Source organism: Dendropsophus ebraccatus, chromosome 4 (genome assembly GCF_027789765.1).
Source record: "Dendropsophus ebraccatus isolate aDenEbr1 chromosome 4, aDenEbr1.pat, whole genome shotgun sequence".
In the NCBI taxonomy this organism is placed as follows: Eukaryota; Metazoa; Chordata; class Amphibia; order Anura; family Hylidae; genus Dendropsophus; species Dendropsophus ebraccatus.
This window is the reverse complement of record NC_091457.1, coordinates 39,310,830-39,382,918: the sequence shown is the minus strand read 5'-3', so window position 1 is coordinate 39,382,918 and position 72,089 is coordinate 39,310,830. Positions and strand designations below refer to the sequence as shown.

Sequence of the window (72,089 nt, the reverse complement as noted above, 5' to 3'; positions counted from 1 at the left end):
CAAAAGTCTCGGTCATGAAGGGGTTAATAACCATTGCAAATGTCATTCTGGTCACTTTTTCCCCTACACTGTTCATGTTTGCTCAATGTGCTTTTAAGACGAGAAGAAGAAAAAAAGCAGCTGCTTTTATATTACTATCTTAGGGCACATTCACACTCTCTGTGATTATGGTCCGTGCATGGAAGATGTACATGAGATTTATGAATCCAATTCTTCTCACATTTATTAAAATGAAACACTTTTTCACTTACATTTTCTAGAATTGTACAGACAGGGTTGTTGCCCTGTTTAACAATAGCTGAAATAGATATAATGTTGTATGATAGCTATAATATAATCCTTGTGCCTTACAGCAATGTTCTTTTCATCAAGGGTTGTTCTTATAAGAAAAGAAGGAAATCAAAGAAGGAAGAAGTTGTACATTTGGTTAAACTCATATAAATAATTTACAAACAGCAAAGACTATGAATGGAACACTGTTTATACAATCCCCACCTTTTGAGGCCTGTAGAAAACAAAACGGAACATTAAGGTCAACGTTTCCTGCAGGATACATTCACGCTTAGTGTCAAGGTTTTGAGTTAGTAGATTGATTTGAAATTAAACTAAGCAGGAAAAACACCACAATGGTGTTTTTCATTAAATGCCCCCATGTAGTTATTGATGATCAGCTTATCCAAGTATGCGGTAAAACTTAAAGCGAATCCCCCATTCACAGAGGCAAAAAACATGATGTTTTGCTTGTGGAAAACCTGCAAATTTTGTGTCCAAAAAAAAATAAAAAAATAAAAAAAAGCCATAAAAAGAAAGTAAAAACAACCTTTTATTAAACATTTTTTAAACCAACAACTAGTGGATTATTTAACACAAAATAATAGATTGTTATGAACCTTCCTTCATTTTACTGTCCATTTCTGGCTTATTTTTCCTTTTTTAATTCTATTTGAATAAAATTTTGGCTCAAAAACTCGAATGAGGGTGCCCCGAGATACAGCTCTTTTGTGGCGTTTCTCTTGCTTCCCAAAAAAATGCCAGAGAAACTGCCAAATATTATCTTGCGTTTTTTTTCTGTCATTTTTGGCGTTTTTGTGTGCTTCCCGGAGCGGCGTTTTTCAGACAAACAGAAGAAATTCCATTGAACTTTATGGGAGAGAAACATTACAGTTTGCAGGGGAAAAAAAAGCCAAACCTTCGCCATGCTGCATTCTGAAAAACTGACACAGAGCCAATAATAATGGCAGAGAGGTAAGAAAAAGGCCACAGGAAGAAAAAAAACAAACACCAAATAAGTATAGCATTTTATAAAATTCCATTGACTCACAGCTAACATACGACCACAGCGGTTCTGGGGAAAAAAGAAAGGCATGGCTTTTTGTGTGTATGTTTGTTTTGTGGCCTTTTTAGCAAAATTTTAGCCAATTTAAAACCAGCCTAGAATGGCTGATTAATAAAAGTTGTGCTATGTATTCTCTGATACCAGTGCTACTGACAGGCAGAGGATGGGTTACAAACCATCAAACACATACACCTACACAATGCTTTCAGGCAGCAGTGCCACCGGCAGTCTCCTGAGTGTACTGCAACAGTAAGTTGGTAGATCCCCATAGTTGGGTTGAACCATACAAATAGGCTGTAAATAAAACCCAGTTGGCAATTTGTTCAGTCAGTTAGTCAGGAGACTGAGGACAGCGACTGAAGTGGAGAGATTAGTTGAATTTCAGAGGGGAGTACAGCTAGAGGTGACTGGAGAGAGTTAGTCAGGTGCACATTCTAGATGCAGAAAAGGGTTAGCACTTCTTCTGTTGGCGGGAATACTCTCTCCAGGACCCTGAACAAAAAGGGTTTAGTATATTTGATGGAAGCAGAGTTAACCTGGCCTATGTACCATCACTTTCTGAGTTTGAGGGGTAAGGATTGTACATGGACGCTTCTAGGATCTGTTTTAGTTGGCTTCCAGCCTGGTTAGTAGGTTGTTGTTGCCCCATCTCTGGCCTTATGTCCCTGTTGTCTGGTTTAATCTGCACCATACCTCACAAATATCAAGGGCATCCCAGCCATCTTGTCATCGTACCAGACGGTAGCAACAGAGGTTTGTCCCTGTGGTGCACTACAAGGCCCCTGTGCAGCTCATTATCCTCTTGTCTTGGAGCTGAGTGCTAAATGCTGGGAGACAGAGATACCTTACCATCTTCATCCACCACAACAACCATCATCATTCTCTCCACCATTTCCCCTCTCATTCTCTCTTCCACCCTGCAATAGATGTATACCAACTGTATATATGAAGCAAACAGATGTGTCTACCAGGGTCACGCCTGTCTTTGAGGAGATGTGTATCTTGTCTCATGTGACAGAGGCGTACAGCCACCCCACATTCAAGTGTGTCTGTGCAAAGTCTGTTTATTACTATCTGTAGAATCTTTGGAGATCATCACACATCATCATATTTAAAAGGTCTCTCCACCAGCACTTCACAGTAACACTTCTGTTTCCCATCATGGACACTGCACAGTACCACTTGCTGGCATGCATGCTCTTATTCTGTGCATGGATGGTGCACTGTACCACTTCTCTTTTTTGTCTTTACTCTTGCTCAGTATAGGCCCTGTTGTTATTTTTTTTTATATACTTAGGGATGTATGGTCTGTACCTGGTTGGGGTGACGGACATGATTTTCACTATGATATCAGAAGATGCAGTCAGAACAGTTGAAAGGCCTTCTATCTAGAGATGAGCGAACCAGTTCGGCCGGTATGGGAGCCGGTTCAGATTTTTTCAAAAGTCTGAGTCCGATCGGATTCGGATTTTTGGAAGTCCACTCCGATTTTTTTTCTTACTTTCTAAAATGGCAGCCACCATTTTAGAAAGCAGGAAGTGTTCCGGGCGGGAAAAGCGATTTCCCATGATGCCCGGAACACATCCAATCAGCAGGGATCTTGCAGTAGCCCACCCCCTGTGTGACGTCGGTATTGCTTTAATAGGAGCGGTCACATGTCCGCACGACGCAGTCTGCAGAGAGAGGAAGGAGGCTAGCAGTGCACAGAGCTCATCATTGTCAAAACGCTGTTGGTGCTGCTGTACTACTGACTACTGAGAAGATATTGTAGAAAAGCAAAGACCAAAAGATTAGGAAAGCGGAGAAGAGAAACATATAGTGATTGAAAGAGAAATATAGAGAAGGCGAAAGATCGATAGATTAGGCATAGGAGAGCAAAGGGTGCACGGAACAAAACCGTTTTCTACAGATAGACAAGTCCTATAATTGGACCCTTTTGGACCCTAGTGTCTATCACATACGTGTTATCCTGAGAGACAAATATACCTGGTGCATGTGTGTAGCAAAAAACTATAAAAAAAAGTGCTATACAGATAGACAAGTACTGTAGTGCCACCCTTGCGAGAGTGTATATGACATAGGTGTTTTCCTGAGGCACAAATATATACCTCATGCATGTGTGTAGAATAAAACCTTTTTCCTGCATAGACCCTGTAATATTGAATATTGAAGTCTAAAAAAAAAAATGACTTTGAGATATTGTAAAGATAACGATAAATTCAACCAAGTACACTACCCCCGTTTCATATAGATGCTTTAAACTATGAAATCCGAAGAAATCCGAAATTCGGTCGAACCGAACTTTTCAAAAAAATCCGGATGTCCGGTCGGAGAGAACGTTTGGAAATTTCGCTCATCTCTACTTCTATCCATAACAATGGCTGGGTGTCCTCATGTCTTAGAATGTTTTAAGTTTTGAGATTAATTAGAAGAGGATATCTGTATATCATTATTGTCACAGAAATACCTTGCTGTTGAAATATTGCAGTAATATGTTAATTGAAAAGTCGTATGTTTTCCTTTTAACATTTCCTGTTACATAATTTGGACAATGTGAGCCCCACCTCTGATTCATTCTAAGTCTGCTCCATTATATCCAGAGTCTTACATCTCTCCAATCATAGTGTGCCCTTCTTCACGTTCCATTAGAACATGTTCACGTGGCAGATTTCTGTTGCAGTAATCTATTACTGGCGCCTAAATGAGGTTTTGAGAAATCCTATGCACATAACCTGCCACATGTGGATATACATTTGTGGCAAAGGCTCGATTGCTTGTTATTATGTGTTACAAGGCTGTAAACCGTCCATGGACTCATTGCAAAACTGGAATGCAACACTTGAAGGGTTATACCCATTTCCTGAGAATTAAACTCGACACCACTTCATCCCTGCTGACTTCCTCACTCACTTCTCCCTCTGCCTCTCCATTGCTGAATTGCCATTCCAAGATCCCTACACGTTGACGTCACAACCCCATTGATGGCCCACTCTGTTGATGGACAGCTACAGACTCTGATTGGCTGTGCCTGCAAACCATCAGCCGAGACAGGCATTTTCCCTCTAGTTGTGATGTCATCAGAACTCATGGAAAAAAGCCTTCCAACCGGGGTTATTCTGCCTATAATTGCTTTATAAATCAATGGTACATTGATGTACATGGTTTCTATCTAAAGGACTGCAATTAAGGTAATTTGACATTACATTGCTATACAACACTAAGCAGTCCGCTTTTTCTTATTAAAAAGACATCTGCTATTACAACATTTTAATTGACCTCAATGGAATGCATTGAAATGCCCAATTATTAATGAATTTCAATTATTCATGAAAGTCTTTTGTAAACAACAGACATTATTTTTTAGTTGTTTACACGAAGTTTTTCTTTTTCACCATCCTTTCACCGTCTTTACTATTAAACTCAATGGGCAATTAGTAACCCAAACTAGAATAATGTACCAACAGCTATCATTGCACTGACGGGCAGCCAAACCGTGAAATGATGGATATCATAAACAGACAGGAAAAAAACGTTGTGGTAACATAACCATACAGTGTGCTTCAAAAGGAAGGGTGGGTTTACACTGAGGAATCCACACAGAGAAGTTCCTCACCCACGCTTGCGCGCATTTTTGCCTGTCCCATAGACTCCATTCTATGGTTGGTCGAATTCCGCTGTCAGACAAAAGAATTGACATGTAAACTTTTTCGGCACACGACGGAATACGCCAGACCATAGAATGGAGTCTATGGGACGGGTGGAAATGTGCGTGGACGCAAGACAGAATTTGAGGGAACTTCTCCGCGAGGATTTCTGTATTTAAAGGAGTTAACCAGCGTTAGACAAACATGGCCACTTTCTTCTAGAGAAAGCACGACTCTTAAGTCCTGACGTGGTTTGCAAATAAGCTACATCCATGTCAATGGAATTGAGTTGCAAAACCTACACCCAAGCTGGAGACAAGAATGTTGCTGTCGCTGGAAGAAAGTGACCACGTTTTTCTAATGCTGGATATCTCCTTTAAAGCATACACCTGTTGCTAATGACTAACATTAGTGATCCTGCAAATGTCAGTCATTTAACCATCTAAATAGTTAGGTTAAGATAGTTTGACAGGAGAGATCCCTCTTAAGCCCATGCTGATATGGAGTTTAACGTGACAGGAGCATCACTTACACTTACATCGTGCCCCGATCGTGGCATTTAAACGCTTAATGCCTGTCATAAAGCTGCTGCCTGTCATAAAGTGTGAGGGCCTGTCTGCTGATAGCAGCCAGCCCCCAACCTGCGAAACTTATACACCTTATTAGTGGAGGTCCCAGTGGTCAGACTCAGTAGGGATATGTATAACATTTTACCTTGGATATGCTGTAAGAGTTTTCTGGCACTATAACTTTTTACCTTGATTTAGATTTAAATCTTTTCCTGGCTTGGACTCAATTCACAGTATTAAATTTCTGTGTTTAATTTGTTTCCCATCCTGTTCATTGTATTTCTTTCAATTGTCTACTACATTTTGTGATACAGTTTGATCCACCATCCAGCGTACATTTTGTGAATATCAAATATCTGCAATACTGAAACAAAAATTTGAGGGTTTCATTAATGCATGTCTATGTCACCTCACCCATTGTGTGTGTGGTTTTACCAAGAAAAATGTATCAATTATGAGTTTATTACTATGACATTTATATTCTGGCTGGATCTTTTTCATTAGGTTTTCCTGGAATTATAATTTATTATAGTAGCTGTAGTAGCTGTAGTAACTGTAGTAGTTGTAATTGCAAAGATGAAAAAAAATACATAGGAGTAAGGATCAGCCGTAAGCAGCAATGTCAAAATTGTCAAGGCTATGCAACTAATTGTCAGGGTCACTGGGCTTGAGCCCCACTGTGTCATGTGCCCTTATGTCTCTAAGGGTGTTGTCTAAGTTTATCCACCATTCTTCATGAGATACTGAAGATGGTGGAGACTTTCCTGGAGGATACGCCAGGTCAGTATCTCTTTGGGTCAAATGGGACAATAGACAGAAGGTCCAGGCAGACCAGATGGCAAGGGGTGTTAGCCACTTCAGTTGCAAATAGATGCAGGTAACAGACAAAAGTGAAGAATGCTGGTGTTAGGTACTGGTCACTCAGAAAGACAAGATGGCGGACACAGACAGTGGACCGTAAGCTGAACCCTGCCTATTGTCCCTGACTACTTGCCTCAATCTGCCCTAGGTGTCAGTGAGCAACTGGGAGGCAGCCCTTGCACTGGCTAGGTGGGATACAAAACAAGACAAGACAAACAAACACAATTAAGAAGAGTCTACAGTCCGGGTCACAACAATCGGGCAGCACAGTACAAAACACAATCCAATAAGCAAGGTCAAACTCATGCAATATGGTCAGAGAAATGCAACTAGCAGGGATGGTCAGAATACAAGGCAAAAGGGTCAGAGTAAACGCAGAGGATAGCAGAAACACAAGCAGACAGAGACAACTCAATAACTGGCACCAGAATGAGACTCAGCCAAATACTTGAGACCAGGAGACAGTCCCATCCCCTATTGGACAAGGAGCCTGCTTCCAAACAAAATCACCTGTGGCCAGAACTGGCAGCAGTGTAATTCCTTAATAGCCAGAGCACACAGCAAACCGGTGGGGCTGAACATCCTGATAGAAACAGGTCAGTGTTTAGACAGGGTTTAGGTTACAGCACAAGTCATACAAAACACTGAATATCAGTGCCATCTCGTCCGCACAGCATGACCCGAGGGGCGCACAGAGCTCAGCACAGGCACATTCATGACAGCTGGTGATGTACATGGGTAGGATTATTTACCACCTCAGGGCTGAAACATGCAGGAAGGCTAGATCTGGGAACCAGGAGTGCAGGACAAGACAGCAGGAACACTGGGAACACCACAGGAGACCTTACTGTAAGTTGGCCAATCTCTACTTACCAAGAATGATAAATGGAAAAGCTCAATTCATTCTGTCTCATTCTGCACATTAAAGCTGAAGGGACTGTGTATTGTATCTGCTCTACTGGACATTATGAAAACTTACACCAGTGAAAAGGGAAAGATTCTTGCCTTCTCCCTGGGCTATGCCACCCTCAAGAGCAGACGGGGAGGGGGTTAGGTTTAGCCTCCTCCAGCACCAAATTTATCATGATTAATAAATTATTATAAAAATCTATACCTGTTCCTTAGCAGGTGTAGATTTGCTCCCCAATGCCTGTGCCAGGCGCAGGGCCACCAGGCTTTTCTTAGAGGCGTATACCTTTTAGTAAATTCGTCTGGTGAAAGGGGATTGGGCTTTATTCAATACCACGATGGTCTTGATAAGATTTACTTATTTGTATAGTAACACAAAACATGAAAAATCTAAATTTATAACAAAAACCTGAAATAATATAGAATTTTATTTACTTATTTTTCCAAGCACAATATAGTAGGAAAGAAAAATATGTCACATACACAATTTCCTCGTAGCATTTTTTTTTTTAGTTTTTCAAATCAAAAGTGGATCAAGCTAGAAAGCTCTTTTTTACACTCCATGTTAATTCTGAATCCACTTCTGGCTTCAGCTGAAAAAAAATAATAAAAATGAAAATAACTGCCTCAAAACTGTACAAACTCGGCAACAAAATTCATGCCTGATAGAACACAAATAGAAAAAGAAAAGAAAAGAAGGTGTGAAACCCAGCCAAAATGTGCGAATCTTTCTATTATTTTTTCTCTATTAGTTTTATTGCTGATTGTGCCTACAAATATCAACCAAAATACTCTCAAAAATACAGACCAAAACCCTATGCTTGACCACAGCCTCGGGCTATGTTCCCACAATATCTTTTTTTAGGCTAAATAATGGTCGTTGTTTGATAATAATGGCTGTTATTTTCCCTAAAAAGATGGTTTGGAAACATAGCCTTAAAGCTAATGTACTGCTTTTGCTGCGACTTTGACACCATTTTTGCTGTAACTTTGATGGAATCACCTCAATGGAGCCACGTAATAGAGGGGCTGGGGTGTCCTCCCACTGGGGGTGGGCCGGCCCGCCTCCATTGCTTCAGCCCAGGCAGTGCTTTGTAATAGACTGACGTCGTGCACCGGAACTGGGCCATAGTTCAAAAAAAGGACCGCCCAGGCGTTGTTCTATTTATGTGCAACACTTTAAGCGAATGTATCGAATGGTACATTCGATTTAAGGTGATCAAATGGTATCAAAATCGCTGCAAAAACGCATCATTAACACAAAATAAAGTTTATGTGTGAACACAGCCTAAATACCACTTTAATCTTTTAATAAATCAATCCACATCTTCTATATTCAAACTCTTATCCTTTTTTCACACTATTCAAATAGTGTAACACATTGTAACAAATAGATCAACAAATTTACTTTTGGGACATCAATTGTTTTGGTGATCATTAAATACATAAAATAACCATTAATTTTATAGTAATATTTAATTGTATTTCAGGTAACACTGATCCCATCTACCTTGGCATTTATTCTATAAAGTGTTTAGTTAGGTTAACCACAAATTATTTGCGACTTAATAACAGCATCCCCTGGCATATTTGTACTGCCACACCTGTGTGACTGTGTAACTTTCCACTGCAATTAACTCTTCAGTTCTAAGTCAGCGTTCTTACTTCTCCAAAGAATTCTTTTAAACAAAGGCTTCTCTGTTTTCACCTTAAGGTATTTTTTACAATGCGTTTGGAACATTTTCAGAACTTTTTTCACGTTATATTTTGGGCTTGTGCTAAAATAAAAAAATTAAGTTTTCCCCTATCAGTTTGCACAATGACAAAGTGAAAACAGAATGTTAGAAACCCTTACTAATTAATTGAAATTAGGCTTCATAAACAGAAAAAAACATATTGTCCACTAGGTGTCTCATTTCCCTGTAATTTGCTGTCCACTACCTGTTGTAAAGAGAAATATGTCTATAGTTACAGACACAGCAAGACAAAACACAGGAATAGATGGCGGGAATTATTATGTACTTCATGCAGGAGAGCAATAGAGCTCTTATGTTTCCCTTCTTTTCTAACTTGTATAAATACCAGTCTGTATACTCAACAACTGTATAAATACTCAAGTGTGTTTTCTTCAGCACTATGTCATGGCATATGAAAGAGCTGAGCAGTGATTGGATAGAGAAGTAAGGGAGTATGTTATAGTAGCAAACAGCCCAAGTCTTTGCCCCACCCTTTGAAGTGACACTGTTACCCCCTTTTTGTATTGTGACTTCTCTACACAGGTGAAAAGAGTAAATTCTGCAGTTTTCATACCTTTTTTTTATATCATACATCATGGTGCTTTTTACAGTAAAAAGTGATCTTTTATCATCTGGAGATTGTGCTACCTGGGCGGGGCTTCACAAGCCCTACAGTGGTGATGTGGGCGGGGCTAAGTGGCACTGCGGCCTTGAAGCACCGTCCAGATAGCACAATGGCCAGATGGTAAAAGATCACTTTTTACTGGAACAAGCACCATAATATATGATATAAAATGGGCAATGAAAACTACACTTTAAATTTCAAGGCTCATGCTCCTCTTCTTTATTGTTATGATAATCAGAAAGTCACAAACATGGTTATGTGGGCAATCGGTGGGGCTAGAATGGAATTGTAGCATTACCCTGATGCTCATGGTGTTTTATAAAAAATAAAAAATTTTGCCTGGAGTGGTCCTTTATTGCCTCTAAGTAGGCTTGGTGACTATTTTCTTCTACATTTTCTACATCTATCAGTTTGACAGTACAATAATTATGTTGACAAGACTAATGTTAGGTTTTAATAATGAAAAAAACAAAACCACAGTGATAGATGAAGGATATGTTGGCTTGATGTGTAAAGAGGAAGGAATTCAGTGACATGTTAATATCTACAAACATACACTTCCTTGAGCTTATATAATCCTGATGAAGTTTGCATGCGCTATTGGTACAAACAGTGCTTTCCAATAAAAATACTGTAGTTGATGCTAATTGGAATTTTCAAGACATGTCATGCAAAATGTAAAGGGGTGCTAAATGCAACTACTTCCCATGTCTTTATTTATAATGGCCTCCTCTGATAATAGCAAACCCACGAGGAAAAGAACCCTAATAACAAAAAAATATCCCACTAATGAATATTAGAGCAGTGACTGTGGTCATTTTAGTGTTTTTACCATAAGGTGACTTCTTTTTCAAACAATGATGAATGATGTTATTTTTAGTTGATCACTCACAGTTCTTTTTTTTCACCATCTTTACTATTAAAGGGGTTGTCCAGTAAAAATCTTTTTTTTTTCTCAAATCAACTGGTTTCAGAAACTTATATAGATTTGTAATTTACTTCTATTTAAAAAATCTCAAGTCTTCCCAGACTTATAAGCAGATGTATGTCCTGCAAAAAATGTTTTCTTTTCAGTCTAACACAGTGCTCTCTGCTGACATCTCCTGCATAAAGCAGCTGAGAAGTATGGGAAGACCTGAGATTTTTAAATAGAAGTAAATTACAACTCTATATTATTTTCTGAAACCAATTTGAAAGAAATTTTTTTTTTTTTTTTTTGCCGGATAACCTCTTTAACCCCTTCAAGACCAAGCCTATTTGCACCTAAAAGACCAGGCTCATTTTTCGAAATCTGACCTATCTCACTTTATGCGCTTATAGCTCAGTGATGCTTTAACGTATGCTAGCGATTCTGAGATTGTTTTTTCGTCACATATGGCACTTTATATTAGTGGCAAAATTTGGTCACTACTTTGTGTGTTTTTTGTGAAAAACATCAAAATATCATGAAAAATTGAAAAAATTAGCATTTTATGAACTTTGAAATTCTCTGCTTCTAAAAAAAGAAAGTTGTATTACATAAATTAGTTACTAAGTCACATTACCAATATGTCCTCTTTATTCTGGCATAATTTCATAAACATATTTTACTTTTTTAGGGTGTTACGGGGCTTAGAAATTTATCAGCAAATTACCACATTTTCGTGAAAGTTTCCAAAACTGATTTTTTTAGGGACCAGTTCTTATTTTAAGTTGATTTAGGAGATTTGTATACTGGAAACCCCCATAAGTGACCCCATTTTGGAAACTAGACACCTTAAAGAATTAATCTAGGGGTATAATGAGCATTTTAACCCTACAGGGGCTGGAGGAAAGTATTCACCATTAGGCCGTAAAAAAATGAAAAATTAAAATTTTCCAATAATATATACATTTAGATTAAAGTTTCTCATTTTCAACATGAGAGAAAAAGCACCCCAAAATTTGTAACACGGGTTCTCTTGAGTACTACGGTACCCCATATGTGGGCGTAAACCACTGCATGGGCACACCGCGGGGCTCAGAAGAGAAGGAGCGCCAATTAGCTTTTCCATTGCAGATTTTTGAAGAAGTTTCCGAGCGACAGGTGCATTTGCAGAGCCCCTGTAGTGTCAGCAGAGAGAAAAAAAACCATAAGTCACCCCATTTTGGAAAGTACACCCCTCAAAGAATTCATCTTCGGGTAGGATGAGCAATTTGACCCCACAGGTGTTAGAGGAAAGTATTCAAAATTAGACAGTAAAAATGAAAAACTCAAATTTTTTCCAATAATATGTTCGTTTAGTTTGAAATTTTTCAATTTCACGAGGAAAAAGAGAAAAAAAGTACCCCAAAATTTGTAACGCAGGTTCTCCTGAGTAAAAAGGTACCTCATATGTGAGCATAAACCACTGCATGGGCACACAGCAGGGCTCAGAAGGAAAGGAGCGCCAATTAGCTTTTTCAATGCAGATTTTGCTGAAGAAGTTTCTGAGCGCCAGGTGTGTTTGCAGAGCCCCTGTAGTGCCAGCGGAGTAAAATCTCGCCATAAGTCACCCCATTTTGGAAAGTGCACCCCTCAAAGAATTTATTTTGGGGTGTGGTGAGCATTTTGACCCCACAGGTATTAGAGGAAAGTATTCAAAAGTAGACAGTAAAAATGAAAAACTCGAATTTTTCCAATAATATGTTCCTTTAGTTTGAAATTTCTCAATTTCACGAGGAACAAGAGAAAAAAAGTACCCCAAAATTTGTAACGCAGGTTCTCCTGAGTAAAAAGGTACCTCATATGTTGGTATAAACCACTGTATGGGCACACATCAGGACTCAGAAGGGAAGGAGCCCAATTAGCTTTTTCAATGCAGATTTTGCTGAAGAAGTTTCTGAGCGCCAGGTGGGTTTGCAGTGCCCCTGTAGTGCCAGCGGAGTAAAATCTCGCCATAAGTCACCCCATTTTGGAAAGTGCACCCCTGAAAGAATTCAACTTGGTGTGTGGTGAGCATTTTGACCCCACAGGTATTAGAGGAAAGTATTCAAAAGTAGACAGTAAAAATGAAAAACTCGAATTTTTCCAATAATATGTTCCTTTAGTTTGAAATTTCTCAATTTCACGAGGAACAGGAGAGAAAATTCACCCCAAAATCTGTAACGCAGGTTCTCCTGAGTAGAACGGTACCCCATATGTGGGCATAAACCACTGTATGGGCACACAGCGTGGCTCAAAAGGGAAGAAGCGCCAATTAGCATTTTCTCTGCAGATTTTTCTGAAGAAGTTTCTGAGCATCAGGTGCGTTTGCAGAGCCCCTGTAATGTCTACAGAATAGAATCCCCCCAAAAGTCACCCCATTTCGGAAAGTACAAACCTCAAAGAATTCATCTTGGGGTAGGATGAGCATTTTGGCCCCACAGGTATTAGAGGAAAGTATTCAAAATTGGCCAGTAAAAATTAAAAACTTGAATTTTTCCAAAAATATGTTGGTTTAGTTTGAAATTTCTAAATTTCACAAGGAACAGGAGAAAAAATGTACCCCAGGGGGCGGTGCCTAACTGCTGATGAGGACGGACGTGTGAGTCTTGAGCTCCTGCTGGTACCGGCTATACCGCAGCTCAAACAACCTCCTGTGACCCGAAATTACAGCTTCTAAACCCTCGCGGGGCACTCTATGAATCTGGACATGACCCGATCTAAAAAAAAGAAGGGACTGAGGAAGATACCTGACTTTGTGTCCGCCACGGACAGAATCCAAGATGGCGCCGGTCAGAGTCAGCGCGGCACTGCAGGCCCGCCTCAACAAGCTCCTCCGCGGCACATCAGACAAGTGGCCTCTGTTCAGTCTCCTGCAACAACAGGATCGGAGGTAAATAAGTCGCTACACTCCCCGGCCCCTATGTTGATGCTGGATTCGTCCCCCGATAACATCTCTGCAGTGAGCCCTTCACCCCACCGCATGGCAGAAGGTCGCGTGGACGCCACTGCTCACTCGGCCTATAGCTCGGGTCCCTTCATAGAGACGGATACTCCCTCCCTTCCGCCCACGCCACTATCATGGAAGGTGACCCACTCTCAGGGACATATGACTACCCCGCTAAACAGAGAGGGGACCTCCGTACAGCGTACTTTCACAAACCCGGCAAACACCGACAGGCCGGTCACTGAGTCTGTGATGAGGCTCTTATTGCAAGAGCTGGATACCTCTATAGAACAAAAGATTGACCGCGCCATTTCTAAGGTACGCTCTGATTTAGATGCTGTTGGGGAGAGAACTTCCCACATAGAATCCAAAATGGCTGAACTTACCAACTCGCATAACAACTTACTGGATTCTCACAACTCATTGGAAGAGGAGGTGGAGGCCTTAAAATTAAAATTTGCGGATGTCGAGGACAGGTCCCGACGCAATAATGTGCGCCTGAGAGGTATTCCAGAGACGGTCAAACCAGACCAACTGAAAGAGTTCATAACTGATTATTTTGTACTACTGCTTCCAACTGCTGGGGACAGGGATCTATTCATTGATAGAGCACACCGGCTACCCAAGCCGAAAAGTTTGCCTGCAACTACTCCAAGAGATGTGATAATACGAATTCACTTTTATCACGTAAAAGAGCAGATCATGGAAGCAGCACGGAGAGTCACAGATGTCCCAGAACGATTCTCCTCTATTGCTATCTTTGCTGATCTCTCAGCTACAACTTTAGCGCGCAGAAGAGAATTTGCACCAAGCACCAGGATCTTCAGAGATCGAGGAATTTTGTACAAATGGGGCTTCCCTGTTAAATTGATCATCTCCAGAAATGGCACTACCATCATCGCCAACACTCCAGAAGATGCAAACAGATTATGCTTAGAATGGGACTTGATCTCTAATGAAGATGAACCCAACGGAGGGAAGCGTCCACCACAACGCCCCCTATCACCTGAATGGTCCACGGTGACCTACAATAGGAAGCGACAACGTTGAAGATGACCCTGATGTCCCTCTTTCAGGCCTTAAGGCCTTTTGTTCACATGTTTTAACCATTTTTTCCTTTTAGAAGACGCTGTTGTCACCTTTGTATTTTCTAATACGGGTTACGGTATTGTTTTACCCATATGCCGGATGGGCACTTATACTTCGGGCACCTTTCCTCTTCTCTCCTACTTTCTCTGCCTGATAGTTAACCCCCACGGATGGGCCTCTTCACCCCATCACCCACTCTACTTGTTTCTTTTACTGCTTGTTTGATTTTTTATGGTTATATGTGTTTAACTGTAATGGCAAATTGCGTCTCACTTAACGGTACAGCAACGCTTACTTATTCATGTGTATTGCTACAGGTGACACCTCCCATTTATGCGATAAGCAACAATATGAGTAGCACTAGTTCTATTCTCTACCATGGGGGTACGCATAGTCTCCCTGAATGTTAGGGGTCTCAATTCCCCATTTAAAAGGTCTCTCCTGGGCAAGGAGATGAAACTTCTAAAAGCTGATCTATGCTGCATTCAGGAGACTCACCTGAATTTAGAAGACCTTCATAGACTAAAATATAGAGAATTTCCACAAATTTACTCGGCTCCAGCGATACGCAAAAAGGGAGGTGTCTCCATACTGATTAAGAATACTGTCTCTTTTACGGTGCAACAGCACCTGATAGATGAAAAAGGTCGGTACGTGATACTGGTATGTACTATAAATAATGCCCCATACACTCTGGTGTCAATATACGCTCCTAATAGACGCCAGCAGGCTTTCATTAGGAAAATTGTTCAAAAAGCTATGAAAATTAAATGTGGAAAACTCTTAATTGTAGGCGATTTTAACCTCACTATTTGGCCCTCCTTAGATTCCACCTCTCCTTCACCTGGCCCAGAACCCACCCCTCTAGCCCAACTGATGGCCCTACATAATTTGATCGACCCGTGGAGGATCCAACATCCCCAAGAAAAAGACTTTACCTTTTTCTCCAACCCCCATAAGATTTACACTCGTCTTGATTTTTTTTTAACAGATAGATGCCTTCTTCCCCGAATTCGGACCACATCAATTGGACCCATCACGTGGTCAGACTACTCTCCTATAACCCTAGACCTGCTTGATGGATTTGCCCACTCGTATGACTCGGTATGGAGACTTAATAACTTTATTTTATCCCACCCCAACTACTCCCCTACCTCTACTTTAGCACTCCAGGAATATTTTAAAATTAACGACAATAACTTAGTATCCGACTCTACGCTATGGTGTGCACATAAAGCCACTATACGAGGCCACTTCATCAAGCAGGCCGCGCATTTTAAAAAACAACACACAGCAGAAACGACCCGTTTGCAAATTCTACTTTCAGACTTACACAGACTCAATAAAATTACTTATGACCAGTCTAGGGCCCAAGAGATCTCCAGTATTTCGACTAAACTTCATGAGTTACACTCCTATAAGTACGAACTAGCCTTAAAGAGGCTCAAACTATCGAACTACTGGCATGGCAATAAAACCGGAGCCCAACTAGCGAGGCAAGTCAATAAAAAGGTTCTCAAGTCTCGTATTCCATATATATACAATTCTGCACGGGAAAAAATTGTAGACCCCAAAGGTATTGCTAATACCCTTGCTGCATTTTATGCTTCCTTATATAATTTACGCCATGATCCCAACACGCCTCAACCCGATCACGTAGAAATACATAACTATCTCAAATCCCTGTCGCTCCCCTCTATTTCAAAGGAACAAGCAACCCTTCTTTCTTCTCCTATAAAAGCAGATGAGGTTTCCTCTGCTATTAAACTCCTTAAAAACAATAAATCCCCAGGACCCGACGGCCTTACTAGCGAATACTTTAAACTCCATAAACCCATATTACTTCCCTACCTAGTTAGAATGTATAACAAAGCAATAAAGGAAGGCTCTTTTCCTGGTGAAATGCTGGCGGCGTTGGTGGTGACCTTGCCCAAACCGGGTAAATCGCCAGATGTCCCGGCCAACTTTAGGCCGATATCACTTCTCAATGTCGACCTAAAGTTGTACGCTACGGTCCTAGCCAAACGTATGCTTGACATCCTTCCCACACTCATCTCCAATGATCAAGTGGGCTTCGTGAGAGGACGCCAAACCCTGGACAGCACGCGCCGCTTTATCAATTTACTTTCTATTGTTGAGCGCCGGCGAACGCCTTCTCTGCTCCTCACCTTGGATGCAGAGAAGGCGTTCGACCGTGTGCATTGGGGGTATCTTGGCTTAGTCCTCGATAAATTTGGGATTACTGGGGACATACATAAAGCAATCATGGCACTATATACCTCGCCTTCTGCGAGAGTCTATACCTCAGGAACACTATCTGACCAATTCTGTATAACCAATGGCACACGCCAAGGGTGCCCCTTGTCACCGCTGATCTTTGCCATGGTTATGGAACCACTGGCCCAAAAAATCAGGGAGACGTCGGCTGTCCAGGGTATTAAAGTTGGGGAAAAAGAGCATCGCATTGGACTTTTTGCAGATGACGTCATACTATGCTTATCATCTCCTGATAAATCTCTAGAGGGCATCGTGCACATATTGGACGAATTTGGGCGCCATAGCTACTATAGAGTTAACAATTCTAAATCCCTTCTTCTAAATATGAATATTTCTCCGGAATCCCAACAAATTCTCCAACGACGGTTCCCCTTCCCCTGGTCTGAGGGTTCATTACCTTATCTGGGCATTACCCTCACTTACCCTCCTTCTAAATTAATACCTACTAATCTAAATAATCTTCCCTTCGTAAAGATATCCAATCCTTCTCCGCTATGCCTATATCATGGTTAGGTCGGGTAGCGATAACAAAAATGATTTTCCTCCCGAAGGTACTTTACCATTTTAGAAACCTACCTCTTCCCTGGCCTAGAGCGCGTATACGTCATCTGCAAAGACTCCTGATGTCTTATGTATGGAACGGGCAGAAAGCTAGGGTGTCGGAGAGGGTTTTGTGCGCTCCTCTGAAATTTGGGGGCATTGGGTGTCCCAACTTGCTAAAATATTACCAGGCCACTATTTTAGATCAAGCTAAAAGCATGTGGAAATGGAAAGGGTACTAACTAATGTACCAAACTTTCAGGTCCTGTTTTGGCAAGCCAGACTTCCCAGTAGAAGGCCCCCTCCTATTCTCCCTACAGTTAAAGCCGCTATTCAGGTTTGGACGGCAGTGGCAAATAGGCCTGACCTCCTTCCAACACGCACCCAGGACCTTCCTCTAGCGGTGGTTCAGCATTGCATCCCCGACTCTAATTTTAGCAATTGGGTGGCGAGAGGGATACAAACTATTAAAGATGCACTAGATGGCGACAATCTACTCCCTTTCAATTGCCTAGTCCAGCGGTATGGTATCGCCAGCAGGGATCTCTTTAAGTACCTCCAATTTCGCCACTTCCTAGCTTCCCTTCCTCCTCACCAGAATTTACCAATGAGCAAATATGAACTATATTTCAAGAGCGCCTCACAGGTGCGACATGGCATCTCGGCTGCATACACTGCCCTTACCCCTATAACCAACAGCTAGCCTTTCCAGGATAAATGGGAAAAAGACCTACAAACTCCCATTACCAGCTCACAATGGGCTGCAATATATACTTATAACCATAGATTTTCACGTTGCGCTAACCACATTGAGGCTTCGCGGAAATTAATGTATAGATGGTACCTCACTCCACATAGACTTGCTAAGATCTGCAATACAGATGTCGGTACCTTATTTCATATATGGTGGACATGCCCGAGGGTTGTCCCTTTTTGGGACCAGATACGAGTACTACTAGGTTCGGTATTGGGTTTTAATCCACAATGGGGTCCTGGGACGGCTCTACTACATCTGAACCTAGAAGATTTGAGACTACGTGACCTGTCTATTGTAGTTCATATATTGACAGTAACCAAAACTAAACTTGCCCAAAAATGGAAGAGTACTTCTCTCCCCACAATGGCGGAGATTGCCCACACAGTCCAACTTAACTCCACCATGGAGAAAACGATAGGTGTCTCTCTGGGTCGGAAAGCCATATCCAACCAATATTGGGATAAATGGGATACATACTATACTGCTAGCTTTTCTTATCGACCTACATAAGAAGGAAACCTTACGAGTACAACCATCCCTTTCGTCTAGGGAGAAGTACATATGCTTATTATCATTTGTGTGCAATTATGCCTTTGAGCTGTACAGCTTAACCTCTTCACGATTTTGTATATTAGATTTCATGAGAGCTGCCATTACTGTTTTGTTTTGTTTTGTTTTGTTTTGTGCTATTTCTTTGTTTTGGGACGTATTTTCGTCCTACATTGATATATGTTTAAAATTGTGAAAATCTCAATAAAAAATGTGTTACAAAAAAAAAAAAAAAAAATGTACCCCAAAATCTGTAACGCAGGTTCTCCTGAGTACAACGGTACCCCATATGTGGGCATAAACCACTGTATGGGCACACAGCAGGGCTCAGAAGGGAAGGAGCGCCAATTTGCTGGAGCAAAACCGCAGCTAGTAACAGTTATTAGAATAGCGCAGTTACTAAAATACAATAAAAAAAATTAGATTACAGGTAATGTGGGGTGGTTACGGACAGTCTGGGGTGGTTCCGGGTAATCTAGAGGTGGTTACGGGCAGTCTGAGGTGGTTACGGGCAGTCTGAGGTGGATACGGGCAGTCTGGGGTGGTTACGGGTAATCTGAGGTGGTTACGGGCAGTCTGAGGTGGTTACGGGTAATCTGGGGTGGTTACGAATAATCTGGGGTGGATACGGTCAACATGGGGTGGTCACAGGCAACCTGCTGTGGTTATGACAACCTGGGGTGGTTACAGGCAACCTGGTGTGGTTAGAGGCAACCTGGGGTGGTTAGAGGCAACCTGGGGTGGTTACGGGCAACGTGGGGTGAATACGGACAACCTGCTGTGGTTACAGACAATCTGGTATGGTTACAGGCAACCTGCTGTGGTTACGGACAATCTGGGGTGGTTGCGGACAATCTGGGGTGGTTGCGGACAATCTGGGGTGGTTACGGACAATCTGGGGTGGTTGCGCACAATCTGGGGTGGTTACGGACAATCTGGGGTGGTTACGGACAATCTGGGGTGGTTACGGGCAACCTGGGGTGGTTACGGGCAACCTGCTGTGGTTACAGACAATCTAGGGTGGTTACAGGCAACCTGCTGTGGTTACAGGCAACGTGGGGTGGTTACGGACAATCTGGGGTGGTTACGGACAATCTTGGGTGGTTACGGAAAATCTGGGGTGGTTACGGACAATCTGGGGTGGTTACGGACAATCTGGGGTGGTTACAGACAATCTGGGGTGGTTACAGGCAACCTGCTCTGGTTACGGATAAACTGAAGTGCTAATAGGTAATCTGGAGGTGGGTACCTGTAATCTGGCGCGGTTACGGGCAATCTGGAGGGGGTCACTGGCAAGGTGCAGTGTTCAGAGGCAAGGTGCGGTGGTCAGACGCAAGGTGCGGTGGTCATAGGCGACGTGCGGTGGTCATAGGCGACGTGCGGTGGTCATAGGCGATGTGCGGTGGTCAAAAGCGACGTGCGGTGGTCATAGGCGACGTGCGGTGGTCAAAGGCGACGTGCGGTGGTCAGAGGCGACGTGCGGTGGTCAGAGGCGACGTGCGGTGGTCAGAGGCGACGTGCGGTGGTCAGAGGCAAGGTGCAGTGGTCAGAAGCAACCGGCGGTGGTTGCGTGCAATCTGGGGGGTTACATGTAATCTGGCATGATTACGGGCAACCTGGGGTGGTTACGGGCAACCTGGGGGGGGTTACAGACAATCTAGAATTGTTACGGATAGAGTGAAGTGCTTATAGCTAATCTGGGGTGGTTACATGTAATTTGGGGTGGTTACAGGCAATCTGGGGTGATTACGGACAATCTGGAGGGGGTCACTGGCAACGTGCGGTGGTTACTGGCAACGTGCGGTGGTTACGGGCAACGTGCGGTGGTTACGGGCAACGTGCAGTGGTTATGGGCAACGTGCGGTGGTTACGGGTAATCTGGGGGGTTACGTGCAATCTGACGTGATTACGGACAACCTGGGGTGGTTATGGGCAACGTGCGGTGGTTACGGGCAACCTGCGGTGATTACGGGTAATCTGGGGGGGGGGGTTAGGGGTAATTTGGGAGTAAACTGCAATTATTACTATAATAAAAAGTGTGTGTTTTATTTTTTTGTATGTTTGTCACTTTTTGTACTTTATACATTCATGTTCACTGTATTACTATGATTACTGTGATATTTTCTATCACAGTAATCATAGTTCAGTGACAGAGACCAAATTGGTCTCTGTCACTTTAAATTTTCAGAACTTGGCTGGTTGTGGAGCGCATGCGCACTTCATAACCAGCCAGGACACGAAAGAGGAAGGAGCTCCAGGAGCAGGTGAGTATATGGGGAAGGGGGGGGGGACTGGGGGACGGGGGTGACAGGGGGGGTGGGGGGCGACTTGGGGGGTGGGGGGACATCACTTTTTATCCCCTGTCACCAATCATTCATGGTGACAGGGGATAAAAAGTGTCGGCGGCACATGGCACAAGCGATCAGCGGTATATAGTATATACCGCTGATCGCTTGTACCGAGACCCCACAGGGGGGGTCCCGATGACTGCCCCATGCTCTCCGCTACCTCCGGTGGCGGAGAGCATGGGGCTTTCATTCATTTTTCTTTTTTGATCACTGTGAACAGACATTAGTCTGTTCACAGTGATCGCGGCGGCCATCTTGGATCCGATGGCCGCCGCGGGAGGGGGGGTTAGTGACTGGGGCACTAGGGGGCTGATCTGGGGTCTGATTTTTACTTATTTCATCTCCCCCCACCGTGGATTCACGGTGGGCGGAGATGAAATACAGCGGCGGCACCGGCCTATTAGTGACCGCCGTTTCGGCGGTCACTAAGGGGTTAATGGGGGTCAGCTGCGGAATCGCAGCTGATCCTCATTATCTCCGGTGCTGTACACAGATGAGAGCGGGATCGCTGTCCCTGCAGCGATCCCGTTCTCATCACAAAGCCCCTGTCAGTCAGGAACGTATATGTACATTCCTACTGCACGGGGCATGTGCAATAGGAATGTAAATATACAGATGGCTGACGTGAAGGGGTTAAATTCAATGGACTTTTCAATTAAAGACACACCCAAATCAGTCCACCTAAACTAGAATAATGTACCAATAGCCGGCCAGGCGGCCAATCCTCAAATTGACGGTTGTTATTTTGAGGATTGACTAAATGACAGACATTGTCTGTGGATGGATGCCTGCCTTGGTAAACCCTTGTCGTGTCGCAATACTCGCCACAGAGTTAGACTTTGACGTTAAAGGGGCCACCCTGGTATTTCCCTATTTATGTTCCAATACTCGCAACCGAGTGGGACTTAAGGGGCTACGTATCAGGGTGGTTTGATGATCTCCCCACTGGGAGGCACCCCCTTGGCAATAGGCTTCCCCCCCCCTGGAGGGATATCTGGCTATTCCCGTGTTTTGAGACTCGTAACTGAGACTCCATGGACCCTTCTTTTGCATATTTAAATTTATAGGGGGCAATGCATCAGTGGAGACTCTTCAGAGAGTACTCAATTTGATTTTTTTTGTTGCTGGTCTCCCTGAGCTCAGCGATTGCTGTGTTTTGTTAAATGACAGACATCATTTTAAAAATTATAAATGGGAAAAAAAATAGTGGGAACATAGCCATACAGTAGTAAATATACAGTATACTCTTAAACCTTTCCTATTATTTAGAGAGAGCAGACTGAAAGGTGATGGTACATTTACTGGATTGCAATCCATGGTTATAAACCATAAAAGGCTGATTTTGACAAATTAGCATTTTAATGGATCATTCATCTTAATACTAATTTCAACAGAATCTTTTAGGGGAAGTTCATGTGTACTCTGGTGGATTTGCACCGGAAATTGTCACGTCAGGGAGGTACAGTGAACCCTAACTGAGCTCTGTCCTTGGCTACTTGACTGCCTGCCCTAGGTATCAGACCCCAACTGGATAATGGTCCCTACACTGCAAAGTGCTGAGGCTGTCGGGGGAGAATAGTCAGCAATCTGTGTCAGCAACAATTGGGAGTGGATGATCTACAAATCAGAAGCAAAAGTGACATCAGTTACCAAGCCAAGGGTCAAAACCAAGAGATTATATAGTATAAAGTTAGAGGCAAGAACTGTTTAACCCCTTAAGGGCCCAATAACCCCTGCCCATATTATATCCGGGTATAATTTGGTCAAGGCCAGAGTATATCCCTCCAGGCCAGAATATACCCCGGGGTATAAAATGGCCTAGGCCAAACTGTACCCAGCCAGGCCAGAATATATCCATCTAATGTTGAACCAGGCCACAGTATACACGGGGGATAAATTCTATACATGGGGTTGTTAATAGCCTAGGCCATGCTATATCTCTCTAGGCCATAATATTATTTTATTGGTTTTCTCACCCTTGGCCCAGGCCACAGTATACCCCAGGGGATATATTTTCATACCCAGTGTGTAAAATAGCATCGGCCAGACTACAAACCTGGGTATAGTCTAGCCCAGGCCACACTATACCCCAGGAGATATATTCTGTAGCCGGAGAAGGGGTGGTGGTGGTGGGGGGGGTAAAATAGCTTAGGCCAGAATATCAGAATATATATTCCTCCAGGCCATAATGTTATCACTTCACTGGTTTTCTCACGTTATCTCTAATTTGTTGAAAAGTGTGCAGATCTTTTTTTTTTTTTTTTTCATTTTTATTTGTAATTATTCTTTTTTTTATTATACTCAGATACACAGCTGCTTCCTCTTGTTGGGAAATACAGTACAGTGCTTACATTGAGCTGACTGTAGATGGCGCTGTCCCATCGGTGCATCATCTGCACAATTTTTTTGAGCAGGAGGAGCTTTTTGTGGGCTATGGTTTTACGGTTGTTGTGCAAAAGTCATCATTAGATGCAAGTAACTTGATACAACTTGCACAATTTATGCCTAAGGCTGGGTTTACACTGCCACTGTTTACACTGTTTTTGCAGCCAGTTTTTGTCATCCTTTTTTGCAAACATAAAAACGAATTAAAAAATGAATCAAATCTTTTCTTTTAAGCATGCGCAAAAACTGGTCCTTTTTTTTTATTATTATGGAAGGCAATGGAAAAACGGATCAAAGCAGAAGCACACAAATGCATTCACTTTTTTCATCCATTTTTTTTTTTTTTGTAAAAGACGGCTTAACCATGTCTCCCACTGCAACACTTCGGGGTCTGTCTCCCTTTTAAAGCCTGAGGTGTAGTTACACCAGCTTCATGGAATATCCCTAGTAACACTAGTTTGTGGCATATTATGGATTTAGTACCCTATGTGGTGATCAGTGTCGGACTGGGATATCTGGGGCCCAACACAGGAAATGATCCTGGGGGCCCACTAATGAAGAACCAGTGAAACGATATGTCAGTGAGTGTTAGTGCAGGTTCTAAAACTGGGGGGCCCACTCGTGGGCCTGTCCGACACTGGTGGTGATTATATGAATTTGTTATATATAAATATTTTTGTCCTGTGAATAGCTTGGATCTAAATTACTAAAAGTGTGCGATAGAAAACATGGTGTCTCCTGTGTTATTTTGTAAAGTAGGGCAGCACCAACCACCACCTATTGCCTAGACTTTGAGATCACACTCATACAGCAAAATGGTCTTTACTTATTATGTGAAGATTTTCCTACAATAAAACAAACTTACACTATGCCAATAGCTGTGGTACTTTCTCCAGTATCTGGATATACTGTATGTGCTTGGGGCTTGTTACCCAGCACAAGAGTTTTCAACTTGGTTTGGTTTTTGCATAACCAAAACTTCTATTTAAGACATAGCAACTACATTGTGTTAAAATCTGTGAAATGCTGCCATACAGTGGAAAGTAGATGTACTGCTGTGAGTATTAGCATGTTAATATAACAATAGCAATGGCGTTTTATAAGAGACTATGCTGTAAAAATGGACTTCTAAATGCAAATATAATATGCCATAATCACATGGCATTTTTGTGCTTGGCGTTTAGGGGATTTTTTAGGCACACCATCAGTTTTTCAATGGCAGCATGCTCAGGGTATAGTAGTAATATTAATAGTGGTATTTTTCCTTTCATAGACTTCCAACACTATGGGGGAGATTTATCAAACAGGTGTAAAGGAGAATTGGCTTAGTTGCCCCTAGCAACCAATCAGATTCCGCCTTTCATTTTTCAGAGAATGTGTAAGCAATGAAAAGTGGAATCTGATTGGTTGCTAGGGGAAACTAAGACAATTTTCCTTTACACCTGTTTGATAAATCTCTTACTATGTGTACACAACATATTTTTTTGTCTGTATTTTTGGACAGCTGTCATTTTGTACAGCCATCTGTCACTACTTTAGATTCAATGACAATGTGAGAGCTAATTAGTCCAAAATTTGTTTTGCACATAGAAATTTAGTACTCACTTTGGAGCTCAGTATTTCAGTGGTGCAGTGGGTACAAAAGACAAAAAAAAATGCAAATAATCATTGGCAAACCTCATGAATTTTATTTTGGAATGTTTCGCTGACAAATTTATTCGGACTTGGCCTTACACCACTGCAGAGCAATCGGCCCAGTGAGTGTAAGGGGTAGCCATGCTATTGATCTTCTTGAGTCTGACAGTAGACATTAATACAAAGCATATCGCTGTACAGCTGTGTATTTACTGTAAAGGAGCAGGGACCCCTGTAAAAATTGCAGGAGTCCCTGCTCCATAACCCAGTTTTAGCAGCCATGGAAACTATGTACTGTAGCTAGCATACCTTGTAAGGAAAAGATCAGGAAGCAGCAATAGATAACACAGTGCTGCTTACTGTAGAGGTGTGGGGATTACCTGATCCTTTATGTACCGTATTTTCTAGCATATAGGACAACTGGGCGTATAAGACGACCCTCAACTACTCCAATTAAAATATAGAATTTGGGATATACTCCCCGCATAAGACTACCCCTCTTCCAATGCACACCAAATAAAATAAAAAAGGAGGTACAGTAATACCGGTAGGATACATAGCCGGGCCAGACAGTTGAAAGAGGTGTGTTTTTCTGAGCACAGTGCCACTGTGCTGTATCTCTTTTTTCCATACCATGGACGCCTGCAGCTTGCTCTGCCCTTCATACAGTGTCGGACTGGGGTATATGGGGCCCACCAGGGGAAATGATCCTGAGGGCCCACCAATGAAGAACCAGTGAGAAAAAAACATGTCAGTCAGTGTTTGTGCAGGTTCTAGGTGGGGGCCTACCGGAGGATTCTCCAACACTGCTTTCATACAGTTGCCGCCTACAACGTTTTTGAGCTTCCCCCACCTTAAGGGACGACCACAGATTCCCCAGTCCTGATCTGAAGTTTTTAGAAGCCATCCTATAGGACAACACCCGGTGTATAAGACGACCCACGACTTTTAAGAAGATTTTCCTGTGTTAAAAGGTAGTCTTATATGCAGGAAAATACTGTGGTTTCTGTGGTGCCCTACACTAGAATTCCATGGAAACTACTATAAATTCTAAGGAGGTGGCATAAGCTGACACGACAAGAGGAACATTGGCTATATGTGTAAGTAAGCTGCCCTTTTCTACCACTTTTAAGCTGTCTCAGCATTTAAATAAAAGCACGCCTGCCTGTTGTCAGACTAACACAGACACAACCAGACAGTGGGCCCTATCTGAACCACCCACTGTCCCTGCCTAATTGCCTCAGCCGACCCTAGGCGGTCGCGGACAACCACGGAGACGTTCCCTGCGCTATATACGTGATACACAAAACAATACGGACAGACAAACACAATAAGGAAAGTAAACCAGGCCGGGTCAAACCACACGGGCAACGCAGTACAAAATCAGCAATCCAAAAGAGTAGTCACAAGTCAGGCGGGAGGTCAGAATAACGAGTCGAGCAGTAGGAGGGATAGGACGGGGAACGTGGGAATATACAAGGGAGAGCTGGGACCAGGAATACACCTAATAGCCAGCGATCAGTGAATGACCGCTGGCTCTTTAAATACAGGACCAGGAGCCCAGACCAGGATGTGATTGGTCCGGACTCCTGAGTCCTGATCAATTTACAAGTGTAGGCTGCAAGCCGGGTGGCAGAGGCGTCTGCCACTCAGCTTGAGCCTAATACTACTCAGCTGAGCATACAACGCTCAGCTGAGCAGCCGCGCGTCATCGAAGCCCGCGGCGTCCCTGGTAACCAAGGACGCCGTCGGGTCTCCGTGACGTCACCCGGCCCCGGAGAGGAAGGCGGCGCTGCGCTCCGGCCGGAGCAGACGTCGCTGGAGTGCGGTCGGGTAAGTTCCTGACTTTACCCCCTCCTCCAGGAGGGGCCTCAGGACCCTTATTTACTGGACCAGGCTTGGAAGGGTTCCGTGCATGATATTGCCGGACCAGCAAGGGAGCGTGCATGTCTCTAAATGAAACCCATGTGCGCTCTTCTGGTCCAAAGCCTCTCCAGTGGACGAGATACTGAAGTGAGCCCTGGACCCAACGTGAGTCTAGAATTTTCTCCACTTCATACTCCAACTCACCCTGGATGACAAGTGGAGCAGGAGGAGATGACGGAGAGATCGGCGGAACATACTTCTTCAACAGTGATTTATGGAATACTGAATGAATTTGAAGAGATTTAGGTAGTTTCAATCTGAAGGTGACAGGATTGATTACTTCTACAATAGTATATGGCCCAATATATTTGGGTGCCAGTTTCCCTGATTGCACCCTCAATCTCAGATTTCTGGTTGAGAGCCATACCTTATCACCCAGTACATAATGATGGCCAGATATGCGTCTTTTATTAGCCTGTTTTTGGTATGATTCTTGGGCTTTAACCAAGCTCTGATGAGCTTGGGCCCAAACTGTGCACAGTTTTGAGTATATGGCTTCTGCTGAGGGATTCACAGATTCGGCGGAGTGGGTGGATGAATACCTAGGGTTAAAACCATAATTACAATAAAACGGTGACATGTTAATGGAACGTTGTACATGATTATTGAGGGCAAATTCGGCAAGTGAAATAAAATTCCTCCATCTGTCTTGAGCATCTGCCACAAAACACCTAAGGAATTGTTCTAGGGATTGATTGATCCTCTCAGTCTGACCGTTGGTTTGAGGGTGGAACGCAGATGAGAAGGACAAAGAAATCCCCAGCTTACCACAGAACTCCCTCCAGAATCTGGCCACAAACTGAACACCCCTGTCAGAGACAATGTTCTCAGGGACACCATGTAAACGTAAAATATGGTTGATGAACAACGTAGCTAGAGTACAAGCGTTAGGAAGTTTACACAGAGGTATAAGATGGCACATCTTAGAAAACCTGTCTACAACCACCCATATTATGATTTTCCCCTTAGACAGTGTCAGGTCCGTGACAAATTCCATGGAAATGTGCGTCCAAGGTCTCGTAGGGATAGGTAGAGGGTGAAGGAGACCCTCAGGTGGCCTACGAGGAACCTTGGACCAGGCACATGTTTCACAAGCTTCAACAAAAAGTTTAACATCCCGGGCCCATGATGGCCACCAGTAGTGTCGTGAAAGCAAATACTTTGTGCCTGCCACCCCTGAGTGACCAGCTAAAACCGAACTATGAATCTCCTCCAAGACCCGGAGGCGAAGATTCAGGGGTACAAATAGAAGAGATTCTGGAGTATTATGGGGTGCCAGGGTCTGTGATTCCGCGATCTGTGTCGCTAGGTCTGGCTGCAGAACTGATACAACAACACCGGGGTTTAATATGGTATCAGACTGGTTCCTGGGAGAGCTCTCGATGTCAAAGCTGCGCGATAAGACATCAGCCTTGACGTTTTTGGAACCAGGCCGATACGTGACCTCAAAATTGAACCGCGTGAAAAACAGGGCCCATCTAGCCTGGCGTGGAGTGAGGCGTTTAGCACTGTCCAGATACACCAAGTTTTTATGATCTGTAAGCACTTTCACCTTGTGCTTGGCACCTTCTAAGAAGTGCCTCCATTCATCGAAGGTCATCTTAATGGCTAGTAACTCACGATTACCAATATCATAATTATTCTCTGCTTGAGAAAACTTCCTAGAAAAGAATGCCACCGGACGCAGGTGAGTAAGAGTGGCTGACCCTTGGGACAGTACCGCTCCTACCCCTACCTCCGATGCGTCAACCTCCACAATAAAAGGACGATCAAAGTCCGGTTGTGCCAGCACGGGAGCCTCTGAGAAACAATGCCGAAGTCTGTTGAATGCCTGAATGGCTTCTGAGGACCAGTTAACTAGATCTGCCCCTTTTTTTGTCAAATCCGTGAGAGGTTTGGCTATAATTGAGAACCCCTTGATGAACTTTCTATAGTAATTTGCGAAGCCCAGGAACCTCTGCAGCGCCTTGAGGTTACTGGGTCGCTCCCAGTTTTCAATGGCTACCACTTTTAGTAGGTCCATTCCAAAAGAGTTTGGGGTTATGCAGTACCCCAAAAATGAAACCTCTTGGATACCGAATTGACATTTTGACAACTTGGCACAAAGGTTATTAATTCTCAGAAGCTCCATGACCGCACGAACATGTTTAACATGAGAAGCCCAATCAGGGGAAAAAATCAAAATATCATCTAGATATACTACAAGAAATCGGCCTAGATGCTCACGAAAAATATCGTTTACTAAGTGTTGGAAGACCGCCGGGGCATTACATAACCCAAAGGGCATAACCAAATATTCGAAATGGCCCTCTGGGGTATTGAAAGCGGTCTTCCACTCATCTCCCTCCCGGATTCTGATAAGATTATATGCTCCCCGTAAATCCACCTTGGAAAACCACTTAGCTCCCACTATCTGGTTGAATAAATCTGGGATAAGAGGCAACGGATGCTGGTTCTTAACCATAATTTTATTCAGTTCTCGGTAGTCGATGCAGGGCCGAAGACCTCCATCTTTTTTGCAGACAAAAAAGAAGCCCGCCCCCAAAGGAGAGGAGGAAGGACGAATATGGCCTTTACGTAAACTATCCCTTATGTATATATGTAGATCAGCTCACCCCAGATAATTAATGGCGCATGCAGGTACACGAGTCTCCGGGTTTGGAGTGGAGCACGTGGAAATATATGCGGGCCGTGTCCCGTATCGGCAAATCCAACGTAGAAAGAGATTTTCCACAGCTCCTTAGGATAGTGCGAATTCTTTATTGGTACATATACGGTGAAATTAAAAACTGGTTAAAATCACGCCGATGCGTTGCGGAGGCAGCCCTCCTTAATCATGGCCATGATTAAGGAGGGCTGCCTCCGCAACGCATCGGCGTGATTTTAACCAGTTTTTAATTTCACCGTATATGTACCAATAAAGAATTCGCACTATCCTAAGGAGCTGTGGAAAATCTCTTTCTACGTTGGATTTATCCCTTATGTACTCTCGCATGGCCTCCCTCTCAGGACATGATAAATTAAAAATACGACCTCTAGGATATTTTACACCAGGAATTAAATCAATAGGACAATCATACGGTCTATGAGGAGGTAATATTTCTACCGCCTTTTCATCAAACACATCCGCATAGTCAGATAGGAATTCTGGAATCTCTCCCCCCACCAGGGGAACATTCTGCCAGCGACACCGGGATACAATGGGAACTACATTCAGGACCCCACCGAGTAAGTTCCCTACTAGACCAATCAAAACCAGGGTTATGCAGTTTCAGCCAGGGCAATCCCAGAATCACATCTGACGACAAATTATGCATAAGGAGAAAATCAAGATGTTCCACATGAACAGATCCCACCTTGACTTCCAAGCGTAGGGTTATATATCGTACGTCCCCCTGGGCAAAAGGAGCCGAGTCCGCCCCAGTAATATTCACTGGGCACCTGAGCCAGAGGGGACATACCTCTAAACCGGAAAAAAACATGGGGTTAACAAAGTTCGCTGACGACCCAGAATCGATCTGGGCGTATCCTGAAACACTCCTATTCCCTATTACCAAAGAAATAGGTAACAACAATTTATTCTTGAAGGTTACCTGTGCGCCTGAGAGACCCCCTCGATAGTCTCTCAGGCACTGAAGTTTTCCGGCGGTGATCCGGGCCTGGACGGACACTGCCGCACCCGATGCCCTGCCTTCACACAATACAGGCATAGGTTGTTCTGTAGCCGATGTGCTCGTCTGGCTTTGGAGTCAGTGGAGTCCACCTGCATCGGTTCTTCTGGTGTGGGAATAACAGGAGGGGAAGGTTTAGGGTAGGAGACTGGAGTCACTGGGGTTCTGGGAAGGTCTGGGGTACCTCTCTCTCTCTCTGCCTGTCTCTCAGACGTCGGTCGACCCTGATGGCTAACGTCATACTCTCCTCGAGTGAGTCAGGCGTGGGGTAAGCTACCAGCATGTCCTTCAGTCGGTCACTTAACCCTGCACGGAACTGGAATCGGAGGGCTGAGTCATTCCAAGTGGAGAGGACGCTCCACTGTCTGAACTCAGAACAATATTCTTCTACGGGTCGCTTATCCGGGAGCTGAACGGGTGGCTCAGGAGGTGGTGGAGGGGTTACCGTGATTTGTTGGGGGAGTCGTCTCCTGATCCTGAACCCTCACAGCAAGCTCCTGCACCATGGTGTTGAGCCGCTGCATTTGGTCCACGATGTTCGCCATGGCGGTCCTATTGTCCATGGGGCAATGGCAGTATGAGGGCTGGCTATTCTGTCAGACTAACACAGACACAACCAGACAGTGGGCCCTATCTGAACCACCCACTGTCCCTGCCTAATTGCCTCAGCCGACCCTAGGCGGTCGCGGACAACCACGGAGACGTTCCCTGCGCTATATACGTGATACACAAAACAATACGGACAGACAAACACAATAAGGAAAGTAAACCAGGCTGAGTCAAACCACACGGGCAACGCAGTACAAAATCAGCAATCCAAAAGAGTAGACACAAGTCAGGCGGGAGGTAAGAATAACGAGTCGAGCAGTAGGAGGGATAGGACGGGGAACGCGGGAATATACAAGGGAGAGCTGGGACCAGGAATACACCTAATAGCCAGCGATCAGTGAATGACCGCTGGCTCTTTAAATACAGGACCAGGAGCCCAGACCAGGATGTGATTGGTCCGGACTCCTGAGTCCTGATCAATTTACAAGTGTAGGCTGCAAGCCGGGTGGCAGAGGCGTCTGCCACTCAGCTTGAGCCTAATACTACTCAGCTGAGCATACAACGCTCAGCTGAGCCGCCGCGCGTCATCGGAGCCCGCGGCGTCCCTGGTAACCAAGGACGCCGTCGGGTCTCCGTGACGTCACCCGGCCCCGGAGAGGAAGGCGGCGCTGCGCTCCGGCCGGAGCAGACGTCGCTGGAGCGCGGTCGGGTAAGTTCCTGACACCTGTCTAGTGAAGATTTGTGAGGGACACATAAACTGTACACTAGGGACCTTCCACTTACATGACTTATATTGGAACCACCAGTGACTGTCATTGCACACAACTAATTACATACAATAACACTGCCATTGTTTTTATTTGGAGCCGTCAGGCCGGGCCAGTGCTCAATAATAGAGCATCACCACGCGTGGAAACTGGGCCGCAGTTCAAAAAAAGGAATCTGTTAGATAAATTTGTGTGTGTAATAGGGCCTTAAGTGATTACAGGAAATCTCAGGAAACCTGAGCTTTATCCATACATTTCCAGGAGGAATCCAATAAAGAGTAGATACTCTTGAATTGGACCCCTTTAATTAATCCAGATCCCAGACTCTGAATCCAGACTCCAAAATTAGTGTCGGTCCCAAGACCAAATTCAAATATTAGTTCAGCAGACCAGAACATGTGTGATTTATGTGAAGACTCTTACATGGTTTTAGTGGTTATGAAGTCTGCAAAACCATAGGCCTGTAATTCACAGATGGCCCACAGAGGGGCATCTGCAGGCTGTCCGCTATCATAGAATTGGAGGTTTTTGAAGATTGGACTTTGGGCAATTGTTGACAGTATGTTGACTGCAAATCATGCTCGTCTACATTCAGTATTTTTATATATGTATATTATTTTTTTACTTTAAAGGGGTATTTCCCCCAAAATTATTTTTGCATGAATACGTTGCCAACCCATAGCTTTCCATCTTTCCAATATAAACTTATTATGGATTCTGGACAGTTTTGCTGCAATCTAGATGCATTCACCCCCCGCCGAATGCATAGAATCATTAGCTCTCAGTCCAACCCTGACATACTCCCTGCTTCTGGCTTCCACCCTCCGAGACAGCATCACATGTCCTCAGTCTCTTCAATGGGCCGGGTTAGCGCTTCTACCCCAGTCCACTGAAGAGAGGGAGGATAGTGAGACAGTCACAGCTGCTGCTGCTGCTGTTCACTGTCTGCCTCACTAACAGCACCCAGAGCTCACCCGCCCCACACCCTGTATCCCACCCGTTGGCCTGTGAGTGCAGCCCCCCCTCCCCATCCCCCAAAGCGATCTCCCATCGCCACCCCCGCACCGGCGTCTCAACCAGCCGGCCGCATCAGGAACCCCCGCCGCATCTCACCCGGCCAGTGATCTCACCCGCATCTCACCAAGCCACTGATCTCACCCGGTTGCTGATACGGGCGGCCGGGTGAGACGCCGGTGCGGGGTGGCGATGTGGGCGGCCGGTTGAGACGCCAGTGCGGGGGTGGCGATGCGGGCGGCCGGGTGAGATGCGCCCCCACATCATTACATGGTGGGGGCAGACGGCCAGGGACCGAATAACATGCACTTACATGCCGGCTCTTCTACCTGTGGCTCTCCCGGCTCAGACAGAACTACAACTCCCTGCATGCACGGAGAGAAGGCTGAGCATGCTGGGAGCTGTAGTTCTGCAAGAACTCGGGAAAGCCACAGCTTCTGCCGGGTGAGACGCAGGGGGGGAGGGATCGGCGATGGAGGGTGGCTGCGGGCTATACTGGGGGGGCACCTGGAGATCGCGCAGTAGGGAGGGGGACAGGGGTCTCCAGGAGATCGCTTTGGGGGATGGGGAGGGGGGGCTGCACTCACAGACCAACGGGTGAGCTGCGGGGGGTGGATACACTCCGGGTGGGGGATACAGGGTGTGGGGCGGGTGAGCTCTGGGTGCTGTTAGTGAGGCAGACAGTGAACAGCAGCAGCAGCAGCTGTGACTGTCTCACTATCCTCCCTCTCTTCATTGGACTGGGGTAGAAGCCGAACCCGGCCCATTGAAGAGACTGAGACACGTGATGCCGTCTCGGAGGGTGGGAGCCAGAAGCAGGGAGTGTGTCAGGGTTGGACTGAGAACTGATGATTCTATGCATTTGGTTGGGGGGAGAATGCATCTAGATTGCAGAAAAACTGTCCAGAATCCATAATAAGTTTATATTGGAAAGATGGAAAGCTATGGGTGGGCAACGTATTCATGCAGAAATAATTTGGGGGGGGGGGGGAATACCCCTTTAACCTTGTCTGTGTATTTTAGTGGATAGGGGTTCTTTGATTTGACAGTAATATTGACCAAAAAAAAACACATGGTATGTACATATGATAATGCATGTCTGTTTAGATGTGTTATTTTCATGCTTAATATTCCTTCAGAAACCTAGTAAGCCATGCAACACTAATCCATTAACTGCTACAAACCCATTTTCCTCCAATAACATGCCATGTTCTAAATCAAGTCATATTGTAAATACCGCTGGAAGCATTAGAATTAGAGATGAGCGAATATCAAGCATGCTCAAGCTCGTCCGAACCCAAGCGTTCGGCATTTGATAAGTGGTGGTTGCTTTAGTTGGATAAAGCCCTAAGGTTGTCTGGAAAACATGGATACAGCCTAAAACTATATCCATGTTTTTCAGATAGCCTTAGAGCTTTATACAACTTCAGCAGCCACCACTAATCAAATGCCGAACGCTCTGGTTCGGACGAACTTGAGCATGCTTGATATTCGCTCATCTCTAATTACAATGCTTATTTACACAAACATTTGCCACTCAAGACATTTACTCTAATTTACACAATTGAATGTCTAATATAAACATTCTGTCATTTCAGTTTCTTTAGATCTCTAATTCATTACATAAAATTTAAATCAAGCAAACAATTCTTTAAAATGCTTAAACAATTTTTTTTATTTGAAATCATATTTTATACTCTGGAAATACAATAAACACATAACTCTACTTCCAATGGCACAGAACAAAGAAAATAGATAGAGGTCAAAAAATACCCACCAGACAAATAAATAGGTGGGAGATCTTAACTTCAGAAAAACAAGAACATCCTTGCATCTTAACATTAAATAAAAAAAGGAAAAAACAAAAAACACAGTCCTTCATATTCACCTATCCCTTAATTGTAGATAAATTAACTAGTTTCTTCTGTTGTTTGTAAACAGGACGACATAGAGCAGCAATATATTTGCCTTCATGTAATGAAATGCTTTTATGGACCTGAGGTTGAACCTTTTCTTAGTATCATTTTGAGGGTGTAATCAATGTCTGCCAGAATTTTTTGAATTAAGTTGAAAATGATTGACTATATACCGAAGTTCAATCACAATCTTTGGACATTAGGTTTTATATACTGTTACTGTGCAAAATAGCAAGGGTTAAACATTTGAAGCTCAAGAATTAGCTTATTTGACAAAAGCCAAGCGATATATATAAAAGTCCCATAATGTAAGTAAATAAGAGGTTAGAGGCTTCGCTCAAGAGATATTGGCAGTAAAAAAGCAAAGCAGGGTCATTGGATACCCATTGGTAGAGTGTGTGCTTCCAGAGTATTTGGATGTTTGATAAAATATTTAGTTAAAGTTCATATAAAGTTCTGATTTATTTGGCTAGATCGATACTGTTGTTTAGTTGGTTTGTTGGATCTGCTGGTCCTGGTGGGTCTGCTGTTCAGTGTGGACCTCTTCATGTTGTTGTGAGCTGGAGGTCTGGGTATCACTTTCACATTCGGTGTGGGTACAACCACACTCTTCTACATACAGGTAGGTAAAGACGCTGCTGGTTCCATCCAGACATTTCAGGTTTACTTCCCGTTTGCTGGTCTTCACTTCCTGGCAACAGCTGCACTTGTGCTCCATTGTGTTGGCCTCAGCAGAGTACCTGTACATAGAGGTTACATGTTAATAATGGTAACTTGGTTCTTTCCAATTCAAAGCCACAATGTGACCTTTAGTAACTCAATATGGTGCTAGTTAGTTGGTTAACATAGATATGTCTACTTGCCTCCGATAGTGTCTTACAAATGGGGGGAGCAGAAGGTTTACAGAAAGTAACAACTTACTTAGATGATGTCATGCAGGCTCCTCCACAATAAGACATCTCCACCACCTGGTCTGATGTACAAGTGCTGGTCTTGATATGCTGGGACTGCTTCTGAACCCCACATCCTGACAAAGCAGCTTAAATAGAAAGGTGAAAAGATTACTTGCTATAAAGTATTAGAGAAATATGCAACATCAAAAGGTATTGGTATTTGTATAAGGAACTATCAGTGTTTTAAGGTAGAACGTTTTATTTCTGGAGTGAAATAGCAACTAACGTACAATGAAAAATACTTAAGTGGGATTTTATTTTGTCTTGTCTATTCTGTCCTGTACTATACTAAATGGAACTATGGTGTGCTTATTTGAAAATATGAGCGCAACCTATTTGGTATTTGAATACGTCACCTGAAGAAGTTTAATATAGCCCTATGGCCATAGGATGTATCCATGTTTTCCCGGCCTCCTTAGGGCTGCATAAAACTTCTTCAGCCACCAGTATTAAAATTCTAAACAATCAGACATTGCTCTACTTCTTTGGTATATAGGTATCATTCCCACTCATCCAGCATATTTTCTACCTGGCTTGCAGTCACTGGATTAAAAAACGCTGCATGAAATTTTTTTCTTCTTAATCCAGTGAATCTACTCTAGATGAAAGATATGTTGAATGTCCCATAGGTTCAGTACCATGCCCTTATCTGGCCCAGGGGGCAACAAATGGGATGTTGGGTACCAATGAGCTAGATTGTGGTGTCAGGTGTTCCTATCCATTCCCAGTGCTGGAAAACAGCCTTCCAGTAGGTGTTATTACAAAAAAAAAATAACTAAAGACAACTAGGGGCGATCTGATCACAATGTACAAATAAATGAATGGACAGTACAGAGATCTTTCTAGTGATCTTTTTACCACTAGATCTGTAACTATGACAAGGGGACATCCTCTATGTCTAGAGGAAAGAAGGTTTCACCATCAACACAGACGCGGATTCTTTACTGTACGAACAGTGAGACTATGGAATTCTCTGCCACATGATGTTGTCATGGCTGATTCAAGGGGGGCCCAGATGTTTTTTTTTTTTAAATATAATATTACGTTATATATAATATTAAGTTTTCATGAGATAGGGCCATGATCCAAGGATTTATTCTGATTGATTCTGAGTTTTTTTTGCCTTCCTCTAGATTTACACAGTAGGGTTTCTGTAGATTGGACTTGATGGACTCTTGTCTTTTTTCAACCTTAATAACTATGTTACTATGTTAGGACTGATGAAAAATGACTTACATTCACAACTGTAACAGCAGCCATCAAATTTGATAGTACCCTGCAGAGCAAATATATAGATGAGAACATAAGTAAAAATAAACATTCAGCTGAAATGATAGTTACACTTTAAGAGAAGGGATTTTTGTGACAGCCTTTCACCAAAATATCCCAAACTGTTATCAGGGCACTAAAAAGAGCTCATTTACATAACAATCTCTATGTGTTCTCTCATGTTCATGACTTCAAGTTGCTGTAAAAGGTTGGTAATCTCACAACATATATCACTAAGTATATTCAGTTTAGAAATAAGATGATAATGAACACATCTGTATATTTTAATACACAGATGGTTGACTGTTTTTTCTGATGCCCAATAGCCATAGTGTAATTGTCCATGCATGAGTAGACAGTAGCCAACGTAAAATGAAAATGAGTCCATTATAGCATGGCGATCTGTTGTATAAACAGAAGACATGATTATCTGGATGAACAAACCTCAAGACACTTTGTACGTTCGAAAGGTGGGCATGTCTTCTTTACAGTGGAAACATCATAGGTGCTTAAACAATTGTAGGTGATGCACTTATCTTCTGGTGGAGTATACTGTTCTTCAGGCTGAAAAGCAATTTAAAATACAATGATGAATCTACCATGTGCTAGAAAATGTGCCCAGAATAATAGTTACTATATAACATATTGCTATGTGGTGAAGACACCTATTTATTTAAGAAGAATACAGTAGCTGGATAGGTTTATGAGTTGAGATAAGTGCAACTCAATTACAGTATACTAAAGTCCAATGTCAAGTCCATAGGCTGAGCTGTGATCATCTGTATTTATGACTTTTCTTGGTAGATCACTTCCAGGTTTAAGAAACATCATATGAGATCAACAATATCTGATCAATGGTAACTGAGCTCCAGTAACCCAGCAGAGGCACTACACATTGTATGCTCTGTTTCTCTTTGCGTGCCCGAAACGAGGCTCTGGCAAGCAGTTGACCAGATGGGGTGATGGGTGTCAGCACCCCACCAATCTGATCATGCTCTTGTCATCAACAAGATTTTACTGGAAATGCATTTAACTAATGATGTGATGCTACCACTACCAACTGGGTACCTCTAAAGTGAATATTATATTATATTTCAGAGCAAAAATTAGAATACAGAAATGGACATATTCTATATACCTTCATAATTCTTGTTGTGTTGTCACTCAGGTGGACCACACAGGCCTCCTTCACACATTTTCCGCAACATTGATTTGGCTCAGTCTCATATTTAGAGCCCTGTGGAAAATAACATCCTTTGTTTAGTCTGTATTATTGCACCGGTGTTTTAGAACAGTTGTTATGATAAAGTGATCGTACAATTTCACATTCTTCGATGGCGCAAGTTCTTCTGACTTCCACGTGCACGTACTGATCCTCGATGACGTGGCATTCATACTGGACACATGGCTGATCAGATGGGCTCCATGTTTCATCAGGCTATAAAGTGATAAACAAAATAATATATTATATAGATATTGAAGCTGCACATTTTTATATACGTACACAGGACGTATCAGTCCAGGGGTTGAAGTTGCTCCTTCTTTTACCTAGGAATCTGTCGATTTAGCCAGAAATACTGGTATACAGTACAAATAGAGCCTATAAGTAGTAGTATTTTTGCATGCATTATCTGGGGGGTTAATGTTATTCTTGCTGTAACATTGCTTAGTATCTCTGGTAGTCTACAATCAAACAGGGTTAATAGTAACCACTTGTAGTGGCAGTAGAAAAGGTTTAGTTACCTTCAAAATCCTTGTGGAGTTGTCGCTTAGTTTGATTGTACATGCGTTAAGTTTACATGTTCCGCAGCATTCGTTGGCAGAGGTCACCAGCTCAGTGCCCTGAAGGACAGACAACAAATGGTAAATGTTAAGGCCATTGAAATATGGCGCCTGTATGATAATAATCGTGATGGTATAGGGAAGTCTGTACTGACCGCTTCACATTGTGTATTGCATTTTACAGGTTGACAGGAGACGCTTAATAGTGAGGTCTTTGTATCCCGCTGGTCTGTGCACATACAATTTTTGCATGAATTATCACTTTGTGGGATTTCACTTCCAGGCTTTTAAAAGAAAAAGAAAAAACAAAAACCAGTAGATTATAGTCCTATAGTCGAATTTTTTTTTTATTTTAGACTGTAAAGGATTAAAATGTTGCTCTTACTTTGTACAGGGCCTCATGGTATACACAGACTTCCATTGGTTCTGTTATAAAAAAAAATTCAAAATGCATATTAGAAAAGTGGATTCATAGAAGCCTGTTGTAAAGACCTGACTGATGTATACTGTACATTAATTTTGGAGTGTGTGATGAATAACTGGTTACTTTTACTAGTTTAAAAGTTGGAAAACATAGCTTGTAACACTTGCTAGAACTAAAGTTTTAGAAGACAGCCCACACCATAAGACAAACTTCATTCACCCACGAGGAGCTACTCATGAGAAAAATTCTTCTTGCCTATTAAAGTGGTAGAAGAAAGTATGAAAAACTGGTATATACAATAAATCACCATTTATAATACTTACTGCAGTCAAATGATGGACAACAGTCACCCGCCAAAAGTACAGGGACAAGTTCAAATCCAAGAGGACAGCTCTTCACTTTGTCCTGGCAGAGGGTGTTGTTACAGACTACAGACAGAAAATGGTGTGGTCCATATCAATAAATCATTTAAATGTATTTGAAAGTCAACAACTAAGTATAAAAGTGCTACTTACTGCACTCCTTCTTCATGCAGCATGGTGAATGGATATCTGGCAGCTCCACAGTCATGAATCCTTCTTTGTCACAAGTTATGTCAGCTAGTGGAGGACATGTCAGTGCCTGACACTGTACAGTAAGAGAGTTCTTTTCACATACACATTGTTTGCAGTTGGCTGTCCAGGTCTCTCCAGGCTGGGAACATAAAGACAATAGAATTGTTACATTTTTATATAAAACAATACATTTATTACACTTTAAGGGCATTACAAACACTGGCAGTTATAATATATGTTAAAGGAGAACTTTGGACAAATGTAAAAATCCAGAGTGGGCGGGATAGAAGTTATACTTACCCATTCCCGTGCCCCCGGAGCAGTCAATCACTGGTCTCCTGTTTCTCCTGGGTTCAAGTGACCTCACGATCCAGCAGGAACTACTTGCTCAGCCAGTCAGTAACTGCAGAGGTGTCTTGCCTCAGTCACTGACTGGCTGAGTGGGCATTTATGAGCTGGGTCATAATATCACAGGACTGTGAGGTACAGGACACCGCTAGGTGACTGCGTGGGCAAAGGGGCAGGTAAGTATTAAGTTTTTATTACGCTATACCATACTTTATACTATAGTATACTATACTATATTATACTATAAAATGCTTCTACTGGCTGGAGATATGTGGTTCCATGAGCCTTTGGTGTGAAGCAGAATAGCTGGTGTATGCCTAGAAAAGTTTCAGTAGAAATCCAACTTTATAAAACCCATTTTCATACAAAGTATAGAAAGGTACAGGAATTCTGAGTTAGTACAGCAGGTTCCCTAGATCTTTATTCTTAATGCTCTGCATTAGCCACACATCTCATTTGAATTATAAAACTTAATTTCTTCTTAGGGTAGTTCTAAAGGGAAATGGGACTAGCAGTTTACCACACTGATGATAGATGATCATTGTGGTCCCAGCAGGGGACACTTCTAAAGTGGAGATATTCTTTAAGGAAACATCTTCCAACACCTTCTTGGCTTTTTCTGTAACTCTCACTGCTCCTTGGCTTTCTCTCTCCTCCTTCCCTTTCTTAGCTACCCTTTAGCTTATTTTATGACACATTTTCCTTGTCATTTCTTTATTTAGTTTATATAAATGTAAAAGCCACTCACGCTCTTGGGCATTCCTTCAGGGCCAACACAAGCTGGAAGAAAATAAAATATAATATTAGTTTTTGTCAGTTGTACTATTCTATAAATACATGTATTAATTTTAGGTTTTTAGCTAGCATATTTATTATTACTTGTTTAGCATTTGTGCTTCCGGTTGACTCATTTCTATGATACTCAGGATACTATATGCTATAGAGAAATGTCATTGCTTACCTTGTCACAAGCAAGTATAAACCCGCTCTTTGCCTTTTCCTCTTATCTACATTTGTCATACTTTTGTGTGTTACTCTTACTTATACCAACTCACATGAGAGCCCAAATGCAGCCTAGAATCATAAGCTTCCTATAAAACGCAAGTTAAAAGCTCAGAGAACCTCCCAATTACCAAGTCCCCCGAACTATCATTTTATTTGTGGATGTGTTATATATATTTTTTTTTCTATTAATATTTTTTAAATATTGAGATTATACATGTGGATACTTACAACAGCTCTTAACACAGACATCAGTGTAGGAGTTAAATAGTGTAGTTCCTTCGGGACAGTAGCAGCCTTCTGTATTGCCAGTGCTGAGGTTCTCAACTTCCCTGCAATGACAGTAAAATGTTCATGTATGCAAGTCTTATGGAGTATTAAATGCTTACAGTCACATGGTTAGGGGACACATTGCCCATTCAGTTCAAAGCCTCCGACCCTGTATTTAGGGTTTGTATTTTGCTTAAAAACAATATAAAAATAAGATCAGCCAGCCCAGAAATAACATGCCATTAACAACAAAAAAAAACAATAGACACATGTCTTGGTGGGCATAGCTATCATCAGATAAATGTTGATCAGAAGAAAGAATTTAAAAAATTTTGAATTCAATCTTAAAGGGGATTCCTCATGAAGGTAGCTTGGTTTACACACTGAATCAGGTTACGATTCATATCTGTAAAAATGAACAAATAAAATGTGGAGATTCTTTTAAAGGGATTCTTACTTGCTATCGCAGGTCTTGGCATGCATTGGTCCGCAAGCATTGTATACCTTTCCAGCAGGGCAACTGTATGCTAAATTATAGGAGAAAAAGGACATACTAGACTGTAGTCTGGATAAAATACAACAGCTAGTATTCTCATAGTAATACAGTATGTTATATAAAAACTCAAAAAATATACTCAACCAAATATACCATTAGGAAGATGGAAAACACTTACGACAATGTCCTTTAGTCCTGTCTCTCCAGTCAACGCATATTCCATTGGCAGTACACAATGAGGCGTAAATTTCCAAGCTGGAACACTGTACTGTGTCATTGCTGATACGACAGGCATCATAAACACAACCTTCATGGTAAGGCTTTGGAGGGATGACTTTGTGACACTCAGCAAAGACGCTTTAAAAGTAAACATAGAGATATATAAATCTCATCATTCTATTTAAATGAATAAATGAGATCTTGGTATATTTATAAACCACTCATGTCCATTGGTTGGTTTTGGTATAGCAGCTCAACTCCATTTATTGAGCTGTTACACCTTAAACAATCTGGGGCAAGAATGACCTCATTGTCTCATCTTTATCAAATAAGGTACACAAAATATGATCAATTTGTATCTATAGCCTGAAACAATTAAATGACCAACTTACTCGCTTAAGATGATATCACACAGAGTAGTTGAATTGCATACTGGAGGTGGTGGTGTAGGCTTAGAGGGTGGTGGAGTTGGTGGCACATTACAATATGGTTTATCTGTTACATTGACCTTCCAGTGGTAAGCCATTTTGGAGCAATCTTTTACAGTTCTACCACTTGGCATCCTGCAGTCTTCAGTACTGTTGTTAGAGCAGTAACCTGTATTTAAAGGGTAAATACATATTCATATTTCTTTCTGTATCTAAAAAAGGCTTTATGTGGCAGAAAGGAAATGTTCATGTTGGTGCAACATACCGCACTGTCCTTCAGTGTTGTAACCAAATTTGCTGAATGGCAGTTTAACCACAAAGATCAATCCACTAAATGAAATGAATGCCCCAATTTCTGGAATCTCCACATTCATGTTAATGCCTGCACTGGTTACGGTAATGCCATCCTTGGTGAATCCTGGTGTCACCCAGTCTTGGTTGAACCTAATCTGTAGGCAAAGGATTGCAATTGTTGAGCAACAAATAGATTAAAGTCACACTCTTAGATTTCCCCTGTATATTATTACTTATTTTTTAGAATATGCAAACAATATTGGGGAGGGGGTGGTGTAAGAATAATATGGTATAAATTGGTAATATAGAAAATAAAAAATAAAACAACAGAAGTTGTGGTGCATCCTTCTCTTACCCTGTTCCTCATTCTTCCTTGAAACAGCATACGTGTCAAGACAATTTCAGTGGATTTATAGTAGATGAGGATAGACTGTGGACAGGACAAACCATCTTCCGCATCACAGAAGTAGTTATCAACGAGGACACGGAAGTTGTCATATTTAGGAGTAATCTGCTGCACGAGTACGTATGTGCAATTGTCCAGGAAAGTGTAATAGACTCCATCAAAGGTGATGTAATGAGGATCACCCCAACCACTACACACACCTGTTAGAGGTCAAAAAGAAGGAAATCAAAATTTGGTCATGAACAATAATGTACAACAAATCTTAGATCTTTTTATTTTGTTTGTTAGAATATAATAGTAAATATTATGTCTTGAGATGCATAGGAAGAAAATACTTCCTAAGACTTACATTCGCACTCATAGTAATCGCAGCATCCATCTTCAGTTGTCTTCTTCACAGGTGGGAATCCATTAGCACAGGTCATTGGCTCTACTATAGGACAACTCACAGGCTCAATTGTAACAACATTATTTCCATGGCATGTGGCCACTGTACAGTTGTTAATCAGCCATGTTTCATTAGTCTGGAAGACAGTAAATACAATGAAGCAAAGATTTTTGTTTTTATAATTTAGTCCAACCTAATGTAACATTTTGAAATTCTTCTACAATATATAAGGATTTAAAGACCCCCCCCCCCCTCTCCTAAATAGACTAAGATTAGAAAACAATGCCCATTAGCTGTGTTTGGTACTACAGCGCATGGGTAATATCACTTGAATGGGAGTTGCAATATATGACACACCTCACTGAGAAGAAAGTTTTTATTTTTCACCAAAATGGCGGCTGCCCAAAAAAAGAAATTGTGTGTCTACATGTGAATGTGCCTGAATTCAATGAGTTACCTGTTTGGGTGGGCAACCTTCTACTTCAGTAGTTTTAACAATTGTAGTTGTAGTTGTGGTGGTGGTAGTTGTTGTGGGAGCTGTTGTTGTAGGCACTGTGGTTGTGGTTTTACTTTCAGTTGTAGGCACTGTGGTTGTGGTTATACAATGGCCAGTGTATCTTTCTGCTTCACAGAAGTCATTGCAGACTGCATAGAAGATGCAACCTGCGGCATCAGTTTTGTTATAGATGATTTCACCTAAAAAGATTTTTTTAAAAAGTTAGTTTCACCCCTAATTAGTATTATGTTTAATTATTGAAAAGAACTGATACCGAAACACCTACCTGGTGAGAAATATTTGTTGTCAACATGGCAGAAGCATTTGGTAGTTTGTGTAGTTGTAATTTCAGTTGTGGTTGTTGTAGGTTTTGGAGTTGTTGATTCTGTTGTAGAAGTTGTGGTTTCAGTTGTTGTTGTTGTTGTCACTGGAGTAGTTGTAATAACTTTGGCAGTAGTTGGTGTTTCTGTTGTAGTAGAAGTGGTGGTTTGTGGAGGAGTTGTGCCACAATGGCTGTAGTCATCACAGCATAAGACCTTAATCTGGTAATTATAACATTGTTTGACTTTTCCAGGTTGATCTTTGTTATTACACACCAAACCAACAGTTACGTCACACTTAACTATTTGGCCAACATTATCAATACTGATATCTGGGAAATCTTCAGCTCTGCATTCAATACCTTCTGGATGTTTACAGATCTGGTTGCCCTTAGCAATTATGTTCTCGTAGGTTTCTTTATCCCCTCCATCGAGTCCAGAAGTAGGAGACTGAACATCAAACCAGTGTGTCCACCTGCATTGTGGTTGACAGCCTGTGGTTGTGCTTGCAGGAGTAGTTGTAACAATTTCTGTGGTTGTTTCTGTTGTTGTACTTTCAGTGGTGGTGGTTGTAGTTGTTGGTTCTGGAGTGGTTGTAGTTACCAAGGTAGTAGTTGGTGCTTCAGTTGTTGTTGTAGTAGTGGTTGTTGTTGGCCTTGGAGTCTCAGTTGTAGTTGCTTCTGTAGTAGTAGTAGTAGTGGTTGGTGCTTCAGTTGTTGTTGTTGTAGTTGTAGGTTTTGGAGTCTCAGTTGTAGTTGGCTCTGTAGTTGTAGTAGTAGTTGTGGTTTCAGTTGTGGTTGTTGTCACTGGAGTAGTTGTAATAACTTTGGCAGTAGTTGGTGTTTCTGTTGTAGTAGAAGTGGTGGTTTGTGGAGTAGTTGTGCCACAATGGCTGTAGTCATCACAGCATAAGACCTTAATCTGGTAATTATAACATTGTTTGACTTTTCCAGGTTGATCTTTGTTATTACACACCAAGCCGACAGTCACATCACACTTAACTATTTGGCCAACATTATCTATACTGATATCTGGGAAATCTTCAGCTCTGCATTCAATATTTTGTGGATGCTTACAGATCTTGTTGCCCTTAGCAATTATGTTCTCAAAGGTTTCTTTATCCCCTCCATCAATGCCAGAAGTAGGAGTTTCAACATCAATCCAGTGTGTCCACCTGCATTGTGGCTGGCAGCCTGTTGTTGTGCTTGCAGAAGTAGTAGTAACAATTTCTGTGGTTGTTTCTGTTGTTGTACTTTCAGTGGTGGTGGTTGTAGTTGTTGGTTCTGGGGTGGTTGTAGTTACTGTGGTGGTGGTAGTAGTTGGTGCTTCAGTTGTTGTTGTAGTAGTGGTTGTTGTTGGCCTTGGAGTCTCAGTTGTAGTTGCTTCTGTAGTAGTAGTAGTAGTGGTTGGTGCTTCAGTTGTTGTTGTCGTTGTAGTTGTAGGTTTTGGAGTCTCAGTTGTAGTTGGCTCTGTAGTTGTTGTAGTAGTAGTTGTGGTTGTTGTCACTGGAGTAGTTGTAATAACTTTGGCAGTAGTTGGTGTTTCTGTTGTAGTAGAAGTGGTTGTTTGTGGAGGAGTAGTGCCACAGTGGCTGTAGTCATCACAGCATAAGACCTTTATCTGGTAATTATAACATTGTTTGACTTTTCCAGGTTGATCTTTGTTATTACACACCAAGCCGACAGTCACATCACACTTAACTATTTGGCCAACATTATCAATACTGATATCTGGGAAATCTTCAGCTCTGCATTCAATGTTTTCTGGATGCTTACAGATCTTGTTGCCCTTAGCAATTATGTTCTCAAAGGTTTCTTTATCCCCTCCATTAAGCCCAGAAGAAGGTGTATCAACATCAATCCAGTGTGTCCACCTGCATTGTGGTTGGCAGCCTGTTGTTGTGCTTGCAGAAGTAGTAGTAACAATTTCTGTGGTTGTTTCTGTTGTTGTACTTTCAGTGGTGGTGGTTGTAGTTGTTGGTTCTGGAGTGGTTGTAGTTACCAAGGTAGTAGTTGGTGCTTCAGTTGTTGTTGTAGTGGTTGTTGTTGGCCTTGGAGTCTCAGTTGTAGTTGCTTCTGTAGTAGTAGTAGTAGTAGTAGTAGTTGGTGCTTCAGTTGTTGTTATTGTTGTTGTAGTTGTAGGTTTTGGAGTCTCAGTTGTAGTTGGCTCTGTAGTTGTAGTAGTAGTTGTGGTTTCAGTTGTGGTTGTTGTCACTGGAGTAGTTGTAATAACTTTGGCGGTAGTTGGTGTTTCTGTTGTAATAGAAGTGGTGGTTTGTGGAGGAGTTGTGCCACAATGGCTGTAGTCATCACAGCATAAGACCTTAATCTGGTAATTATAACATTGTTTGACTTTTCCAGGTTGATCTTTGTTATTACACACCAAGCCGACAGTCACATCACACTTAACTATTTGGCCAACATTATCTATACTGATATCTGGGAAATCTTCAGCTCTGCATTCAATATTTTGTGGATGCTTACAGATCTTGTTGCCCTTAGCAATTATGTTCTCAAAGGTTTCTTTATCCCCTCCATCAAGTCCAGAAGTAGGAGACTGAACATCAAACCAGTGTGTCCACCTGCATTGTGGTTGGCAGCCTGTTGTTGTGCTTGCAGGAGTAGTAGTAACAATTTCTGTGGTTGTTTCTGTTGTTGTACTTTCAGTGGTGGTGGTTGTAGTTGTTGGTTCTGGAGTGGTTGTAGTTACCAAGGTAGTAGTTGGTGCTTCAGTTGTTGTTGTAGTAGTGGTTGTTGTTGGCCTTGGAGTCTCAGTTGTAGTTGCTTCTGTAGTAGTAGTAGTAGTAGTAGTTGGTGCTTCAGTTGTTGTAGTAGTAGTGGTGGTTGTTGTTGTTGTAGGTTTTGGAGCCTCAGTTGTAGTTGGCTCTGTAGTTGTAGTAGCAGTTGTGGTTTCAGTTGTAGTTGTTGTAACTGGAGTAGTTGTAATAACTGTGGTGGTGGTAGTTGGTGTCTCCGTTGTGGTAGAAGTGGTTGTAGGAGAAACAGTGGTAGGTGTTGTTTCTGGAATGGTGGTGCTACAATGGCTGTAGTCATCACAACATAAGACCTTTATTTGGTAATTATAGCATTGTTTAACTTTTCCAGGTTGATCTTTGTTGTTGCATACTAAACCTACAGTGATGTCACATTGAACCTTCTGCCCAATACTGTCAATACTGATTCCAGGGTAATCTTCAGCTCTGCATTCAATATTTTGGGGGTTTCTACATATATGTTTACCTTTAGCCATTATGTTTTCAAAAGTTTCTTTATCCCCTCCATCAATGCCAGGTGTAGGTAGGTCAACATCAATCCAAGTTGACCACTTGCATTGTGGTTCACAACCTTGTGTAGTTTCGACCTCTACTTTAGATGAAGTTGGCTTTGTTGTAGTAAAGGTTCTAGTTATTACTTTTGGACTTGTGGTTGTTTCTAATGTAGTGGTTGTCTCGGGGGTTGTTGTTGAAACTGTAGTTGAGGTAGTTGTGCTTTCAGTAGTAGTTGTAGTTGTTGGTGATGTAGTTGTTTCTGGGGTTGTGGTTGTCTCAGGTGTTTCAGTTGTAGTTGTTGTAGTGGTAGTTGTTTCTGTGGTTGTCTCAGGGGTTGTTGTTGAAACTGTAGTTGACGTTGTGGTTTCAGGAGTAATTGTGGTAGTGGTTGTAGTTGTTTCTGGTGTTGTAGTAGTTTCGGTTGTTGTTGAAACTGTAGTTGGAGTGGTGGTCTCAGTAGTAGTTGTGCTAGCTGGTGTTACAGGCGTTGTTGTCTCTGTAGTGGTAGTTGTTTCAGGTGTTGTTGTTGTCTCAGGTGTTGTTGTAACTGTAGTTGAAGTGGTTGTGGTCTCTGGTGTTGTAGTTGCTTCAGTTGTTGTTGTTGTTGTTGTTGTTGTTGAAACTGTAGTAGGAGTGGTGGTGGTTTCAGGAGTAGTAGTTGTTGAGGGAGTTGTGGTTGTTTCAGTTGTCGTTGAAACTGTAGTTGAAGTGGTTGTAGTTTCGGGGGTTGGTGTTGTTTCAGGAGTTGTTGTTGTGGTGGTGGTGGTGCTAGTGGTTGTTACAGGAGTTGTGGTTGCCTCTGTTGTTGTAGCTGGGGTTGTTTCAGTTGTTGTAGGTAATGTAGTTGTTGTACCTGGGGTTGTTGTCTGTTCACAGTGACTGTAGTCATCACAACAGAGAATTTTTATTTGGTAGTTGAGGCATACCCTAAAATCTCCTATCTGATCTTCATTTTTGCAGACAAGACCAAAAGTAAGATTGCACTGGACGACTTGCCCAATTCGACCAATTGGTTCTTCAGGGTACTTCTCTGCTCTGCATTGTAAACCATCAGGCTTTTTGCAAATTTTGTGCCCTGCTGCTATGATGTTTTCGTATGTCTCAAAATCTCCTTCATCTTTGCCTACTCCTGGCAAATGGACATCAATCCAGTTTGTCCATTTACATGTGGGCTGACATACTGTTGTAGTTGGAATGTTAGATGTGGTTGTAACAACAGAAGTGGTTGGAGAGTGAGTTGTTGTCACTACAGTTGTAGATGGTGTTGTTGTCGGATGTGTTATAACTTTTGTGGTAGTTGGCTCTGTTGTTGTTTCCTTTGTAGTTGTAGATGGTGGACTTGTTGAAATTGGAGTCTCACACTTTTCAAAGCTACAACACTCAACTCTGAGTTGATAATTGTAGCAGATAGGTGGTAGCTGTTGTTTGTTCAGGCAAATCAGTCCAAATGATGCATTGCATTGTACATTTTGCTCAAGCTCTGCTAGTGGTGTGTCAGGGAACCTTTCAGCTCTGCACTGAATATCTTGTGGATGATTGCATATGGAAAATCCTTTAGCTTTTATATTATCAAAGGTGTCAAAATCTCCATTCTCCATTCCTGCTTCAGGGTAACTGACATCAAACCACTGTGACCATGAGCAGACCTCTTTAACACATATTGTAGTCAGAGGTGTTGTTTTTTCTATGGAACAAAATTGTATAAATTGAATGAAAAAAAAAGAAGTGTAATAAGTGTATTAAATAAAACTACCCTGCCAAAACAATGTTATTTTAGAAAAGAAAACCTAGCCAAATCATTTCTTATATTTACATAGCCAATAACTTTCTAAAACTAAAATACATTGGTATAACTCATACCAGTTCACAGGCATTAAGTTTTATGAGGAAATTCATATAAATGAAGAAATTGTACAAATTGAATGAAAAAAAAAGTGTAAACAAGTTTAACAAATTTGTAGCGTATATGATAGATAGATGGATAGATCCCTATCTAATAAAACTACCCTGCCAAAACAATGTTATTGTAGCCAAGAAAACCTAGCCAAATCATTATATTTTATTACAAAAAATTTGACGTTGTGTAAAAATCTTTACCTTTAGGAGTGGTAGAGGGTTGGGTTGAGGTAAAGGTAAATGGTGTGGTTGTGTGAACAATGCAGTCTGGCTGTATGTCTCTGTGAATAGTGCCATTTTCCTTGCAGATAGCACTGATGCAGGCTCCAATGCCATCAGTAGTGTTGTAGATAACTTCATTATAATCATACTGTTTACCCTCATATTCGCAAAAGCATGCTATAAAAACAAAAAGCAAACAAATTTAGCAACACTTCTATTTATAAGTAATATACAACAGAATGTTTCTCATCTGTTACTATTTTCTGATTGTAGCTCTTATTTAATATTTTTGTACATTATTCTGGGGGCAGCCATACTGCCTAAACCTTGCCTCTGCTCATTGTGCCGGGAACATTGTGCCTATTACACAAAGTGATGTGCGGACGGCGGACAATGGTTTTAGAACATGTTGAAGAACAACCATCAGGCAATAATCGGCTCTTCAGCTGATTGTTCTCTTTATTACGCAGGGTGTTAAGGCTTGAATTAAAATATTGATGGTACAAAGAATTTTTTTTTTTTAAAGTCCATAAATTCTGCAAAAATATATTTAGAAATGTCGCATATCTGCACAGATATCCCTATCTATGAAAATACAGAATGGTATATTATATTTACTGTTCTTATCCAGTACCTCACATACTTGTTTTTGTCAGATGGTTCTGACCAACAACCAAGTAAAGCTGGCCATACACAATAGATAAGTATTGGCTAAACTAGCTGACTATCTAATGTGAATGGGGGACTCTTCCCAGAGTCCCCCAAGTTAACTTTTAACTTTTAACTGCCCAATCAATTTTCTTTTTCAGCGGTTTACCCCCCCCCCCCCCCCCAATTTTTTCCTCCAAAACACAGCAGAACGTGCATGTGTATGGGGGAGTGGGAGCTGTCAGCTATCTTATGTCTATAGCCAGCTTAACTTAACCAGATAGTATTGTATTTTTGGGTTGTTCTATGGTGAAACTCAATATATTTTTGGATCCAGAATTTTTTTTTCACCTTTTGTGTCGTACTTGCATTCCACTCCCGACATGCTGCATGCACTGTACAGAAAACATATGTGCATTAGTTTTTAAGTTCAAAGTGCAAATACATACAAGAATTATAGCGTTGGAAATGATAAGTAAAATCAGTTATGAATGAAGAATATTATAGACTTCTTCAGCAGCACAGTACATAGTAATTATTCACTTTTACAGTAAAATACAACAAGTTTTATGGCATATGCTATATTATATATTCCCATAATAATAGCTTACTTTTTATGAACTGTTAGCTACATCACTCACCAGGTCTTACAGTTCTCTTTGATTGGAACAACTTCTCCAACCTTGTAATGCTTTCCTTCATCATCATAGCAGCCACACTGGGCCACACACTCCATGTCATCCTCATCGAAGAATGGCTTAGCCGTTGGACATGTAGGATAACATCCTAAACAAGAAAAAACAGCATGTAAGATTACAATAAACTCCAAGTAGATGAACTTTTTTTCTGCAATCTTACAAATGTTCCCTAAAAATGTCTAGGCTTTAACCAGACATAAGCCAAGGACGTCTGTTCTAATAGTATTCATGTTCTGTTGACAAAAAAAGTATATAGGGGTGTATAGGGGAAATTTAGGGTGGTGGTTTGTCCCTTGGTCTAACAACAGCTTGTAGTTCCAACTAGATAAGAAAATTTTGTTTTACCTTCCAAACCAGATAGCTCATGCAAGCATTTTCCACTGGGGTTCCTACAGGTCTTCATGCAGGGAGCACCACAGGGTTTGTAGTGCCACTCACACTCTCCTTCAGGGTTGTAATAGTCACAGAAAAGAGCTGGAGAACAAATCAAAAGCCATGGTTAATATACGAATTAGAAACGTGACTTCAATAAGAGGCTATTAGAATATGGCATGGCATAGAACTGGCACTCACGACAGATGCTTGGGGTTCTCCAGGAGACACACTTTCCAGCTTCGCCACAGGCTTGAGCATAGGCAGCCACTGCTGTACAGAAGCATTCACAGTCTCCACCAGAATCACACGCACAAGCGTCTGTGACACAAGCATCATAGTACTTGGATGGGTCAACCTGAAAAATGAATGACATTTTATATTACCTTCTCTTAGTGGAATCAGGTAATTGTCAGCTTATGTGTATAGCTGGCTTCAGTATGGCCCAATTTAGGCTATTTAAAGGAGTTGATTATTTTATAGTAAGATTATTCACTGTGTAGTATTAGTAAGTGTACTTACAGCACTTACTGACAGCAGCTCCCTGTGGACCTCATAGAGCTAAATTCAGTCTTACCCCCTTGAGGCTGGACTGCTCGCTCTGTGGTGAGTCTGTCCATAAGATGGCCGACATGGAGGAGCATGTGACCATGCCCCGCCCCCCAGTGTCCACTATAGCCATATACAGGCTCAGTGTAGGACACTGGGGGCAGGCCATGGTCACATGCTCCCCCATGTCAGCCATCTTATGGACAGACTCACCACAGAGCAGGGCAGCACAGCCTGGAGAAGGAGAATTTGATTTTAGCTCTATCAGGTACACAGGGAGCTGCTGTGAGTATATGCAGTGAGTGTACTTACTAAGGCCATGTTCACATGCTGTAAGAGACCGGCCGTTCCGAGACCGTTAGGCCAACCCCTTAAAATTAAATGAATCCATATGAATAAATAACTGTTCAACAATTGGCAAATCCAAATCAGTATAACTATTCTGCTTTTAATAGATGTTTTCTATTGGTTAGAATTTACTGGCACTGTATAAAGTGTTAATAATGACTGTAGGTATCATAAAATATGATCAAAATTAAAATAAATTAATATATAAGTAAAATATAAAACTAAATATGTCAATGTAATAGTAGGGGATCCATACCTGAGCATGACAATCAGAGAATACTTTACTGTTGATGATGCTGCATTGTTTCTGTGCCCAGGATTTCCTGTATGGGTTGGCAGTGCAGGAGTCTTTGGGTTCTTTGGCATCTGGGCATGTCTGTGAAATCTTCCAGCTGTTTCCAAATTCAGTAATATCTCCAACCACAGACTGACTTCTTGTTGTGAAGTCATTGTTACCGTTTCCATCGTAGTTACCACATAGGCCGCAAACTTTACCCTATTAAATTAATATATAGGTTTATTTTTTATTGTGTAAGGTAAAATGATTAACTTTTAAAACTATAGCTAAGTTTATATTGTTTATAGTAAGCTAAACAAGAAGTAAAAGAGGTGGAGGTGGTTTACCTCAAAGTCTTTGCTGAGCTTGATGAAAATGCTGGTCTTTCTGTCCCACATCAGGATGAGACCATTTTCAGCCTCAATGACAAGATAAATACCCATATGTCTGACTTTGTATGGAGTAACTCCTCCGATGCCTCGTTCTAATACTTCAATGTGCTCCTCAGTGAGAATAAGCTCATAGCTCTGCAAAGGAAAAATTGCATTTTAGCTTATGGGAATACATAAAAACTGTTCCTTCTTGTTTCTTGACCACCCTTTCTCTTAAAGGACAAGCATTTAAGTGACACCACTGGATTGTAAAAACAATAGAGGAAGATTGTAGCTCGGCCTCTCCTCCCTCTTCAGAGAACCCACAGTAACGTTTTCCATTCATTTCAATGGGACAGGTCCTGCCCAATGTTGTCTCTATCCATGGAGCCTGCTGTAAAGTAGTACACTTCATGCTCAGGAAAGATGAAAGCCCCATAATATACACATAAATGATATTACAACATTTACAAAAGAGAAAAGAAACAGAATAGAGAAATAAAGAAAAAACACATTTCAGAATGGTGCGTGTTTACAGAGCCTGTTACAAGGCTCGAACAGCGGGTGGGGACAACATTACTGGATCATTCAAGTGGCCCTTTGCTATTATCTCTTTTTTTTTAATGGTTCAAAATTACCCAATCAGCTTATTTGTCATCTGTTTCACTACAGGCCAGTGTTAGCTTCTTCTGCCAATAATGCTATGTGATAGGGCCCTAAGAGTGGGTAACTCTCTGGTTCATAGAGGGAAATTGATAATGGCAGTATCTCCTTTGTGACATATTTTTCCCCCATAGGGATTTTTGTACTTAAAAAGATAGAAAAACCTTTAATGTATTTCAAGATTTTAACTAAATATAAGTTTCGTACCCCTAGGAAGACTTTAATGCTCTTAGAACAGGTGGTTCCAGTGGTCCCGCATGGAATGTTCTCTGTGATGACTCTGAAGGTGCTGCTGTTTCCTCCTTTGCCACAGTAATCCTACAATTGCACCAACAGACATTTACCATGAACAAAGTATCGGGCAAAGCTGTACACATATCCACTGACTTGTGTCATAATGATTATTTTACCTGAACAAGTGTATATTCACAGTCTCCATTAAAACTGTAGCGTTTTCCATCAAAGGTAATATAATGGCCATCACCATACACAGCACAGGTGCCTAGGCAGGGGTCATTGGTACACTGCCACATACGATTCTTGCAGGTACTGTTAAAATGCAGAGGAAAAATGAAAAACATCGCTTCTTACAGACCTTTAGGGTATAAACACACACACCGTATACGCAGCGTATTTACTGCTGCGATACGCAGCAAATACACAGCAAATACGCAACAAATACGCAGCAGATTAGATCTAAATAACTGAACACAGCATCAAATCTGCTGCAGATCTGCTGCGTATTTGTTGCGTATCTGCTGCGTATACGGTGTGTGTGTGTTTGTACCCTAAGATTTTTAGGTTTGATTGCCCTTGTTTATGCTTGACCAGAATTAAAATCTCATACCAGGTATTGCATTTCATTTTAATTGTCTCTCCAGGTTGATATGTGGCATCATTGTGAATGCATGGGCATTGATCTTCCTGGATGCAACCGCCTTTGCCATCTGAGACCAGTCCTGCAGGGCACACGCAGCCGGATATGCATTTTGCACTGTACTGTAAGACACAAACATAAGTATGTGTTTAAGAAACTTGTAGATCAATGGATATTGAATATTCCCCAACCATGTAGTTGCAGGGTGTTTGGAGCTTTGTATAAGAAAAATACTAAAAAAAAATAATTACAGCAGCATCATAGAGGGTCGGAGGTTTCCTCCCATTGGGGGAGGGCTGGTCCGCCTCCAGTGCTTCACCCCCAGCCGGTGCCCGGCAACGTGGGAAGCAGGCCACGGTTCAATAAAAGGACCACGGCACCGGCATCCCTGCACTTGCGCCGCTATATCCATGAAAATATCAGAAAAGTGATGTATCGGTGGCACACTCGCTTTAAGGGCCATGTTTCATTTGTCAGGAATACTTACACAAGCCATGTCCAATGTCTGACAGCTCTTTTGACATTCTGCACCAATGGCCCCCACTGAAGCATTCTTGCAATCAAAATAAACCATGGGAGCAGTGCAAGCTGAAAGCACAGAAAAATGTAAGTGTTCCAATAGGCAGGGAATATTTTTTTAATTGTTTTAGATTAATAGTAAAAGTAATAATAGCAAATAAGGTATTTCAGATGTTTAGTTATTGAGATGCTGGTAGGGAATGCCCCCAAAGCGCCAGAGGTGGCACCGATACGCCTATAATTTTTGGGCAGGGTATTTAGATACAAGCCTAGGACAAAGAAATGCAACTTTGACCCAGCTGAAGTATAATCTACAGTAGTGAGGAGTGTTAATAAATCAATATTATTACCTGGTTTAACTGTTCCAATACAGCTGAGTTTTCCTTGAGTGCAAGTGCTGTTAATTGAAAGATAGTCATATTATTATTGGCCTGTAACACCGGTAGGAAAAAAATATGTAAAGTTTTCAGCTATAGGGTAATTTATACTTACCACATGATCCCATTGTCATGGACAACTTCTCCAGAGGGCACAGCAGAACCCCTGAAGTAACATGGGCAAGCTTCGGCAGGAACACATTTGCCACTGTCATCCATGTAGTAGTCTTTGGCACAGGTGCAGCCATCCACAGGGGTAAACTTGATACTACAGGTAACATCAGGCTCACTCAGGGAACGGCATGTGGGCTGGCAGGTGCTTGTAGAGTAGGTGTAGGTCAGTGTTTTGGGGCAGTTGTTCATGTATTTAGCTGTGTATGGAAAAGGATATACGTTTTAAGTTTTATAATAATAAGTTTTACAAAGATTTTGTGAGATTAGAAAAAATGATCTGCTTTTTCCAGGCAGTGCCTATTTAGCTATTTTTTGTTTTTTGGTTACCAATATCAGGCATAGTGTAGAATATTAAGATATAGCACATATACATATATAGCAAGCCATTATTTCGCTTTATGTATCTTGGCACAATCATTTTAAATGTTGGTTAAAAAAATTAAGCTTTTTTTTCTTAAAGACTTACAGCAGACAGTGCTTCTCCATCCAGTCACTATGACTCCTTTGGTAGTACAAGCCCGGACATAGGATGACAGGGAGGCACACATGCATTCTTCACTTTTCTCACAGTTACAGGTGTCAAACATACAGTTCTGAGCAAAACAAGAGCAGATTTTTTTTTTAGTCATTGCAAATTATTTCTAAAATGTTATTTGATTAAAGGGGTTATCCAGTCCCAGAAAAAAAATATAATGGTCAGTGTGATAAAAAAAAATGATACTCATATGTTTATATATATTGTTTCATGAGCTGGACATCTCCTTTAAACAAACAAGTATTTTGTTAATTTGATTTTAAGTTTTTACAGTTAAAAACTTAATAAAATATATATCTAAAATAACAGCACTCAATAAAAGAACAAAGCTGTCAGGCCTGATGCCTTGGTCCATGACCCAGGGGTTCAAAAACAGAAAATCCCTTTGAGATGCCTCGCTCCTTTAAGCCTTGCACTGGGCATAATACAACATACAAGTTTTACCTAGAGTGTTCCTTTTAGAGTGTCTTCAATTATACTATCTGGTCGGAAGAGTTACACACATTACATATAGTAGATTAAATGTTGAGTTCAGTGGTCCCTTAGTATGTTAGTGTCTACTTACTGTAATTTATAGATTAATCAACCAGATTACAACCCAGCGACATCACAAGAGATCAGCCAGTCTCCAGAAAAAAAACCCTATTAAACAGGGTTTAACCCAATATCCTAGTTACTGCTTTGAGATAACCTAGTAATATAGTTAATAAGGTTGAAAGAAGACAAGAGTCCATCAGGTTCAACCTAGAGAAACCCTACTGTGTTGAGTAAGTAATTTAACTTACTTGTTGGTAAAGATCTGGGTTGACTGTGGCATGGCAGGAGGCAAATGGACCAGAAGGATCGGATATAAGACCACACCAGTGCTGGGCATATTTCTCTGTATTAAGGGAGTAAGGCAAAAATAAGATGTTGCCTTAAATTCAAAATGCATTTTCCACAATATATTCATTCTTGAAATCATTGAGTATATTTCCCAATAAAAGATTGTGCATCCATCTTACCATTCTCAACACTAAGAGAGCAAGGATCCTCATAGACATTCTTAACATTTGAACAGTCTGCTTGGGTTTTCCAGGTGTTAGCAAAGGAGGCAGCTGTGCCTTCAATGACTCCACTGATGGTCTGGAAGTCATCTGTCTGTTTGTCATTAAAGTTTCCACAGAGACCTGAGAAGAAGAACATCTATAAGAGGAATGCTGTTCTTGAGTTGACATGTAAGATCACCGGTGTGAAGGTAAACCTACCGCATGTCTTTCCCTTGTAAGAAGGAACCAGTACCACATAAACCTGCATAAATGGTGTCAGCTGAGCCACCAATTGTACTCCCAAGTTTGTTTCAATGACAATGTAGAATGATGAAGGTCTGAAGATGGTTACATTGGCTGCAAGTAAATGTGGCACCGTTAGATAAGATGATGATGGACTACCATGACTATGACAGAGTATCAAACAATGTCATATCCTACCTGCAGATACCGGCAGCTGAGTATAGATGCTGTTCACAAAGACACTACCGCACGGCTTGATTACAATTATCTATTTCAGTAAAGAGAACAATGTGAAGGATATTGTGTAAAGATCATTGAAAAGGCAGTAGAAAGATACTCATACTGTGACAGTACTAATACTGTTGAATAAACCATCACTTGCTAAAAAGGTGAGGCTCAGGACACACAGACCACCAAGAATGAAAGGGCATACGCAGTGCCCCTTCATTTTAGCCATTTCTAGAAGACCCCCACCAGGGGTGGATTAACTTTACCATAGGCCCCAGGCTGTTCACCAAGCTTGGGCATCACTAGTGTGGTGCTCATAGATACGGAACAGATTTTTTTGCAAATAATGTCAGAATTGTAGCCAGGAGACAATACATGGGCCCCCAGGAGCTCAGTGCCCTGGGCTCTCACCCTTAACAGACCTGTTATAATCCACTACTGACCCCCACTGATCAGCGAGTGATAGCAAGCCATAGATAGATGTCAATTGTTACAGTTGAACCACCCCTTTAATTATAACCAATAGCAAAAATTTATATAGATATATCTATCTATATCTATAGATATATCCACCCTATGGAACATGAGCAATATTAAGATTAGAAATCCTAAAGCAATAATGGCAATATGACCTTAAAAAAAGTTATTGTTCAGAAAAATTAAAATAAAATGTCATCATGCACTTACAGTTTCTCCTCCATTAAGGATAGCAGTAGCACTCTTGAGACAAGTTTCGCTTTCCGTCAGTCCACATTTACGCAGCTCTGTCAGTATGGTAAAAGAATTTCCATTGCAGTCCTGTATAGAGAAGAAGAATGGAGTTCAGTGCTCAAGAATGTAATGATGCTATTCAATATATAGAGGTGACAAAAGAGCAATACATGATTTCTGTATCAAATATGCTGTCAGTATGTTGTCAATCACATATCCTATGTTACCTTAGTCAGCACATAGTTACAGTCTCCATGTATGGTGTAATGACTCTGATCATAAGTAGTAATGTGTGATCCTCCGTCAATAGAACAGGTAGCAGGGCAAGGCAATTCTTTGCAGTTCCATTTTCCTCCAGCGCACACACTACACAAAAATGTTAAAAAAAAAAAAGTTTATTAAAAAACAATGTTACCTCAACATAAAACAGTAGGAGTTAAATGTCAAATTCAAAACTAAAAAGATATGGCAGGGCTGAGATTTTTGTTATGAGAGTTTGCCCATAGTGTTGCCCAAATCAGTTGCCCATAGTGTTGGTATGGGGACAGTGTGCCATTTTAGCGACCCAAGCAAATGGGCCCACAACATGATCTGTTCTATTAACACCATTTTCTATATGGCTTTCTAGCAGAGATTAAAACAGAGGCATCATGAAATAGAATGTCAAGTTCTTTTGACCCTATATATTTTAAGGTTACATTTTACAGAATGAGAAAAAAAACACCTATGGCAAGCTTAATTATTTTACTTATATATTAATCAAATGATTGCATCTGAACAGCCATCTCTAGGTTTGGATGTACAGTATTTATATAGTATAATGTATGCATGCACCCTATGTATGGTGTTATGAGGTTAAAATCATTAAATCATTGAAACATTGGCAAAACTATTCCAAATACAGTAAGGCTATGTTCTCACTATGTACAGATGAGCGGCAACAACAGCCGTGGTTTAGCGTTAAATGACAGACGTCCACTAAAGAACAGCCGTCATTACTACATTGTGTGAACATAGCCTTAAGGTAAGGGAAAAGCAACAACAAAATTGAGTGGTTTCATGACCTATTTTGGTCTAGTTTGGGTATGGGGACACCTTTTACATCTCTGGGGCACCAACCACCCTACAGTACTTTTTAATGTGTAGTCCATAGAATTAGCACCATGAAGGGAACTTGTTGTCACTTTCACGCTGCCTGAGCCATGAGTCATCGGGATTGTCACCCGCCCCATCTACCTTGATCACATGATAGCATGAATTGACAACAGATTACCTTTAAAAGAGAAATTCATTTTTTTCTAAAGCAAAGGCCACTATATAGTTTTTGGGGGTTTGAATCCCACCTAGGGTCTTACCTGGCAAACATTTACATGCAGTTTGAATAGTTCTTTGCATGTGAATTGCCAGGCCTCTGCCTTAGTGTTGCTAAGGGTAAATTTCTTCGCTGGTTTTGGCACCGTATATCAATATAGCCATTGAGTACTTTTGTGTGCTAAAGTACTGTTTTGTTTCAGCAACCCTTAACTTCTCCAGCCACCGGGAGTCAAATGACAAACATTTGGGTTCAGACAAACCCAAACGTTTGGCAAGTTAGCTCATCACTGTTCTTGACAGTAGCCATGGTGTTTTTGTCCGTTTTTTCCCTTTCAAAATGATGAACGTCATTTTGAGTACCAAATGACGTCCTTTATTTTACGTTTTGGGCGCATGTCATTACAATAATGGCTGTTGGTACATTATCCTAGCTTAGGCCCTTTTAGCTGTGGTTCTTTTGTGAAGGTCCATTGAATTTAGTAGTTAAGATGGTGAAAAGGGGTGGGAAAAAAATGTGTGTAAACAACTTAAAATAATGTCCATCGTTTGCACAAAAAACGTCCATTATTCAATACATTATATGTGTATTGGGTGGCCGTCATTCCACTGACTTTAATGCATTCCATTGACTTTAATTAAAAATTACTTATAACTGACTTTATTAAAAATAATAATAATAAAAAAACAGCAGACCCCTTTTCTCTTTCTTTTTTTTTTAACACAGTGTGAACGTAGCCATGAACTGTGACTTTAGAAGAAATCTGTATGCACAGATGCTAGGGAATGAGGGAGCTGTGACTACACATTCTCTACACAATAGGAAGTTTCAGCCTATCATGAGGCTTAGTAGTAAGAGTGAAAATGACACATTTTCAGGAATTTTTTTTTAATACAGTTCCATTAAAATTTTTGAAAAGTCTTAAAAAATAAGTTAAAATATGTTAAATATTATTTGCTGACTGAGTTCTTAGGATCTCCTTGCTAATACGACATGCTATGTTTGCATTTGTCACTGCTTTTGAATAATTTATGCTTATTGTATTGTGACTTTTGATGTTTAAACCTAATAAAAAATAAGTTACAAAAAAAAAAAAATATTATTTGCTGATACATTTAAAGACTGTGAAGGAAGATACACAGTGGTGAATTAGCCGCAGTTCTTATGAAGAATATTTGCCTAATAAGAATCTTTTGAACATTAGCTGCTATACTTTTATATACAAATCCCCTTCTTAGTAAGCTATGCAAACTAAAGGAGTTAAAAAAAAAACAACAGTAAAAAATAAAACACTGTCATGTTTTAGTAGGTAGCAGATATCTGCGTTAGATGTCTAGTGCCCAAAGATGGCCTTTTTCCAAAATGTGTAGAGAGGTAAAGTAATGTTGAAAATCTCCAAGAACCAGTTCTTATCTCGTAAAGCCAAAGTCAACACTAAAAAGATTAGAGTGAAGTAGTGAACAAAGCCTATCAGGGTGGTGGTATGTTACAAGCCCTCAATGTCATATCGCCTATCTATTAATCAAAGAGGGGAGTTTGCACTTAATCACACAATGTTTGACTGCAGGGTGTTGCTATTATTAATCTAAGTACAGGCTAATATTATGATTGGCTAGGAATTCCTACGATACACCACCCAGTCGGTAAAAGGGCAGCTTATTTGCCTACTGCTTTATGTCAATAGTCAGTGCCGTTGCATAGAATATTGTGATAGCATCCTTTTTGTTGCTTGATAGACATTGAACCTGAGTAAAATAATTGTATGACGCTATAGATCATTTCAATCTCAGCTTCTAATGATTCTAAAGATGTAGCGTCGATTGAATACCAGTACACTTTTTTGTTTTTGTTTTTTTCAATCAAAACCATGTTATATACTCACCAAGTGCTGCAGGCTGTGCTATATGATGTTCCAGCAGCATAACTGTTACTGTTGAAGGTACATGAGCATTTTTCCAGTGGAACACAGCCGGAGTTGTTGATGTCATCAAACACAGTCCCTATAAGATGTAACAAAATGATTTGGTTCTTTGAAAAACACAAAAGGGGAGATTTATCATTCTACATCCTGGCGTATGCCAGGGAAATAGTGCAGATTTTTGCGTAAACCACCCCTCTTAGTACTTCTAGAGGGGTGCAAGGATCGTGGCCTTATTTAAAGCAAATGTACCATCAGGTACATTCGCTTTAAGTGTTACATATGAATAAAACCGGGGAAGCCGGTGGCGATGTTCATTTTTGCACTGAGCACCGGCCGAGGCTGAAGCACTGGAGGCAGGCTGGCCCACCCCCAGTGGGAGGAAACCCCTGCCTCTCTATGACGCAGCCCCATTGATCCATTGACAGTGTATTGTATCCAAATGCAACACTTGATGTAACATTTGCTTTAAGAGTATGAGCATGTCGGTCTTCATAAATCCCCGTCCCCCCCCCCCCCCCGGATGTTTTTTGGAACCTATTCCAAGGTTCTCCAGAACCCAATAAGAACCAGAGCTGTCACTCTAGCACTAGATATGATGTATCCAGGGGTTCCTTTGGAACTGGACAATTTGGCAAGGTTATAAAAAGGATTAAAAGTAATATTCTTACAAAGTATAGAAAAAAAACATACCTGGAGGGCAGTAGCATCCTTCTAAACAGTGACCTTCACATAAACTGCTTCTCTCTGGGTTGGAGCAGGTGTCTGCACATTGAGATGCACATTCCTGATATTTCATGTTGTAAGGACATGATTTGGCTAGTAAAGAAGAAAATTGTATTTTAGATTTAGGTAAATGATAATTTTATGTGTAACTATTGAGCAATGTCAAAGCATTCACCATGGCAGAAGTTGATGCCAAAGTGAGGATACCAAACATTTATTTTTATGCCAACTTTTTGTAGTTGGTAAATTGCATGGCATTGTACTTACGGCACAGATCCTTAGTTCTCCAGTTCTGGGGTTCACCTCCAGCATGAGCACATTGCCTTGAGTACTCAGCAAATGTGTCACACAGACACAGGGCAGTAGTTTTGCTATCACATCGGCACAGGTCTTCCACACAAGCTTGAATATATGGCTGAACGGCCACCAGTGAATGACATTTTGTAAATGCTGTACCCAGAAGAATGGACTCGCAGATGTTCTCCTATTATAAACAAGTGAAGTTATTGGTGGTGTTTCATGAAAACCAGACGCTGTATTAATATAGAGGTTATATAGATAAAGGTTATATTTAGTGCAATTTAGAGGTCTTTAGGGCAATAGGGTATATTTTTTTTTATTCTTTAGTGTTTCTAAGGGACATTATTCCATAGTTCCTGTTCTACAAAGACAATAGCCATGAGTCTTTTACTTACAAAGTCAGTGCAGTTGCTCTTGGGTGTAGGAGGTACATCCTGGCACTGTTCTGTGGGTCCATCCAACTTTTGTAGATTTCCAAACTGAGATTCTGTGATTTGCATTCCTACAGAAAAAGAGAAAGAAAAAAATGTCCAAACATACAAGAAGAAGCTGTTCATATGAAACAAATTGCTTAACACATGTTTGAGGGTTGAAATTGGGTGGAAATACTATACTGTATGTGTGTTATTCTAATATTCGTGAAATAATATATTACACAATAATGTAGACATAGATGGCATTAATACTGACCATTGGAGATAAACTCATTGTGGATTGAGATGCCATTGAAGTCTCCACACAAGCCACAGGTCTGGTTGGCATACTTTTCATCAAGTTCCAGCTGCCAAAAAGAAGGGCTCTTATAAACATGATATTAAAAACAAGGAAATTTCTTTAAAATGTTGTCTTTCTTCCATCCTCAATGGTGAAAACGTCCATTCTATACGCTTACCAGTAGACTATCATCATCATTCCACATGAAGATCAGACCAAGCTTGGAGATCACTGAGAGATAGACACCATGTTTCTCAATCTGGACACCAGAACTACTGAAGGGCAGTAGGACACTGGACACAAACAGGAGATTGACAGTTAACAAAGCACAGAAATACAATGGATAAAGAATGAATAAACAATAGATATAGAAACTCACTCTTTTCCATTTACTGAGATAGTGTTATGATTGATCTGCACTACAAGGCCATCAAGTTTCATGGTGATCTTGTCAATGACTGGAGCATTGTCCACGACGGTACGTCGGATCTGGATGTTGAAGTCCTCATAGGCACTCTTGCAATGCGATGCATAGACATAGTTACAAGTACCGGGGAAGTAGAATATGTCTCCATCAAAGTTCTTGAAGTGAAAGTTTCCCCAGGTGCTGCAAACTCTGTTATTGTGAGCTGTGTTGATCGCTGCAAGTAAAAATTCTAATGTAACTATGGTTGTATACAGCATGATACCAATAAGAGGCATGATGGCAAAAGTATATACATTAATTACTATATATATATATATGCTAGGAGAGTCTTTCCCCTGTATATTTTACAGTAAGGCAAATTTAGTCGGACTTTGACAACCTCCCTTATTCTTCTATTATACGTCTATGATATAGACCTATCATTTGAGTTGATGTAACAATTTCTAGCATACCTTTCATGATAACAATTTACCCTCATTGACTCACCTTTCACTACAGTGTGTGAAGCCACTGGGATCACTGAAATCTTTGGAGGTCCAGTTAACAAAACTACAAAAAAATCAGAAGAAATTTGGATTTATGGGTTATATGTATCTGCTAATGCCTATTCTAACATACTGGTATAAGTGATGGTTTGATGAATACATTATAGACTGCTACTTACTTGTTGGTTGTTTTTGCTGATGTTGCTGCTGATGTTGCTGCTGCTGCTGCTGTTGTTGTTGTTGCTGCTGTTGCTGTTGTCCTGTCTCATCAACTGTGTAGTCAATAGTCTCATCTACAGTGTAGTCTCCATATTCCTGCGCTATATTAAAATAGAATAAGTATATATTTAACAAAATAAAAAAGGAAATATATATAATATATTTTTCACACCTTTTATGGATCTTTCCTATATCCCTGCATTTTGTAACATTCTTAAAGACGTGCTATTGTCACTTTGAAATACTTTTGACATGTCACACAGACTTGTAAAAGTTCTGATCAGTCAGGGTATGAGTGTTCAGACCACCACCGATCATTAGAACAAACCAGGACAATCACACAGCTTCTCTCCCCATCTTGCTGCAGGAGATGCATTCCAAGGACTTGCTATAGAATCCGACTTCTGAATCAAGACAGGAAGAGCAGGGAGCCAGGGATTGAAGCACCCAGCTTTATGCTTCTCCCAGCTCTATTTAGTACTTATGAACACCCTAACGCTGACCAATCAAAACTGTTGACATGACAATTTTTTACTTTTTTTTTTTTTTTGTGGCAGTAAAATTTTTAATACATAATGTCCAAGCCTTTGGAACCTATAGTACATGAATGGTTATAACCATGTTTACAGCACTTAAGTTTAAACTTGACAGATCTATCTCTAGGTAATTGTGTGATAAAATGATAAAGGAAATCCAGAGAATATTAATTTCTATTATTATCCATCTAAGGCATTGCAAATAATAGAAATGTTGATTTAACGACAGGAGAAGTGCAAGCAACTTGGATGTCTGTGAAAGAAAACCTGGATATGTAATCTGCTTACAATCCTATTATTACAGTAGTAGGGAAATCAAAATTGAACAAACATATTTGCTGATACAATATTACACATCGGTTCCTGTAACTTTTGTCTAGGTATCCAGTGATAACATCAGAAACCTGTTTCCCAACCTACTGTCATTAAACTCCTCGGCATGAGGTACCTGCCACTGAGATTGCAGCAAGAGTTTTACAGAATACAGGGATCAAGTCACTTTCACTAATGTTATCCCAGTGCTGTATAGATGCGTATACGTAGGAGAGAGAATACCAAGATGATAGATTCAATACGTAGATAATATGACGGATAGATAGATAGATAGATAGATAGATAGATAGATAGATAGATAGACAGATAGGAGATAGGTAGATGACATGTATGTAGATAGATAGATAGATAGATAGATAGATAGATAGATAGGAGATAGATAATCAATATGAAATAGATAATAGAGAGTTAGTTAGATAGATAGATATTAGGTAGGTAGATAGATAGATAGATAGATAGGATATAGATAATCAATATATGATAGATAGAGAGTTAGTTAGATAGATAGATATTAGGTAGGTAGATAGAGAGATAGATAAATAGATGATAGATAATCAATATGAGATAGATAGATAATAGATAGATAGATGATAGATAGATAGATAGATAGATAGATAGAAGATAGATACATGGATGTGATAGATAGATAGACAGACAGACAGACAGACAGACAGATAGATAGATAGATAATATGAGATAGAAGATAGATAGATAGATAGATAGATAGATGTGATAAATAGATAGATAGATAGATAGATAGATAGATAATAGATAAACAGATAAATAGATAGATAGATAGATAGATAGATAGATAGATGATACATAGATAGATAGATAGATAGATAATAGATAGATAGATAGATAGATACATGGATGTGATAAATAGACAGATAGATAGATAGATAGATAGATAGATAGATAGATAATCAATATGAGATAGATAGATAGATAGATAGATAGATAGATAGATAGATAATCAATATGAGATAGATAGATAGATAGATAGATAGATACATGGATGTGATAGATAGATAGATAGATAGATAGATAGATAGATAGATAGATAGGAGATAGATAGATAGATAGATAGATGATACATAGATAGATAGATAGATAGATAGATAGATAGATAGATAGGAGATAGATAGATAGATAGATAGATAGATAGATAGATAGATAGAAGATAGATACATGGATGTGATAGATAGATAGATAGATAGATAGATAATCAATATGAGATAGATAGATGATAGATAGATAGATAGATAGATAGATAGATAGATAATCAATATGAGATAGATAGATGATAGATAGATAGATAGATAGATAGATAGATAGATAGATAGATAGATGATAGATAGATGATAGATAGATAGATAGATAGATAGATAGATAGATAGATAGATAGATAGAAGATAGATAGATAGATAGATAGATAGATAGATAGAAGATAGATAGATAGATAGATAGATAGATAGATAGGAGATAGATAGATAGATAGATAGATAGATAGGAGATAGATAGAAGATAGATACATGGATGTGATAGATAGATAGATAGATGATAGATAGATAGATAGATAGATAATCAATATGAGATAGATAGATGATAGATAGATAACCAATATGAGATAGATAGATAGATAGATAGATAGATAATCAATATGAGATAGATAGATAGATAGATAGAAGATAGATAGATAGATAGATAGATAGATAGATAGATAGATAGATGATAGATAGATAATCAATATGAGATAGATAGATAGATAGATAGATAGATAGAAGATAGATAGATAGATAGATAGAAGATAGATAGATAATCAATATGAGATAGATAGATAGATACGTAGATGAGATAAATAGACAGATGATAAATAATCAATATGAGATAGATAGATAGATAGATAGATAGATAGATAGATAGATAGATAGATAGATAGACATTGTATTAGAATTAGAGGATAAAAAATACTTTTTCCCATTCTATCATTATTGTTATCATTTATAATTATATTTTAAAGGGAGTTTCTTCCTTCTGTCCTTTTCTATAAAGGCTATCACAGGGTTAGTTCATGAACTATATACACAAGCAATAAAGATACCAATGTTTTATAACATGCAGGTTTATTATAGACGGAATAACAGGTAGCGATGGAAAACTATTACAATAGCCTTTCTCAGCGGTATATAACATTCAACCAGTAAATAATATAAATATATTATATATATTATTTTTATTTTACACGTTAACAAAATACAGCAAATATATCAGAACCAGTACTAAGTGAGTTCTATTTGGCAACATATCACCCCATATTTGACAGGCCCCCCCGTATTATAACTGAATTTATTAGAGAATGGACTTGTCATAGACTTTCAACATATTTCAAATTTTAAAATTCCATCTAATTTTCCTTATATGAGCCATATACAATGTACCAGAATGTCAGCCGTAAGTACAGATTTTCTTCCGAATATCAAACAAACGAGTTTTTATCTCTAATGATAAATAATATTTGATCTATTTTCCTAGAAAGGACAGACTACTTACCATGTATTGAACCCAATATAACTAGTAGGATCCACAGTGGGACCCTACTGGAGGTTCCCATCTTCTTAGTAGCTGTGACAGTACAGTGGAGGGGAGGCAGGGAACGGGCTGGTCAGTCTTGTGGCGATCTTTATATACTCTTGTAAAGTTACTTGGCATTATGCCAGGATTGCTCCACACAGGTAACATGGGAGGAGCTGCAGGTCTTTCCTCTAGTTGCAGGTGTTTAGGAGGATGCTGGAATAAGGTGTGGACTGTACACTGTATGCCTGTGTGTGTTTGGCTATGTGCATGCCTCCTCTTTCACATGCCTTGTAGGAATAGATTGTGCTTTATCATTATTGATTTATCCTAATACGTAAATTGTGTTTAACGCATTGGCAACATCTGATACCTTTATGTCATAATACTTCAGGAGTACTGTAATATGTAATATATCTCCATTTTCTGAGATAGGGTTGATAATAGATAGATAGATAGATAGATAGATAGATAGATAGATAGATGATAGATAGATGATAGATAGATGATAGATAATAGATAGGAGATAGATAGATAGATAGATAGATAGATAGGAGATAGATAGATAGATAGATAGATAGATAATAGATAGATAGATAGATAGATAGGAGATAGATAGATAGGAGATAGATAGATAGATAGATAGATAGATAGATAGATAGATAATAGATAGATAGATAGATAGATAGATAGATAGATAGATAGATAATAGATAGATAGATAGATAGATAATAAATAGATAGATAGATGATAGATAGATGATAGATAATAGATAGGAGATAGATAGATAGATAGATAGATAGATAGATAGATAGATAGTGGGTGCAGCACTAAAGGTATAGATAGAATGATAATGCCAGGGATGTACATCATGGTGGACAAGGTTGTAGCTATCTAGGTACAAAGTCAAATCACCACGGCACTTCAGGAATGTGCTCAAAAATGTGATTTATTTCTCCCACATAGATAGATAGATAGATAGATAGATAGATAGATAATAGATGGGAGATAGATAGATAGATAGATAGATAGATAGATAGATAATTGATAGATAGATAGATAGATAGATAGATAGATAGATAGATAATAGATGGGAGATAGATAGATAGATAGATAGATAGATAGAAGATAGATAGATAGATAGATAGATAGATAGATAGGAGATAGATAGATGATAGATAGATAGATAGATAGATAGATAATAAATAGATAGATAGATAGATAGATAGGAGATAGATAGATAGGCGATAGATAGATAGATTTAAAACAAAAAATAACGCAAGTATTAATCTGCCTGTAAATCGGGAGTATTTTCAAGGGGCTGTAAAGATGTGGGTTGCTGCTTGAAGGCACAGGCTGGAGGCAGGGCAATGTACTCTTCCAGAACAGTGGTTGGTGAGTCTAGTTTTAGAAGGTGAAGTGATAGATGACTACATAAGCCAGGAGCCACAAATCTTACCATTACTAGAAACACTACTGCTGTCCTTCGCTTACCCCCTTGGGACACCAGCCAAATACCGCCATACTGCTTCTAGTCACACTAGATAGATACAATGGCAGTTTCTTTCTCACAGCTGGGCAACAGACACAATTCACATAGATTTCACATCTAAGCTCCTGGACACCTCTCTCATAGACCTTTAGTCCTCAACAGCACAGTAAAAAGCAGAGCAGTTCTTAGCAATTTCTTAAGCAATAGGTCAATAGGTTTCACCTGTGTCAGTCTTTCTGATACTCTGCCACTGCACACCCCTGCCTGTCACACCAACTGCCACCTCCTGGGTACTTCTATGGCTTCCTACTAAACGTGCAAAGTCGGTGTGGTTCCAGTGAGTCACATGGGTACTTTAACAATCAAACTCTTAGGGGAAGATGCATCAAAAAGTCTTTTTTTGCACCCGCTTGCCATGTGGGTAAAGAATGCTTGTAGAGGGAGCACAGCAATGCGTGCGGTTAGGCATATCACCCCTGTGTGCAAAATTTATTAACATTTCACCTCCATTAGGCAAAAATTAGGTAAAATATCTAGATAGATTTTTAACCTACTGGCCTCTGATAAGTTTTATTTATCAAGAGGCATACACCTCTTGGTGCCACTCGCTTCATTGTGTGAACTGACAGGTCTTTCTGCGTCCGCAACTCACCAAATTGCGGCCGCAGAAAACTGACATGTCAGTTGTTTGCGGCGTGGAAGGGGATCCTGGCCGGAGCAAATACAATGTGTATATGCTCCGACCCGGGATCCCATAGAACATAAGGCAGTGTTGTTGTTGCTGATGGCAACAATGGCCGTACTTTTACGATGTGTGAACATAGCCTAATACATCAAAAACATATGATATGAATCATTAACAAGGCAAACCACCCCTTTACCTGATGGAGAGAAACGCCAGGCGTAAATCGTGGCAGAAATCTATACATGCTCCAGAGCAGATGTAGATTTTTGCACCTGTCGCGAGGCAGGTGTGGGTCCCACCAGTTTTACTAAGAGATGGTAATGGGGGTGGGGCTTTATTTAAGACCGGCGTACAAGTACACCGATTTTGATAGATCTCCCCCCTAGTGTTCATATGAGAGCCTAGTGGGCATATTTCCTGGGTGTGTTGTCAAGGAAAGGTAAAACAAGCCACTCTGTCATAAAGGAAGGCTACGTTTGTTGTATTGATTGACCTTTATTACTTTTTTCTTTTTTTTGTGGCCTAAGATAGGCCATTAAAATTTGAGTGATGAGTGTCTGTCTGTGAGTGAGTGTACTGGCACCTCACCATTAGGTTAAGAGAGGAGGCTGCTGCATTCTTTCAAGCACTGCAGGGGCTTCACCTCCTACCAAGCACAGTACTGTACACTAGTAGTAGTGGATGCTCATAGAGATGCAGCTTGCCCCATTCATTTCAGTATGAACAGCTGAAATACTAGGTGTAGCCACTTCTATTCCTCTTGGTATAATAATTTTGGAACGTCTCTTCTTTCAAACTCTGTGATGTCCATTCCGCTGTAATTCTTTCTGGCAATGTACTGTATGAATAAATTATCACCCGAGTGTCACAATTCTTCTTGTCTATTGAATGTCCTATGTTAACTCTGGCATTGTACAATTACTCTAAAAAGAGCACTGAGAAGCAAATGTTATGTGCTTCCCTCCGCAACTCGCTGCCTTTTCCATCTCAATGCATGAAACAAGCTTCATAGACTACTTTCCTGTTGTCTATGTTCAGATGTCAAGCATCTCCATTTTGCGGCCCCATAGACTTAAAGCTCCTGCTCTCCGTGGCAGGATGGAGATGGTTCAGAGTCGAGGAGTGACATGAGATACCATGTGATGATCAGTGGTTTCAGCTGGCTGTATGGAATGGGAAATTGGGAGAAGCTGGAACACATTCTCATTTAAAATGCTTAATTTGCTGGATCACAATGCAGTACATAGTATCATTACCAAATATATGTATACATATCTACATATCCTTGGTTATATATGCACACATATTAAAGCTAATATGTACTTAGATCTTTATCTGTGGACATATCCTTCTTGTCTATATGCTGTCTAGCTGACGTTCCAGGAGTGGAAATATTAATAAGCTTATTGTGTGTCTGAAGGGTGTGGGCCCAAACCCGGACATATTGTTTTTTTCTTCTTCACAAAATGGCCCTTATGTAAGAAGTTGTTCATTCATTTGCATTAGATGAACCTGACCTGAACTAGAACTTTCTTATTCTTTGTACTTTGTGCATTAAGGGTTTATTCTAATCCTACTCTTGGGACACCCATCAATCAGTACACTGAAGAGGAAGTGACACTGAATTTCTGCGCTGAAATTTCAGCCGTTAAAATAGGTGCAGAGCTAATTTCCATTGTGTTGAATGGAAATTCTGCTCTGCAGTTCACACGGTGGAATTTCCGCACTGAACTAATCCGCTTT

At 40.8% G+C, this 72,089-nt stretch overlaps 1 protein-coding gene across 1 annotated transcript; it reads right to left on the bottom strand.

Annotated features, from left to right (window-relative positions):
* Positions 1-34,703: 34,703 nt before the first annotated feature.
* Positions 34,704-68,259, bottom strand: MUC5AC (mucin 5AC, oligomeric mucus/gel-forming). The gene is made up of 51 exons (XM_069965636.1): positions 68,149-68,259; positions 64,687-64,827; positions 64,509-64,571; positions 63,975-64,236; positions 63,774-63,888; positions 63,572-63,662; positions 63,277-63,383; positions 62,849-63,065; positions 62,549-62,674; positions 61,820-61,937; positions 58,853-58,991; positions 58,602-58,712; positions 57,885-57,954; positions 57,663-57,800; positions 57,420-57,584; positions 57,201-57,295; positions 56,347-56,473; positions 55,822-56,077; positions 55,680-55,726; positions 55,298-55,398; positions 54,781-54,932; positions 54,344-54,482; positions 54,141-54,251; positions 53,247-53,426; positions 52,879-53,118; positions 51,927-52,083; positions 51,699-51,827; positions 51,297-51,441; positions 51,007-51,050; positions 49,987-50,184; positions 44,588-49,573; positions 44,263-44,501; positions 43,767-43,941; positions 43,367-43,617; positions 42,983-43,166; positions 42,682-42,886; positions 42,249-42,427; positions 42,032-42,101; positions 41,536-41,636; positions 41,051-41,082; positions 39,916-40,093; positions 39,724-39,828; positions 39,362-39,402; positions 39,132-39,260; positions 38,938-39,036; positions 38,513-38,632; positions 38,333-38,431; positions 37,639-37,758; positions 37,162-37,201; positions 35,894-36,011; positions 34,704-35,712 (listed from the first exon to the last, which is right to left on the bottom strand). The coding sequence occupies exons 1-51, from the start codon at positions 68,207-68,209 to the stop codon at positions 35,460-35,462; spliced, it is 11,769 nt and encodes a 3,922-aa protein (XP_069821737.1). The 5' UTR covers positions 68,210-68,259; the 3' UTR covers positions 34,704-35,459.
* Positions 68,260-72,089: the final 3,830 nt, after the last annotated feature.

What these genes read in the sequence shown, in the direction of transcription:
- MUC5AC (XM_069965636.1), bottom strand. Translation starts at nt 68,209, where the DNA reads ATGGGAACCTCCAGTAGGGTCCCACTGTGGATCCTACTAGTTATATTG. An exon ending in TCAGCAAAAACAACCAACAA is followed by an intron (nt 64,572 to 64,686) that starts GTAAGTAGCAGT and finishes ATTTTTTTGTAG; the next exon opens with TTTTGTTAACTGGACCTCCA. An exon ending in TTGTCCATCATTTGACTGCA is followed by an intron (nt 39,403 to 39,723) that starts GTAAGTATTATA and finishes TTTTTATAACAG; the next exon opens with AACCAATGGAAGTCTGTGTA.